Genomic DNA, 72,089 nt, shown 5'->3' with positions numbered 1-72,089 from the left:
ATTTGGTCCCAGAAGGAACTTCCCCAGACTCGGCATCTTTGGCTATATCGAACAGCTTCACCAGCTCACGAAGTCCCAGCGGCAGGTAGGCTCTGGCCAGGTGTCCACCCTCGTATCCTTCAGCATTCTGACAGTCCTCGGTCCTCTTGAGAAACTTCCTTTACAGCTCCACTAAACCTCATTCCAGGTATCCCAATCACTTGTTGGCACTGACAGCCATGTCTTTCCGCTCTTCAATCAGCTATTGGTGGGCTTCTTGAATCTCACCGTGCTTGTTTTCACATTCCCGAATCCTCTTGCACAGCTTATTGTATTTAACCTGTGCTTCAACCCTTTCACCGATGGTTCTGTGACCTCGAAACCTAGGTTGGCCCAGACCATTGTGATTGTCCTCCAGCCATCCTAAATAGTATGGGGTGCAGCCAGCATGGTATCTGTCTGGCTCGATAATACCTCTCCCCATGATGATCTTGAGATGCCACATATACTGAGTTTGGCACTTATAAGGAATGTCATCATCTTGGAAGTCGGCCCGGAAGTGACTCACCTTGTCGACCCTTGGTATAACCTGTTTCCTACCAGCCTGGATTATAACCCGGAGAGGGACATGAGGGTAGGTTCCTCTCAAACTGATCAGTATCAGAAATGGTGCGTTGCTGGATCGCGCGATGAACTTTTCAGTAGGGAACAACTCGAACATCCATTGTATTTGATCCTGAGTCAGATTTTCAAACAACTCCACCCATCCCCTGGCATCTTCTGGCTGAGCAAACATGTTGGGCATGTAGTTCATTCCCCTTGGTTGATGGAAGGCTATATGATCGTCTCAGTCTCTACGCTGAATCTCTTGCCGATATTCACCTCTTTGGAGATGCTCCATGATCCAGAGTTTGAGTAGCAAGTTGTAGCCCTAGAAGTGTGCGGCTCCTTGTTGACACTTTTCCAGGGCTCGATATATCTCTGTCATAATCATGGGTACTATTCTAAATGGTTGTCCCCCAATTCACTCCGTCAAAGTTTTGGTGACCATGGCTAGCCGGGTGTGGATCCTTGCTTTTTTCATTGGAAATACTATCATCCCCAAGAAACAGAATATGAAGACAAAGACCCTTTGGTGAATATGCCCCAACGATGTAAGGGCAAACTCATCCGGATAAGTACGGTAGGATTTGTTGTGGCCATACCTTTCGTCTAAATAATCAAAGGGAATGTAAGACTCCTTCAAACATGTCAAGTCTGGATTCTTCTTTAGGCCCATCATTTTGAAGAAACCTCTACCCTTGCGATTTTCTGACATTAACAAACCCGGGGTCTCCCATGGTATACCAGCCAATCCTCCTATTTCTTCTAGCAGGGGTGTCATCTCAATCTCTCCGAAGCGAAACCCATACCTATCACAATCCCATAACAGAGTAGCAGCTTCTTTGATTTTGTTGTTGGGTTGGACCTCCAGGAGGGAAGGTAGATTTCCCAGGTATTTTCGGACCAGAGTCTGATCACTGGAATGAAGATCCCCCCACCAGCTTAGCAACCTCGGATGGATGTTTGTGACCATGCCGAATCTGGGGACTTCGTGCCTCATGTTTCTGCAAGACAAAAGGGTTAGGACCTTACCCCCCACCAGACTCGACTATTAAATACCAATAATTGGCATGAAAGCATTTAGTTCTCCAAATAAATGCACAAAACGTGATAGTGTCCGTTTGGGTTTTTGGGAAACTCAGTGGACTTTGGACGAGGCTATCTTAAAGAGTCATTATGCGGACAACATAACTGACTCAGCTAAGTTTGACCATGATGCATGCACAATTAAACAGAGTAAGATTTCTTTGGGGTATTAGACTGGTACCTTTGAGCGGACAACTCAAGAGGGAAAGGCACGAAGCTGTCGACTGCACCGTTGATCGACTGATTTTACCGCAAATATGCCTTTGCCGAATTTAAAGGGTGATAATATCGGAAGAGCACAACCACTCATTATAAGCGTTGTTATGGTATTTGTTTGGCACGAGTGGAATATGATGTTGAAAACATGCTTATGTAATAATTAAAACAAGTTGTCACGTATTTGCACGTTCATAAAGTAATAATTACAATAATTTAAAATAGTAATAAAGGAATGCAGTAAAGGAAAGCAGTGAAAGAAACAATGGAAAGAAACAAGAGACAAGTTAGTTTTTGCAGTAGAAGAGGGAATTAAATGCTTAAAGGTATTAAACAAATCAAGCACAGAAGAAATGTATAGTCACAATAATAGCTTGAAATGGTAAAAGCCTAAAGGTATTTCCCAAGCGGAGTTGCCATGCTGTCGCGCCCCCTTTTTCTCGCGAAATCGAGTTTATGACATTTGAGAGGACAACTTGTTCCTTTTTGGGAATTGAGTTTTAATTTGAAGAGTCGCCACCTAATGATTAAAGTGCATTAGGACACTAGGAAGGAATTGATCTAGAAAACCAGAGATTGGGTAAGGACTAGAAATTATCCCAAGGGGAAGGTGTTAGGCACCCCTCAAGATCCACTAGTGTGGTTCACGGCCAGGATACAATTGTGACTTTAAGTACAAGTAACAAGTAAGCAAATAATGGTTTCAAATACGAGGGATTGTCACATTATGGATGCAAATAAATTAAAGTTTGAAGAAACAAAGAAAGCGGAAATTTTGAAGAAATAGTTTGAAAATTCTGAAAAGTAATAAAATACAGAAGTAAAGGGAAGGGAGTCCTAGGTTTACAAATAATATGGATCACATCAATGCAATACCCGGTAATCACTCCTCAGAAGAGGGGTTACACGTGGTATTAGCACACCAGTCATCATATCCATATCTACCCTTTCCCACCCCATTAAGGTATTAAAACGCGGAATAGTTTCGTTACCTATTGCATGCTCTTACCCGTCCCAATCCTATCAGCCCTGTAGGCATTTGGGACTACTAGTCCTAAAGGGAAGGAAGATTGGGTTTTATGGTTTAAAGGACAAAACCTAGGGTGACAAACAAAACACATAGGGCAGATATTGGAAAACACATAACATTAAAAGGTTCAAACAGGCCTCCTCAACTTAAAGACAAATTGTTTAGCATATATTACATGTACTAGTTATGGTCTGAAATAAACTAAAAAAAATATTAAAGCAGGCTAATTTTTTACATATATTCAGATAAGAAGTTCGAATTAGGCCTGCCCGCTGGTTGTAATTATCAAAGACTGGCGCAGTTATAGATTTTACCCTAAAGCTTGCCTAGGTGTTAGGAGAAACCTATAGGCATGCTATCTATTAGTCAAAAAAATAAAGATGTAAACTGATCACAAAAAGGTTGCCAATTTTTTACCAAATTCTGTAGATTAAACCTAAAATGAGCGAGGCGATTCATATTTGGTTGATTACCCCTATAGGCATGCTTTCTAAGCGTTATTGATTTAAAAACTTTTATAGTCGAAATAAAAATGCAGGAATCCTATAGGCATGGTATCTAAAATGTTGTTTGTTATTAAAACATGTGAACACGTTTGCCTAGTGATAGATGCATATGCAGAAATCAAGAAGTCCTATAGATAGGTTATCTATATGATATGCAGCGTTATGAAATGTAGAACCTATAGACATGTTTTCTATATGAAAATGCAGAACCTATAAACAGGATTTCTATATGAAAATGTAGAACCTATAAACAGGATTTCTATATGAAAACGTAGAAGTGAAAGCAGGACATGATTGCAGAAGTATAATAAATACCTATGAACATGATATCTAACCTTATTGCATGCATGATTTACCCTCCCTTTTTTTTTCACTAACGGCCCCAATAGTTATTGCAAATTATTACATCCCAGAATGAATAAGAAAAGTAAAATTACATCAGAAATTAAAGTACAACCAAAGGGAGCCTAATTCAGACTCCATGTCTGAAATATCAGATGAACCAACTTCAAGAGATCATGAACCAAAGCCTTTCTCTTATTTGGATGTGTCAGAGTTCCCTAAGAGCCTCAAATGGACTCCGAGAAGTGCTCACACCCAAACACACACAGGATTAAGAACATAGTGCAGTGTGAAAGGGCCAGCCCTCGAGTATCCAAGTTGAGGGGGAACTCAAGGTCCCAAGGCAAGGCTTATAGGAGGCGGGAAGAGCTTATAAACTAAGAGTAAGTGTAAGTGCTGAGTTTGAAAAGGGGAAAGGGGAAGTGGTAGAGAAACAGGGACATGCTAGTGGGCATATAAAGCAATGGGAAGTGCTGGAACACCCCACAAGCTTGTTAGAACACATTGTTTTGGGAGTCAGGATCCTCTAAGGGATCAAGTCTAGACATGAACAATAACTTGCATATTGTCATGTCATGAACTACAACTCAAATCACATAGAGGGGAATAGGGGTACAGGGACTCATAGAAAAAACAACTAAAAGAAATTAACATTAAACATAGGCAGTAAAGCAGACAAGGGTGTAGAAGCTGTAAAATAAACACATTGGAATGAGGCTGAAAATCAAACTAGAACATACCAGTTTTAGGAAACAAGAAAAGAAAGCAGTAGTCTTGTGAAGCCAAAGTGCAAGCAAATAGTCAGAATGCTATGATTAGAGAACTATGATACTTGAGTAGTATAAAAGTGTTAAATTGAGAGTGTGTTAAAGTGCAGAAGGGCCGTGCCCTTTTATAGTGTAGAAGGCAAGCAGAATAAGGTAGGAGAATGATTTGAAAATTAATTAAAAAAATTTCCCTTTGATTAAGGGATTCTAATTTCAACCAGGAAAAACTAATTAAGGAAAAGGATTGATCAAAACCTTTTCCAAAGCAGTACAAGAAGGGTAAATACACAGAGATTTATTTAAGGAAAAAGTCTGATAGCACACGGTTTGCGCAAGTAAGGAAAGGAAATCAATTAACAGCCAAGAAATCAAAATTGCAGGCTTTGTACGAATGAACCAAGTTAGGAAAAGTGAGGAAATGTTTTACTTAAAGAAAATCAGTAACAATCAATCAATTCTAAAAAAAAAATTTGAATCAATCATAAGTTGGAAAGCCTTTTGAACAAAGGTTCAACACACATATAAAAGCATGCAGACATGCTTAAACAAGAAAGAACTGTCATGCCATTGTAAAATCTGTAGAAAGAAAAGGTTCAACATTGTATAAAAACAAAGATATCCAAACTCATTCAGAGGTTTAAAACCAGTCTGAAAGTGCCTTGGGGTCTCTAAAATAAAGCCCTAGTTCGAACAAACCAGAAAACATAAAGGAGAGGGCAAGCAAGTTAAGTCGAGACATATGTAGAGGTTTCAGAGGAGAATTAAAGCTTCTAACATGCATTTTTCAGAACTCATGAGAAAACATGATAGCAAAGTAACATGCAAACAGTAGCAGGATTCAATGGATGGAATGGAAAATACTGATAAGAATAGGAGAGGAAACATGCTTAAGAGGCTCTTTTTAGAAGAACTCAAACAAAGTTCAGTAGAAGAAAAGTAGTAACCACACTTAAGAATACAGTAAAGAGATTCACAGAACCTAATGGAAATACTGGTAGGAATAGTATAAGAAACATGCTTAAGGAGCTTTCTAAAAGGAACTTAAACAGGGCTCAGTAGAAGGCAAACAAAGAACTTTAAGAACTTAGTAGGAAAGTATGGTAGAAGAACATAAAAACATCAGAATATTATAGTAGAAAAGCACATATAGAAGAACACGGTAGGAGCAAGTACACATAAAGGAAAATGAAAGTCAGAAATCACTTAAACATTTTAGAAATCCCTAGATCGGAAAAGAAAGACCTTAAAAAAATAATATTTGAAAGAAGAAATTGGGGAAATGGTTTGAAAACTCAAGTAGAGCATATATATATATATATATAGATATATAACAGATCTAAGAAAAATTGGAGAAAACCTCGAAGGGTTAGGTTTTTAGAAGAACCCTAGAATGAGAAATGCTTTGAAAAGGTCTCCAATCCGAGTCGGAGAAGTCGAAAACAGGCTCATAAGACCAGGATACGCCGGTGCAAAGCCAGAGATGGCCGTGAAACCTCGAGTCGGCAAAGATCTGAGTGAGAACCTTCGAGTTCAGACCCTGAATCATCAAGTACCAAGTGTACAAGAGCAAAGGGAGGTGAGCTTATGACTCTCAAGGCCTGAGAAGCCATGGATTTTGGTGAGTTTATGGTGGAAGACGGTGAGAGGGGGCTAGGGTTAGGGAAAGTTCGAGAGTGTTTGAGAGTTCAGAGGTGGCGGTTGGTGAGAAATGAGGGGATTAGGGTAGTGTTTGTGAATTAAAAAAGGAAAGGGAAAATAGTGGCCGTTGATCAAAATGATCAACGGCTTGGATCAAGAGGGAAGGTCGAGCGGGTTAAATAAGTTGGGTCTGGGGCGGGTTAAATTTAAATTGGGCTGGTCCAAAATTGGGCTTGAAATTGGGTCAATTAAGGGGATCAAATTTGGCTATAATTGAAATAAAATGGGTCAGATTTTAAATAGCCAGTTTTTCCTTTTTTATTTTATAAAAATAGAAAAATGACTTTGAAAGCAAATTAAAAGTACTGGATCAGTTAATAATATATAAATATTAATTGAAAAATATTGGAACCAAATTCATAATTATAAAATGCTATTAGTCTTAAAATAGGCTAAAAGTGCAGTTATATGCAATTTAGCTTTTAAAATACCAAATAAATTTGTATAAAATGTATAAAAATTACCCTATTTATAATTTGGTATAAATATGAGAATAAAGTAAGTTATTCACCAAAATAATAATTTTGGCAATAATTATTGGTTTTCGTGCTGCAAAAACGGGCAATAAATCAGTTTAAAAATCTTTTAGAAATTAGGAAAATTATTGAAATACTTGGACACACTTATATATGCATATATATGTTCTATTTTGAAAGTATTTGCATGTAAAAATACATAGGAAAAAATTGGGTATCAACAGGCTCTGATACCAACTTGTCACGACCCCAAACTCGGTCGTGATGGCGCCTCTCGTGAAGACAAGGCCAACCAAATATACCCAGTTCACTTTTTAAATAGTTAAATATCATAAAAGAAGTCTAAAACATGATGTATCAATACTATGTAGCGGATAATGTCAATAAGGTGCGGAAGTACAACCTAACACAGCCCTAACCGGGGTGTCACAAGTCACTAGCATCTACTAGGGTATAAATACAACTAAAAGCCTGGAGTGTACAAATACAGTCTAATGAAATGAAGAGAGAGAAAAGCAGTGTTGCGAACGCCGGCAACTACCTTGCAAAACTCAGATGACTCTACCTCTGATCAACCAAAACAAACCTGAATCTGCACACAAGGTGCAGGGAGTAATGTGAGTACTTCGACTCGGTGAGTAATAATAATAAATAAAGAATGAAGGCAAGAAATCACTTAAAACATATCAAGATGATGTATAGAAGTAGTCCAAAACCAGTAAGAAAGCAGTGAAGCTGTAAAAAATCTCTTAAAATCTCTTAGCTCATTTTAAACTTCTTTGAAAATGGCTTTTTCAACGGTTACGCAAATGAATGCAAAATAGTTAGTGTAGATAAGCACAGAAATTTGCCCCTCGGGCACAAATACCACATTTTAGCAGGTAAAATGACAAGTAAATATGAAAGATAAACAAATAAAGGATCGCCCCTCGGGCACAATGTCAACAACTCCGCCTCTCAGGAAATATCTCAGAACAATACCAGCCCCTCGGGCAATCACATAGAACGTTACCAGCCTCTCGGGCTATCACATAGAATAATATCAGCCCTTAGGGCTACCTCTCACATCACAATGGGTACCCGCACTCACAGGGGGTGTACAGACTACTGGAGGGGCCCCTTACGGCCCAAGCGCAATATTAAGCAATCTTGTGGCATCAAACCTAGGCCCTCGACCTCATATCAGTCAAGCCACCTCGTGGCATATATACCTCAGGCCCTCGGCCTCATAAACAATATCAACAAGTCACCTCGTGGCGTACATATCTCAGGCCCTCGGCCTCAAATCAGTATCAGTGTTTCCTCACAACTAGGCCCTCGGCCTTACTCAATCAAAAATACTCACAAGCCCCTCGGGCATTAGTAAAACAATATTTCTCAGCCCAAAACATCATTTAAAATATCATTTAAGTCTCAAACCGAGTAAAAATGGCTGAGTTGTAAAACAGTGGAAAATAACATGACTGAATTCAATTAATAAGTTAAAACAGTGAGGAAATAGTAATAAAAATCCCCGAAGGATTCAAATAGTTGGCACGAAGCTCAAATATGGCAATCAGCCCAAAGCATGATGAAAGGAAACAAGTTTCAGTCAAATACACGGTAAAATCATCAATCTGGAAGGACCTAGTAACAATCCCTAATCATGCACGACCCCACGCTCGTCATCAAGCGTGTGCCTCACCTCAATATAGCACTACGATGTGCAATCCGGGGTTTCAAACCCTAAGAACATAATTTACAATCATTACTCACCTCTATCCGGTCCGAACTCTAGCACGCGATGCCTTTGCCTCCCGAATCGGCCTCCGGATGCTCCAAATCTAGCCTAAATCAATACAAAACCATCAAAATGTACTTAGGGAAAAAATCCCACTCGAAAATATTCAAATTACCACAAAATTCCCGAAATTAGTCAAACCCAATCCCCGGGCCCACATCTTGGAATTTAACAAAATTCACAAAACTAAAATCCTTATACTCTCACGAGTCCAACCATACGAAGAATATCCATTTCTGATACCATTTGGTCCTTCAAATCATCATTTTATATTTTTGAAAGATTTTACAATTTCTTCCCAAATTCTATCCCAAATCACGAATTAAATGATGAATTCAATGATAGATTCATGTACTCTAGCCAAATCTGAGTTAGAATCACTTACCCCGATGAATTTCTTGAAAAACCTTTGAAACATCGCCAAAATCCAAGCTCTCTAGGTCAAAATATCAAATAAAACCCAAAACCTCATATTTATAGAGTACCCCACAGATTTCCACCTCAACGAACCGCATAAAAACGACCGCGGTCCGCACAAAACCAGTGCGGTCCGCACAAATACGACCGCGGCCGCACAGGCTTTCCTCTGCAGTGATAAGATTTAGTATTTTTGCCATAACATTCTCTACAGATGTCCAAAATTGCAATATCTTAACCTTTCTGGACACGAAGGGTTACAACTTTCATTTTTGAATCATCTCAAAATTCCTTGTAGATCAAAAGATATGAGCTTCCGAAGTAGGACCAGTGAAATGTCCCCCACTGCGGCCGCACTACATTTTGTGCGGTCCGCACAACACCTACCACGGCCGCACTTCATTTTGTGCGGCCCGCACAACACATACCGCGACTGCACTTCTTTTTGTACGGACCCTGCGGGTGGGTTCCAAGGCCTACAACCCTTCTGGACCTGCTACAGCTATGATTTTCGCCCTAAAATATCCCGGAACCTACCCGGAACTCCCAGAACCTCAAACCAATTGTACCAACACATCCCATGACATTTGTCAAACTTGTTCAAAACTTCGGAATGCTCACAACAACATCAAATCACCAATTTAACATAGGATTCAAGCCTAAAAACTCCAAGAACTCTTAAATTATGCTTTCGATCAATAAGCTATCAAATACCAATCTGAGATCAAATACACACTTGTCAAATCTTGGTCAAACCTTTCAAATTTTAAGCTTTCAACTAAGACTGTTATTCCAGATTCATTCTGATTAACCTGAAATCCAACACCAATGATTTACATAAGTCATAATATACTACACGGGGCAATTCATGCCCGAGAACTGGCGAGCGAAGTGCAAAAGCTCAAAATGACCGATCGGGCCGTTACAACTTTGCGGATACGGCCTCTAAAAAGCCGATTCTGGAGAGGGGTATTGACATAGGATCGGTCCAGCTACACTGCCCTCACATGTACACTGAGCTGGTGAGGCGGGGGTTGCAAACATTCATTAACAAGCCGGGCGAGGGCAATGTATTGGTTGTTACAGAGTTTTACGCCAATGTGAAGGAACATGACAATGGCGTAGTCACGGTGCGCCGAAAGGCGGTGAATGCCTCTGTTGAGGCTATACATACGACCTACCAGCTGCCCCCTCCTATGGAACCTTATGATGACTATTATGAGGGGTATGGCCAAGGACACACACAGTGGGAGAGGTTCTTTGAAACGATCTGTGTACCCGGGAAGGAGGTGATCTGGATGAAGTATGGTGAGAAATTTCACTCCTCGGCACTAACCTTTGAAGGGAAGTGCTGGTTGTATATTATCGACAATCGTCTTATCCTGTCCTCAACACTACGAAAGTGAATGGACCCCGAGCGGCCTTGATTTTGTGCTTTATCAATGGTCACAACTTCGACGTGGCCAAAATGATCCATGAGGAGATGTTCATCCGTTGTGTAGTCAAAAAGTATGGATTCTTTTTCCCTTCTTTGGTCACTAACCTTTGTAGGAAAGCTCGGGTGCCGGAGAATCTGGCGGTGGATGGGCTAGTGCCAAAAGACTGCAAATTCCGAGCCGACAAGGTAACCACGGTTAAGGAGCCGGAGGCAGCAGATGGGGAGGATAGTAATGGCTCTGATGACTCGGAGGACGAGAAGGCTGGGCAGGAGGATGCGGGGGCCAAACCACAGGCCCATGAGCAAAGTGTAGCAGTTGCAGCACCATCTGTGACTGCAACATCTTCTAGAGCTGCCCGGGTATCCCGTTTCATCGCTTTGGAGCAGGAGCTGGCTGGGTTGCGTACCTCAGTCACTGATTTGGGTGCCCGCGTAGATGCGGTGGATGACAAGTAGGTGAAGTCGGGGAAGAAATTCTTAGGTTGGTTGAGAGCTTTGGGTCGTGCGTGCAATGTGAACCCAGACACCGTCTCCGATCAAGAGTGATATTTCAGGGAAGTTCCTTTACCTCACTGTTCTTTAAATTTTTATGCCATGAGGACATGTCTGCATTTTAAGTGTGGGGTGGGGGATATTTCAATGTATATATGTATATGTTGCAATTTGACTGGTTGATGTTTCTTTGTTTCTCTTTGATTGTTTGAGGTGTCATTATTTAATTTTAAAGTAGGTAAGTGACTTCTCCCGACGACGGATCTCTTTCGGTGTGGTTCTTGAGGGACTAAGTCGATAAAAAAAACCAAAAAAAAAGGAGTATGGAGACTTTTTCTGATGACGGATACTTTAGACAATTTTCTTGAGGGAAGTAAGTCTAGAGAAAAGACCAAAAAGATTTTTTTATTTTTTAGGTAGTGTAGTAACTTTTCCTTGGTTTTTCTTTGGGCCACGGTTCTTTTCCAAGGGTTTAGCTTGAACCGGGTGTAGGTAGTTTTTGTTTAGTTTGTTTTTTATTTAGTTTTTAGTTAGCACTGATGGGCTAAGAGCTGAAATCCAAAGAGAAACCTCTAGCGTTGATACACCTGAACACACTAGACACTAGAGTGTAACGCTTAGTCTCAGTGGTTGATTCTTGCTAAAGTGCCTTAAAATTGTATGTTTGTCACTGACTTGAATACTCAGAAGAGAGTGTCTGATAAGCCAATCTGGGATGAGTCATATGCTATGTGTGTGTGAGTTTTATTGTATTCCATGATTCACATTTGATGCCTAGAACTTGCCCCCTTTTTTTGCAAAGCGAAATAGTAGTTTCATTTAGTCTTAGAAGTGATATAGACATTTCTTTGTTAAGCTAGACATATAAAGTAAATCCACCTAACTGTAATACATCATAGTCAACCCCGTTGAGCCTATAAGCCTATTTCTTGGGCAACCACATTGCAAACCTTACCTAATTATTTGAATGGACATCTGTTTGAACCCCTTTTCCTCCAATAAAGCACTTGAATGGTATTGAAATTATGCAAAAGCAAAAATGTGGGGTGATGGTTTGGTTTTTGAGTGTAACCGTTGAAATATAGAAAAGTTGCAGTGTTTGAAAAGTAAAAGAATAAGCACTACTAAAAAAAGAGTAAATGTAGTAATCGATAAGTGGTAGTTGTTATAATTGCACCTAATGGATGGGGATGTTGTAAATAGAAAGTGGTGGAGTGTTTGGTTGACATAAGTATGGTTTTGAAGGTTAATGTAATTATATTAAAAGTGCTTAGGGAGGTTAGTCACTATATCCAAATATATCCTACCCGTTCCTTAGCCTACATTTCAACCAAGTGAAGTCCTATTGATCTTAGACTGAGTGGGCTCGATTAGTAGAGTAGTACACTACGGGCAAGCCTATGGTGCATTTTTGTGGCATGTGAATGTTCTTTTTGAGAGTTCGAAAATTTTGTCTATCTAAGTTCCTAATTGTTCTAAATATCATTATATGTGGAACTACTCTCTTGTGTGATGTGAGGGCATGTGATTCACAAAGGAAAGGCAAGTCTTGACTTCTGTGGAGAGTAATTTGAGTAAGTGTGAAAAATGCACGGCACGTGAGAGTCGATTTTTTAGACGAAGATTGTTCACTACTAGGCGTAATTTATGTGATATATTCTGGGTGTGATGCATTAGGGAATAGCACTTAGTAAAGGAACCTCTATAGAGTGTGGTAGATTGCTCGAGGACTAGCAATGATTTAAGTGTGGGGTGATGATAATAGGCTAGATTTATGTAATATGGCGATTGTTTACGCCGCAACTTGATTATGTTTCACTCTAATAATATAGTTAAATGATGATAAATTGGCTCTAATTGAGAATTTCACACGTTGCAGGAGTGAGTAGCACGTATGAGGACTTAAAGTTGTGATTAGAGCTAAATTAAAGCAAGAAAAGCCCCTAGGAGCGGAGTACGAGGGAAGATGATAAAAAGAAGAGATGAAATGAAAACCTGGACTAGCGCGTCCACTAGCATGACCGTGCTAGCCCAGATGGTCAAGGCAGAATTATAGGGCATATGCATGGTCACTAGCGCGTCCATTAGCGCGACTGCGCTAGCCCAGTTCCGAAAAAGTAAAATTCAGGAATAAAATTGGAAGTTCGGGGGAAAATCCACTTAACCTATAGAAGGTCTAGCTCGCCCAAGAGATCATTATCAAGGTTTTCATAGCTTAGTTCAAAAAAAGGAGAGGCAAGAGGCAAGGACTATAATTTAACATCAAGTTCTTCCTTTCTTCCTTTTGTTTTTACGATTTGTGATGAATTGGAATATTGTCATGATGAACAGTAGTATGAGTAGCTAAATATTTAGTCTATGGTTTTGATGGAACCTATAGAAGGATGAACTTCTTGTTATGTTAATATAGCTTGCCCAGTTTAATCTCAATTTGTTCAACTATGTGCTTGTTGTAGTTAATTGACAGGATCCTCAATTAGCTGTGCCTATTTAGTATGCATAACTTGGGAGAGAGTGCATATTTAGGTAATTGTGGAACAACATCACTCCCAAAGTATATGAGGAATCAATAACTGAGGGTTTAAAGGCTGGATTAGGGATAACGAAGCCTTGGGTGCAATCTAAAGTGAGATGTAATAAACAAAGCCAGCTAGAGTATCTCGGGAGAGTGCGGCTAGTAAATTATTGTGATTTCTCGGGATATATTTATGGTAATAAGAGTGCTTATGATTGATAGAGACGATTAGACAAATCTATATGAAACATAACCGGAAAGGATTCCATAAATAAGGGAATTCATAACCTTAGAACCTTCTCTTAATTGTTTACAACTTAATCATATTTAGTTTTTAGTTGCTTATTTACATTCGTTCTTAGTTAGTAGAAACATCCTCAATTGTTATTCAGAACGTTTGGGAAGTTGATTCTGTAGAATTTAGTAAGTCTAACGAGAGTAATTGATAGGTTAATTCCTTGTGGGTTTGACTCTGGGCTAAATACTCATATTGTATTTGCAACGTTCGCGTGTCCTTTTTATAAGGCATAGTTGGGCGTGATCATGCATTTTCTCATTTTATTTATATCGTACGGATCATGTCAAAAAGAAAGAAGGGATAGCCTTAATATACCTGAGCTGATTCTCTTTACAATCCGCCTAACATACGTTGATTGTGACAACATGAAATGGTGGATCGAAGTAGGAGAAAATTCGTATGTTGTTCTTGAGAAAGCATGTACCGTGCTCTCTTAGAAGTGCAAATCTCGTTGCTATTAAGCAGTGTAACTTTGTATGAAATTTTTTCCAAAGTCCATCACTTTCCTAAGCTTTAATTCACGTTTTTTGTAAATTAGACTTGAAGATTGTGAATTGATCCCTCTTGTATGAAATGGCAGCATACACTTTCTTTATGAATTGGTTCCATTCTTGTATGAAAAGGGCAGCGTACTTTCTTTGTGAGAAATAATCCCATTTGTGTGAAATTAGCTGAATTTAGGAAGTCTTACCTTGGTGGGTGTGGACCCTACTAGGTGATGACTTAGCAAAGACCCCCTCCAAAATTTGCCACCTTTTTGTGTGAGTTAATACCCATCATCAAGGCACCTTTGGGCTACCACGTTGGGAGGGGGGGTTAGATTTATCCAAATATTGTAATTAATTAGCTAATTTCCCCCCAAAAATTATTAATTACCCAATTATTCACATAATTAAGAATTATCTCAACTTATTTAAATTGGTACTAATTTTTAACACTCTCTATACACCTTACTATCATGGCCATATGGTACCTTGTATGGTACTAGTCAATAAATATCGGGTATTTTAGCTCGGACAGTATTTTATCTCAAAATGTTAAATTTCGACGAAATTCATTTTTTTCGAATTTATTACCCTCTCACCTTCATGAATTTAATCATTACTTGTTTGAAATAGCATAAAATGCTTATAATCTTAAAATAATCTCATTCCCGAACTTGTAACGATTAACTTATGAGAAAAATTTTAACGTACAAAAAATGCGGAATGTAATATCTCATTTCCGAGCTTTCATCAATTTACTTATGGCGTACTTTCATGTACGAAGACATGTGGTGTAACATCGTTCCCCCATTTTGAACATTCGTCCTCGAATGTTGACTGATGCACTTATTGTTTTCATAACTTATGTCTTCCGAATAGTTTAGTACTCTCCTTGCCATTTTGGCAATTGTTCTGTGAATAATTCCAAAGCCTAGGGCATTTCCCCATTTAGGCCTCTTTCTCACACCACGACTTATGGTCGGAATACTTCTAATCTCGTAACCGTTGCTACCTTCATCACACAACCTCTACGACTTTGACCTTTTAAATGCACTTGTGCGACTCTTCTCTCCCTTTTTTTCTCTCCAATTTTTAGCCAATCTCCAGGCCTTGCTTTGTAAACATATACATATCTTGAAAAAGTTACCCCTCTGGGAACCTATGAGTATACTGATGTTCTTCGCTCGGTACTTTGTTGAACTCATGAATATTGCTATATCTTGTCTCATATGTCCGTTTATCCATCTGTATGAATTTACTACCATAACTCTTACTTTGATTTATCGTTACTAAGGTCTGCAACCAACTCCCGGTTAATCTTGTTGCTTATCATTAAGACTACCATAGTGTCCATCTATTATTGATTCATCATCTACCACTGATAACTTGGTCTTTTATGTAACGGTGCCGCTAGGGCTCGCGTCTCATCAGGGATATCAGGAGTAAATAGATTGATCCTAGGGGGTGATACCATACTTCCATAGCCATACTTTATAGCATCCCAATGTGACTCACCTTAAATGGGTATTTTAGTCCCTTACAATTAATCAAAATCCTCTTCAAATCACTACTCAATTGAAATCCCAAACGTCATCCTTTATCTACCACAATTACACTCTTATTCTACTATTAGGGCAGCATTGTATCTCTTTTAAATGCTACTTATGATGAGTAACTCTTTTGAGTTCATTCTGGCTATATTGAGCTTTCTATAACTTTGAGAAATCATTAGCTCTTTTTTTTTTCATGGGCTTAATCCTGAGAACATACATGTTTCTCGTCACCTTCCCAATTTCCTTTTCTTATCATTACTCCTGTCTTTCCAAAAGCTTGTTTCTTTACCATACTTTTGTTTACTACCTAACATGTTTATTTATAACGCTCGCAACCTTTCGTTAGCTTGCTTGTACTATAGATTTCCTTATGTTATTCTAGAACATCAAACGAGACATCACATCGCCTCTAACTCTTCTTTACTCTCTTAATTAGCCTCCTCGATACCTAGAAACTAAAGTTGGAGGACATGCCACTGACGACGCTGCTATCATTACTAGATACTGAATCCCCGCGCTTCTAGCCTTCTATCCAAAGTATGGACTATTCACAACATCCTACTTTTGAGCATAGCATATGTTGTTCAACTTTACCTTACCTTAAAATCTTGCATCACATCTTGTATCCCTTTCATGACCTTCCTTCCACATAGGTATAATTCATATCCACAACTTGAAGCTTTATTATAATACTTGCACCTCTAGTGTATACATAATCTGGTGAGAGATTTATATTGACTTCTTATGAGGCTAGTATTCTTCTGATGCCCATATAGAATATGGCTACTGTACTATCTTTATTGCATCTCTGATTTAAGAGTGAACATGCAATGTTCTCAATCATGAGGTCTATAATTTTTTGGATCCAATAATCAGACTCCTGATTTACATAGTTGATGTAACTCTTTGGTTTCCTCTTCCCTCTGACCAACCTTTATGTAGGCTTAAGCTATCTTCCGATTTGCGGCTCCTCGTATTAGTTATCACTTTAGCCTTTCATGGAGACTATGGAATATCCGTGATAGCATCATCTAACAATTCAATCCTTCGTCTGTGCTCTAGGCTCAATTCTTTCTTTTAAATTATACCAGAGTCTTCTACGGCTGTATATGCTGCACGTATAAAACTCCAAACTCTTAAGTACGTTCACAACATAACTAACTCTATATCATGAATCGAATAATTCTTTTTTTTCCATCTCAAATTTCTTCAAATGTAAGCAATAACCTTTCCTGGTCTTTCTGCCCCTTTTGCGTGCATACATAGCTTATGTTGGTGCCCATACATATTAGAATTTCATACAACTCATGTGACCTTGAATATCACTTCTGATTTTTACTTCCCGTTCATTATCTACAGTAGGTGTCATTTTTTTATGGAGTGCCTACAATGTTGTAGTGAGACTCTTATTACAAGACCATTTCCTCCTTAAGTCACTCTAGTTAGGTTGAAGCCTTCTTCCTTATTTCCTGAGCTAGTCTTTCATTGTAGTACTTAAGGAGAACCCTTGACTCTTGTAAAGTTGTGAGATTATTATGGACCTTTTCTTCGCATAGCTCGCGAGCGCTAGACAAACCATGCGAACGGAGCTTCAAGCTCCAGTTCCCAAAACACACATCGGAAATGCACCACCAGGACTATGAACATGAAGCACAAATGCCCAGCTGCCCAGAATCGTTTTCCGCTATCACAAGTCTATCTTGACAATTGCGATTCTCTACAGAACACCAATAATAAAACAACTCTTAACTTAACCAAAATTTTCTGAAACCACCTCGAATCACACTCGTGCCCCTCGGGATCCCCTCCAATCATAGTAACAAGTACAAATAAAATATACAAAGTTATCCAAAATATCAAAACACCACAAATAACATCAAAACTACAAATCGAAGATCAATATCATTCTCTTAACTTCCAAACATTCTAACTTTGCAGAACTCGTCAGAAGCATAATTAGACATTCAGAATCAAAATAAAACTTTCCACAAAATTTTTAATCGACAAAATGAACCTATACAAGATCTCAAAACCACAATCCGAGTCTAATAACACCAGAGTCAACTTTCGGTCAAATCTATAAATATTTCAATTCTTCAAATTGCCAACTTTTGTAAAATAGAGCCAAAACCTTATAGGAACATCCGAATTTAAATCCAATCATACACTCAAGTCAAATATCACCATACGAACCTATTTAAATTATAATCGATTTAGAGATCATTTACTGAAAAGCCAAACCTTGATTAACTTTTCTAACTTTAAATTTCCTAATTGATAATCATTCTATCAAATCAATCCCGAAATCGGTGAATATCAAAATCAACCATTTACATCATATGAAGATACCTAAAGTCTTAAGTTGCTAAACGAAATACTAAATATCAAAATGACTGGTTGGATCATTATAGGATGCTATGTATGATTCATGACCGTAGTAGTCTTTAGGTCGTACCGTGCCATGTTTTGAATAATGTGCTTCTTGTTGACATTCTTTATATGTTTGATGAGTAGGTTAACTTATTGAATCATTATAAAGATCATGAGTAGGTTTGACTTCCCATTTGAACATGATACTCGTTATTGTATGGCGTACCCGCCTAATCTGAGTTGTTGTTGTACACTTCGCACATTCATACACCTTAGCATGCTATTTTTCTCAATTCATGAGTATTTGATTTGAAATTTATTATTTGTATACATGTATTCTTTTATATGCTTTCTAATAAACATTGGATCGACAAAACGTGAGTGGTCCATGCGGGTTGAGTTCTTATAGCACGTGAGTCCATGAGATTGTTATTATTATGGCAGCATGCAACATGTGGATAAGGATCCATTACACTGGGGTAATCCTCTTATGTTTCTCCTTGATGACACCCCCGCGAATTATCTGGAAACTAATCAGTGATTGGATTTTGTGTATCTTCTCTATATGCAAACTCCGTAGATGTATACATGCTTTTTACCGCATATTTTCTCTATGTGCTAGATTTGGAATGTATGCATGCCTTTCATGCATATCTTCTCTATATACTACTTTACTTGATAAAACGATTCACGGTGCATCTCTTCTCTATAAGTCAATCAGTGCAAGTTGGCTTGGTTATTCATACATATTTTCTCTGTATCCAAATGTTGACATGTTATTTCATACTTTATGCATATCTTATTTATATAAAATTATTGATATGATATTTGATATTTCATTCACATATTTTCTATATGCCGCATTGATTGAAGAACTAAATTACACTACATATATTCTCTGTATGTCTGTGTAACTTGGCTCACTCATTTTTGCATATATTCTCTATGTGCAGTTGTTGATGATTTATCGATCCTAGGTGCATATCTTCTCTATATGTTGAACTGTTTGTTTGGTTACGATGCTTGTGCATATCTTCTCTATGTGCACTGATGGCCTTACATGCGCTTCGTACTTAGATTGGAACTATTGTTGTGTACATGTATATACATGAACAGTAAAGGTTGGATAAATGAGTATCTTTTGACCTAAAACCTTGTCACTACTTCGCCGAGGTTAGTCAGGATACTTACTAAGTACATGGGGTATGTTGTTCTCATACTACACTTCTGTAACTGGAGTATAATCTTGGAGCTGAGCTTATGTGGATGACGAAGGTTAGCATTGTAGATGCACCAACGTTCCAGATATAAGCTACCACTTGTTAATGGTAGTTTAAGATTTATAATTATTGATAATCAAGCAGACAACGTATTTTCTTCATATCAATAACGTAAATCCAAATCTTAGTAGCTCATGAATTGTATTACCAATCTTTGGGATAATGATATGGCTTTTCACCTTTTATTCATTGTTTATGAATGATCTTTTATTCAAGTTATGTTATTTATTGTTTGTCTTACCTAGCATGTTAGGGTTAGGTTCTATCACGACTAGGTGGGATTTTGGATCGTGAAAGGAATGGTGTACCCTATACTAACATGAGACTACGGAATGGTGTGCCATATGTCAAAAAAATATAAATACGGATTGGTGTACCCTATGTTGAGAAATACTGCTAGGGACTGATATACCCTATACTAACATACGACTAGTTAATGGCGTACCCGATGTTAGATAGAAAAACACAACGAAGGATTGGTGTAACCTATATTGGTAAATACAATTAGGGATTGGTATACCCTATATTAACATATGACTAGAGATTGGTGTACCCTATATAAAAAAACATAATTAGGGATTAGTGTACACTATGTTGAGAAATATAGCTAGGGATTGGTATAACCTATGTCAAAAGATATAACTAGGGATTGATGTATCCTATGATGTAGCATGATTTCATGTATCCTAGGTAGAATTGTAAAAGAGAGTGAGGAGTTTTGAGAAAACTTCCTTCCTGATGATGCTTGCTTCTTGGGTTGTTTCTTGCATTGTGCAGTTTTTCCTATTTTCCAAAAAAGAAAGGTTTGTTTGTTTCAAAAATAGTGGTTGGTTTGTGGCCTTGAATGCTACAAGCATATTGCTTTGGCTCGTCCATCCTTTAGATTGCTGATTTCAATAATGGCTGGTAGTATTTGAATTACACTTTTCTTTCCCAATTTATGGGGACCTTTACTTTTAAAACATTCATATTGATTTTTTGCACCTAGTACGACTTATTCTTGATGGATTTAAACTTTTGATCTCAAATTTCATTTTTATGACATTTTTGCAACCTTTTTTTTAAAGCATTTTGCCCAATTTTGGGGTATCTACCAATCAAGTCAAGTGACAGGCATCATGATGCCTTTTGTCATTGTTGAGTTATATTTGATGAATTAGTTTTATCCAACTAGGAATCTTGTAGCCAGTTTTGCCATCCTTTCTTTACCTTGGCTTTAGCACTGGTTAGACCAAAAGTTATCCAAATAAAATCTTAGATTGCAATGTGGAGCAGATGATTGAGAAAAAAAAATTATCTAGACAAGAGGTATCCCTTTAAAGGATATAGGGATACATTTATCTGGAGGTATATGTAGACTTCAATGAAAATGACATGACTCTTGGACTGGATGCTTGATCTGCATGAAGTGTCTAATTCTCAAATCTGTTATACCCTTTTGCCTTGAAACTAATCCCCTTTGGCTTGGCTATGTTGATGCCACGGAAGCACAAGGTCTCTTTCGACCAATGTCGCCCTTTGTGGGTTTTCACCAACCTCTCTCATTTCTTTTCTTACCATCACATTATAATGCCGGTGTGAGTTTTCACCAATAAGACTCTCTCATTTTCATTTCTCGTGTTACCTTTTCCTTCTAGTGCCCATAAGAGTTTTCACTGTTAAGACTCTCTCTTTTATATTTCTCTCAGTTTTAAAGCGCATGGCCTAACACCATTCGTTTCTTGACTTTAACATTCTTGTCGAGTTGGTCTGAAGGTCTTAAATGGGTTGAAAAAAAAATTGATTGAATTACATCTTTGAAACTATTTGGACAAAAAGTCACCAAAATACTATAACTTTATCCCCAATTTTATCTTGGGGAAATTTGGGGTTTCTATTTGGTAGGACCAAATCGTAGTTTAGGGTTACCTATATATCCTTTCAGAATCAAGTCAAAAGCAGTTCAATAAAAATGATGATTTGTTTTTATTTGTTTTGGTTTTTTCCCCTTAAGATACTAGATATGTTGGTTCTTAAGAGGGTGAAAAAGAAAAGGTAACAAGGCTCAATGGGTTTAAGTGTGGGTAAACAATGATTGGTTGCGAGAATGAAAGCCTTTCGTTATCCCAGCCTAAGAACGCCTATTTACGAAACATGTCTAGCATAGTACATTTTAGGTGCATCTGCGTTAATGGTTATATCTAGAACATTTCCTTCCGTATCCTCCACATATAAAGCTCATTTTTGAAGTACTCTCTTGAAGATGCACGGATGCTAGTTTGTAGAGCATTTTTCTCTGGATTCTTATTGGTTCGGAAGGATGTGATTCAAAATAAGTTTATCCACTTCAAATTGTCTAGGGCACACTTTCATATTGTATGTGTGGGCCATTGTTTGTTGATACAACTGGCTGAGACAGACCGCAGTCCGACGCTTTTCATCAATCAATATCAATTGGTCCAATCTAGTTTTGACCCATTTGTCATCCTCAATCTTTGCTCCAACAATGATTATAAGTGAGGGAATTTCAACATCCGTTTGTATCACTACTTCTACTCTATAAACCAGTAAGTATGGAGTTGCTCCAACCAAAGTTCACACAATTGTGCCATATCTAAGTTTGCAAAATCAGCTTGTCATGCCATTGCCTGGAGTCCTAGACCATTTTCCTACGAATCCTCTTTATTTTTTATTTATAGCTTTAACAGATCCATTGGTATTGGGGTGATAAAGGACTGAATAACGATGTAATTTTTAACTAATCACATACCATAATCATCGGATAAATGTTCAAATTTGCAGTGTTGTCCGTAATGATATTTTTTAGGATACCAAAATGACAAATAATGTTTGAATGCACAAAGTCTACTACCGCTTTCTTGGTAAGTCTTTAAATGTGACCTACAATACCCATTTTCTGAAGTAGTCAATGGCAACCAAAATGAAACTGTGAACATTCGAAACTTTTGATTCAATAAGTCCAATGACATCCATGCCACAGGGGACAAACGGCCAAGGAGAAGACATGAGTTGCAATTTCAAAGGTGGTGAATGAATTAGATCACTATGGATTTAACAGATCTAAAGCAATCCCATTCTATAGTGTCACGACCTAAAATTCACCTAGTCGTGATAGTATTATCCCAACTAGCTAGGAAAGCCAACCAACAATTACTCAATTCTAATGGAAATAATCAATAAATAAAATAGCCGAGTTTCCATACAATAACCCAAGGATTGGTAGTACAAGTCATTAGGTACTAAGATTTAGATTTACAAAGATGGTATGAAATAAATACAACATTTGTTTGGGATATACAAAAATAGAGTATGAATCTAAAATTACAAAGGACCAGTGGTAGCTATATATAGAAAGCATGTACATCTTCAGTGCCAGCTTCTATCATCCGCAATAGCTCGGCTCCAAGATCTGCATGCAAGGTGCAAAAATATAGAATGAGTACAACCAACCCATGTACTCAGCAAGTATCATAACTAACCCCGGCAAGGTAATTGAGGCAAAAATTATCTATCATACTCGCTAATAACCTGTTCACTTCATAAATCTCACAAGTATACAACAATAATATTATCAAGTCATACTTCATGGATAAAGCCGCCTCGGTGCACATACGTAACATGCTCTGTTTCAGTAAACAATCAAGCATATAGAAGAGATATGCATGACACACAAAAAGTAATCCTTCACTAGTTGCATATAGAGAAGATATGCATGAAACCTCAATTAATCCTTCAACAATCACATATAGAGAAGATATACATGATTAAACAAGTCAAGTCACACGAACTCACATATAGAAAAGATATGTAGCGTGTCTCATCTCATCATGTAACGTAGCATATATAGAAGATATGCATAAAGGCAAGTATATACCCTAGAGCTAGAAAATAGAGAAGAGATGCAACAAACTCATATATACATCAAAGGAAATGCAAGCAGAGAAGAAATGCAATATCCAAAACACATAGTGGCCAATTATCCACACAACGCGTGTACACCATCAAGAGAGAAATATGAGAGGGTGACCCTTTGGAAAGGATCCTTATCCACATGTTGTACGAATAACTCATGTGCTGAATGGACAACACATGTGCCAATATTATCTCAATCGCACGGACAACTTGCGTGACAATAATCACATCTCGGATCCGCACAAATTACTAGTGTGCTATCATAATCACAACCGTAAAGACAACATACATGCTAAGAAGCACAACTGCACGAAAAACACACATTCCAATAATCACAACCATACGAACAACTCACATGCCAATAATCATAACTATAAGAATAACTCAAAACTTAGGTCCAGGAGTAGATTCCGACTAGCTATAATTGTCATGCCTCGACCTCGGGGAGCGCAACTGGCACTCAACCGAGATAACCCGACCAAGCAAGCCTATAGAATACCTTCTACCCGAACCCACTCATGAATAAAGTGAAGATCTATTTCATTAATTAGACAGAAAGGAGGATCATATGAACAACACCAATTCATTATCATTAGTCACATCACTTGTAAGTTTCAAAATACACACTTTCATAGATTGAAAATATGCTACAAATACGACATTACTAATTTGACTTTCCCAATACCAACATGCAACCCACACTATATCTACGGAGCTTCTAAGAAAGAAAATGGAAACATTGTATCAAAACAAATTCAACTCAAACATAAGTCTAGCTTAGTATATAAGTATGAAGTGATCATGCTTCAACTTCTAAAATGATTATAGTAGAATGTCTATGTCCTACTTCATGAAAGATAAGTTGATGATAGATGCATGAAAACTTTACAGAATCAGCAGTGGCTCAAACAGATTGAGGACAAGGATGTACTGCACAACTTTTGAATTACACATGTATATGAAGATCTCAACTAATAATAGGATAAACAAACTTAGGTATGCAACAATTACCAGTTGACTTTATCCAAACAAGATCATGGCCTATTCTATTAAGAGGAAGGTAGCTTAACCTTAACAGAAAGTGTACAACAAAGATTCATGAAAAGGAAACAATTTAATTCAAATAAGATAGTTTCCTACAAATACATCTAATAGTTATGTGTGATCATGAGCGGTCATAACGATAGCCCAAAAATTACCCTCAGGATTAGCATATACAAATATAGAGATGGATAGTATCTAAACAATTTAGATTCTTTCACCTTAGTTAAGTGATATGGACTTATCGAACTTTCATGTATATCTCAGTTAAGATTATCAAATAATGAGCTCGATCATAAGACAAATAGGATGCATGGAATGGTATGTAGCAGTGAAGATCATAACAGAATCATCAGTGAAGGGAAAATATGAAGTTGAGATAAGCATGATTGGTTTAACAATAATAATAACTAAACAAAGAAAAAGACTATAGTAGTAACTCAGAAAATAGTTTGACACGCACATACAAAGACACTTTAAGTTGAGGTCAAGGTTAAAATGGAGGGGGATATAAGTTATATTAGTTATAATTCGAGTATTAAACTCAACTTCGCAAAAATATCACAAGTTATGTCTCTCTCGATTACATGAACTCATGAATATAGATGACACTATTGAAACATCCAAAATGATTCAATACATAAAAACTAGAGTTATAATCCACAAACAAGTATCAATACACCAAATCCATCAAAACCTAAAGAGAACTACCCCAAATATATGGAGTAATTCATCACAATTAAGTTTAAATTAAAGAAAAAATATAAAACAATCCAAACCCTTGTCTTGAGTTGGCATTGAATGATGATTACTTGTGCTCTTGCTTCTTCAAATTCTCCTTAGCCTCCATAGGTCTTAGATATGTCAAAAGTCCTCAAAATACCATTTTTCATGTATTTATACCAAGTAGGGTCGGGCCCAAACACATACACCTTCTCGTACGCAAAAAGGACACTTTTACTGGATAGGACGTGCGCGGCAGTGCACCTGAAAGTGTTCTTGAGCGCTTGGCCGTGCACTTTTCACCCTATTCTATTTGGAATGTGACAAATTGTAAAAACTAAAAGTTGTATCTCTTTTAATTAGATATCCAAAAATATATTGTGCAACCCAAATAGAGTTTTGAGTGAAAAGTTATGTACATTTTACTGGACACTGCATAGTATGCCTGCTCAATTTTTCGTTCGTTCTAAACTATCATCTGTTGATCCCCGAACACGATCCCAGCTTAATTCCTTTATCTTTTACTTAAACATAAAAGCTCCAAATCACTTGAATTAATGCCATAATATCTACATAATTTGAGATCACTTCTACAAGGTATAAAACACATAGTTAGTGTAAATCACTAGCGATTAAAGCTCAAACTCAACTAAAGTGCAGTAAATTGGAATATAATAATTGACTAAAACATGATATTATATCCTACCTTCACAAAATTGTCATGGTAAGCCATCAAATGAGCGTGGAGGTCGCTATTTCCCTAAAAAATGTCGAACTTTTGAGGCTTATACCTTGAGGGCATGTTAGCATACAGAGGTATACATAGGTCCTCCTAATCTCTCCCTCGAGCAACCTAGAGATTCTTTATCTATTTCCTCAATGCTCACAAATATTCTGACACTAATTCATGTTCTTTTTAATTTGGTTCTTTCTTCATCTCAGCATATTGGTCTATCTCATATGGCACTTTGACTGTGACAGGGGCGGTAAAAGTGTGCTCAAAAATGGAATAAATAGGTGGAACATATCGCTCATGTGTGGCGGTGTGTGTCGTAGATATAGGTTGTGTGTGGTTGTTAGATAAATTGATGTTGTCACTAGAAGGGGTATAAACAAAATTGGTGGTGGCTGGTGGATTTTGTTGTGCTTGGACATAGGTTGGGACATAGGGTATGTGTATAAGAGGGTTTTCTAGATTTGCGGGGGTTATTGTTGGTATAACTAGAGCTGCGGGATTATTAGTAATAGCAGTTGGGGTATTGGTTGTTTGTCGGGTTGATAAAGGGAAATGATTAGGAATTGAATGTTGGGAAGGGAAGTGGGGTAGTTGTGGAAGCGTTGTCACAGTCAAGTGTTCTAGCTCCCGTATCTGCTGTAGTTCTTCTCCCAGGGACTGCATTTCCTTCTCCATTTTAGAGACATGTTCATCATTATGGGTAGCATCCTTTCCCCATGATCCCCCTAAGTTTTTGGCTACTCCTAGAGTGTTTCCGTCCGGGTTGTCAATTGGAGACTTCATTCCCTTGGACCTCAGATTGTATGGTGGCTCAACCAGTATTACGTATCAACACAACCAAACCTCTGTTTTCAGGGATAAATAAAACAATAAAGCAAGAAAAATAAAAAGACGTACAAGTCAGTTTCAGGGATTGTAATATGGACATAGAGTAGTTAACTCAAGTATTCAAACAAGCACACTTCCTAAGATACAAGGGACCTATCTCTGCCGGAGGTAGGCCTATATTGCAATTATTTGACAAACAATATGATTTTAGCACATTTAGATTCAGTGCAAACATTAATTTTCATTGATAGGCTTGTGGGTTACAATAAGATGGGAACAGTGGTTTCAACATTGTTCACAAAAGATTACATGGACTCATAGGTTCTCCCTCATGGAAATGAAAAAGATACAAGAAAAGTCAAATCAACCAACCACTAAATAATCGTCCCTAGAGTCACCTTACAAGATTTCTTCTTCTTGCTCCTCCTTAGGGCGCTCTTTAACTTCCTCCTCCTCGTCGTCATTGTTGTACTCTAGTTCTTGCTCGAGGTCTTCATCTAGATCAATTTCTAATACAATCTTTATGTATTTAATCAATTGGTCATCATCATCTAGGGATGGCAACATGTGGTCGAACAATCCAGGAACTGCTTGTCAGTGCATGGCAGTGGTGACGAGATAGTGGGGCAAGATCTTGTGATATATCGACGGTGTTGTTGCTGAATCCTCCAATCCGGTCAATCTCTCTATACAAGCCATGGCTAACTCATCCTCCTCGTTTATAAACACAAAGTACTCTAGCATGCACCAGGGATTTTGTCCCATTGCCATTGCGATCAAGTAGCTCCATTCTTCTTGGAGCCTGAATAAGAATTTTTCTATCATAATCATCTTCATACAAAGTTGCCCTTGATCAGAGAGGCACAACATCAGATCAAACCAAATTGCCTTACAACCCCAGAGGTTCTTACAACTCAATTCCTTCCAATTGTACTAACTTCATAAAGTACTGTCCCGGCCTTATCATGATTTCTCTACCACTCAACCATGAATGTTTCCAATTTATTAATTCTCCACTAAAATGGGTCAGTATTTCTCGCCACTACTCTTGACTATGCGGTGTAAACCAGTACCTCATCCTTTAACTATGGCTCTTGATTAAGTTACCGATGTCAACAAAATAGTCAACATCTGCCTCCCTCTGAAAGAAGTGTTATGCGACACATATCTAGAGCAACAAGTTGTAGCCACTGAAGAAATAATATTCTCTTGAGCATGCTAACAGTGTTCGAAATGTCTCTGCCAGTATCTAAGGAACGAGGGTGACTTGCAGATTCTCTCAAAAAGTTTCCAAGACCGAGGGAAACAAGTTGATATTGGTTCGTCCCTTCCATTGTGGGAAAACTAGAAATCCCAATAAAGCCAGAAATAAAGTGAAGTGGCGAAGAATCTCCTATGCTACTTGATCGCACAAAATTCTTCAAGATGCCATTCATACCTCTCCCATTGCCCGAATTTATCGAATAGTTGATCCAAACTTACCCAACCTTCTTTAGTGTTTCTCTATGTTCATGTTTCTTGTTAGAACTAATGTATGGAGGAACTTGTGGTCATGCATGATGATCGACAATAATTGTTTTCGTCCAGTAAATGTTAATTCCATGAAGCTGGTAATCACTTCCAGTGTTTGTGTCAATTCACAATTGACAAACTTGAAGACCACCTTAGCTGGGTCCTATAATTCTAGTAGCAGTCTAGTAAGGACTTTGTTGGCTTGGATATTCTTCAAGGAGGTCTATTCTCCCGGATACATTCTGGACTCGTTTACGTGCTCCCGATGAATGTTCCTCCACCACTGCATCAACTTGTGTGCTACATCCATGACCATGTTAATCCTCGGGACATTGTGGTTGATTTCAATCAAAAAGAGGTGAAAGGTTTGGTAAGTGTTTCATCCGAATCTTTAGCATATTATCTGGATTGGTTTGTCGTTCCAGAAAAGGCATGTCATTAGGTGCATGACCCGTTGATATTAAGGTGGCTTTCCTATTCATGAGTCAATGCTAAGGACTGACTAACCTAAGGTTTATGCAATATGACCTATATTTGCTGGAGTAGAGCATTTTCTAATTTTGGAGTTAGACTGAATAGCTGCAAGATGTTATGTCAGTTGACCTAACAAAGTTGTTCTCTTAAACTAGAGAGTTTTAAAAGAATGTTCGGAGGGGTGTAAAAGGCAACCTTCGCATGTCATTTGTGTATGATTATGTACGACAAAGACTACAAGGAAAAATATGATGATAGTGTATAAAGCAATAACAAATAATTGTGATAAAACAGTAATGAACAGGTAAGCATGTTCAGCATGTTGGAAATCATAAGCAAGTAGAATAAAGCAAGTAAACATATATTTTCAAGTTAATTAAAGCATTGTATAACAAACATCCCCAAAGTTTAAGTCTAGCCTAAATCTGCTTAGGTCAAAACTTAAGTGTGAAAATTCCCAGCAAAGTCGCCATGTTGTTGCACCCATTTTTCTTTAGTCAACATATAATACAACTAATGGCTCATTTGATGTTGATTAAAGAGAGTCGCCACCTAATACTTTAAGATATATTAGGATATCTATGGGTTTATTACATCATTATCCTAATAGTCTGCTAATTGATGAGAATTGGGTAAGACTTCTAGTTATTCTAAGGAGAATATGTTAGTCACCCCTTAGAATCTACCTTTGATAGCTCCTTAGGATTAGGCTAGCCTTGGGAAAAGAAAAGTCTATATTCTGCTTAGTCAGGTGCTTAAAAATCTAAAAACTTTCTAAGTATAAAGTTCTCTATTTAAGAAAGGGAGCATGTACGTACTTTGAAAAGAGGTTATAAGATTTTGTTTTTATACTAAAAATCATATTTGAAATGTGTATGCCTATGAAGTTGAAAAGGTAGATATACCATAAAATCTTGTAAAAGAATTCTTGTCTGAAAGAGAGTTAGGTGTGTATGTGTTAAAAAAGCAGTTATTAATATGAGATTTTGTAAGGTAAATAATTATTTAAAATACACCTTAAGTGGTGGGAGTACATTACTTGAAAATTAACTATAAAGGAACCTTGCATTTTGAAATTCGTTGAGGTCCACCCGTTTGTAAATGTCGACTATGTTTGGTTTTTGTTGCATGAAATTAGCTTTTCAATTATCTTTCGCGGTACTATTTTTTTAAAGGGGCTTCGCGTCAAGAATATCACTTGTCAAGAAAACAAGCGATCGGATATTAAGAGTTTAAAGAGTAGAATTTTTGACTTTTGATTATATTTACCTACAGGATTTGGGTTTGCTTACGTTCCAACACAATCAAAGTATTGAAATTATCCAATAATAAAGTTAGTCATTCGAGAATAATAGCAAATAAAATTTGAAATAAATGATGTAAAGAAGTTATACTCTTGGCAATCTGGGCCTGGTAGGCCTAATAAGGCCCAATAGCACTTGGGTAAGCGGCAGAGTCCCATGCGCAACAGTAGAACGACTGGAGTAGACTTTGGACTTGACTTCCCAATAGAACATAGTAGTCCCAAGTCCAAACATGCACAAAAATAACAGAAAGGATCATTACTGTATATCAAATAAGATATAGATTAAGGCAAATAATAATAAAGGACTAAATAATGCAATGGAAAGATTTTATTTTATGTTACTCCTATGAGGATTAATTGAAGTTAATGAGTGAGCCCTTGGCACTTTAGAGTTCACGAGGGTATCACGGACGTGAGCAATGCTTGTGTCAAGGAAGGGGATCATAGTCACAACAAGTTTTTGCATCCAAATACCATTGATCACCGATTTTTAATCTTCCTCAAAGGCATAAACACAGATAAATGAAACAACAGAGTAGCTCATTCTACTAAGTTATAGAAAATAGGTACAATAAACTTGATGAACATTTCAAAAGTTCAAACACACACAAAAGTTGACAACTATGAACAAACAAGGCACTGCAGTTTATCATCAAAGCATAATAGCAAGTAAGGGCATAATATTGAATAAAAGAATCAGAGTATGGGATACATAAGTAGGCATGAAACATAATCAAACAGATAAAGCAAGTTCAAACCGTAGACATGTTCACTCCTTATAGATTTCAGATTTAAAGTGTTAACATGCAAATACTTAACTGTGATAATCCAACCGATCGCTTTGAGGGCTGGCGCATCATTTAACGTTTTGAGACCTTGAACAGCTTCACTTTAGGTATTATTACTTGTACGTGTGGTTGGAATTTAATTTCAGGGAATTCAAAGTTGATTTGGAAATAAATTTTAATTTCGGAAGCTTTAAGTTGGAAGAATTGGCTAAGGTTTTACTTATGAGTAAACGACCTCGAAATCGGGATTTGAAGGTTTCAATAGGTTTATACGATGATTTCGTACTTGGAAGTTTGTCCAGATCAGATTTTGGATGACCCGGTAGTATTTCGACGCTTGTTGTGGAAAGTTGGCATTTTGGATGAATTTCATAAGTTTTGGTTGAAGTGGATTTTTATGTTATCGATCTCCCTTTGAGATTCCAAGCCTAGGAATAGCTTCGTATGGTGATTTTTATCTTAGGAGCATATCTGGATGTTGATTTGAAAGTTCGTAGGTCCTTTTAGTGTTAATTGGCGAAGTTGGGAAGTTAGAAAATTTTGAAAAGTTTGAATGAGAGTGGACTTTTTGATTCTGAAAGTTGGAATAGGTCTATAATTTCATTTAGGACTTGTGTGCAAACTTTGAAGTCATTTCGGATTCATTTGACATATTTCTTCAAAAGATATAGGATTTGAAAATTTGGAAATTTATAAGTTTGATTCGATGCACGATTCAAGGTTTTGATATTGTTTGACGTGGTTTGAGTCTTCGACTAAGTCAGTATAATGATTGGGTATGTGTTGGTATGTTGGAGGGGGTCTAGGGGGCCTTGGGTGTGTTTCAAGGTTGTTTCAGACCAAGCTGAGCTGCTTTTGCTGGTGCTGGTGTTATTCTTCGCGAACTCGAAGGGACTGTCGCGTTCATGGAGAAGGAGTTGAGTTGGGGAACCCTTTTGTTCTACGCGTTCACAATAAGGCAGTCTTGTTCATGAAGGGTTGGGCAGTTGTGCTCCCTGTTCGTGAAGGCATTGTCACGTTCGTGTAGTAGGAACTGGCATAGAAGGGGAGATTGGTCTCTGCGTTCGCGAAAGGGTGTCCGCATACACATCCGCGATGGGTAAGCTGGTGAAGCTTCACGTTTTTGGGCCCTATCTCGCTTTCGCATAGAAGATTTGAAGGGCAAGAGCTAGTGGTGTTGGTGTCTGGTTTCCACGAACACGAAGAGGAGCAGTCCTGGGCAGTGAAGTTTTAAAACGGGAATTTGACCATTTTCATCTCATTTCCTCCATGGGAGCCGACCTTGGAGCGATTTTGGAGCACCATTTTCAGCATCAATCACAAGGTAAGTGATTCCCACCTATTCCAAGTTAAATACATGGTATATATATAGATTTAAACATGAAAATTTGTAAAAAATTGGGATTTTGAAGAAAAATCTAGAAATAGGTATTTTTAAATTTTGACCACGAAATTGGACATAGAATTTGGAATAAATGATATATTTGTCTTTTGTCATGGCAGTATTGCGAGAGTTGGAACATGACTTATATGTATTACGAGGTCCGGTGTGGGCGTCAGATTCGTGGAATTGAAGTTATTGTTGTCCGATGATGTTTTTATTTTCATGCGACTTATGTGGTTTATGATATTATTTTAGCGGAGGAGCATGGTCATGTTTGGGTACAATATGTAGTGATTGTTGCACTGTTCATATGTAAGAATCAGGTATTGTAGAGAAATTCGAAGATTGGAATTCGGTTCTAAGGCTTATTGACTAAATGAAAGGGAGAATCATAAGTCTGACTCAATCTAATATATCCAACTGAGTTATGGCGGCACGGGCAGGTGCATAAGGTATTAGATAGTAATTTTGGCCAACTCCGGAGCAGTTCTTAGCACGGTAGAGGATGAACGTATCTCTAAGTAGGAGAGAATGTAATGACTCGATCGGTCATTTTGACTTTGGCATGTTGTTCGGCGGTTTGAGTCCTTGAGCAGCTTCACTTAAGGTATTATGACTTGTACGTGTGGTCGGAATTTAATTTCGGAAATTTGGAGTTGATTTTGAAAGAAAATTTTAATTTCGGAAGCTTTAAGTTGGAAGAATTGACCAAGGTTTGAGTTTTGAGTAAACGGCCTCGGAATCGGGATTTATAGGTTCGAATAGGTTCGTATGATGATTTAGAACTTTGGCATATGTACGTATCGGATTTTGGATGACCTGGGAGCATTTCGACACTCATTGTAGAAAGAAGGCATTTTGGATGAATTTCATAACTTTGGGTTGAAGTAAATTTTGATGTTATCAATGTCTGTTTGGGATTCCGAGCCTGGGAATAGCCCCATATGGTGATTTTGATCCCAGGAGCACATCCAGACAATGATTTGGAAGTTCGTACTTCGTTTCGGCATTAATTAGCGAAGTTGGAAGATTTTTGAATGTTTGACTAGGAGTGGATTTTTTGATATCGGGTCGGATTTCGATTCCGGAAGTTTGAATAGGCCCCTGATGTCATTTAGGACTTGCATGCAAAATTTGAAGTCATTCCAGATTGATTTGACATGTTTCGACAGAAGATAAAGGGTTTGGAAGTTTGGAAATTTATAAGTTTGATTCGACGCGCGATTCATGGTGTTGATATTTTTTGACGTGGTTTATGGCTTAAACTAAGTCCGTATCGTATTTTGGGATATGTTGGTATGTTTGGACAGTGTCTTAAGGGCCTCGAGTGTGTTTGGGGTGGTTTCAGACCAAGTTTGGCTGAGCTGCTATTGCTGGTTTGCTAGTGTTGGTGTTGTTCTTCGTGAACACGAAGGTATTCCCGTGTTCGCGGAGAAGGAATTGAGCTGGGGACCCTTTTATTCCACGCATTCGCGATATGGCAATCCCGTTCGTGAAGGGTTGGGAAGTTGAGCTCCGTGTTCGCGAAGGCATAGTCACCTTCGCGTCGTAGGAGCTGGCCTGGCAGGGGAGATTGGTCTATGCATTCACAAAAAGACGTCTACGTCCGCGATGGGTAAGCTGGTGAAGCATCGCATTTGCAGGCCCTATCTTGCGTTCGCATAGAGGAACTGAAGGGTAGGAGCTAGCTGTTCATCACGAACGTGAGGGACTTGCCGCGTTCGCGAAAGAGGTCGGACTAGGCAGTGTGGTTTTATAAACGGGAGTTAGGCCATTTACATATCATTTCCTCCATGGCAAGCGACTTTGGAGCAATTTTGGAGCACCATTTTCAGCGTCAATCAAAAGCTAAGTGATTCCGACCTCTTTCAAGTTATATGCATGGTATATATATGGATTTAAAAATGAAAATTAGTAGAAATTTGGTATTTTGAAGAAAAACATAGAAATTGGTAGTTTTGGATTTTGACCACGAAATTGGACATGAAATTGGGAACAAATTATATATTTGAGTTCGTAGTGTTGTTTGTAAAGTTTATCTTCGAAAATATTCAGAATCGGAGCGCGTGGGCTCGAGAGTTGGATTTATCGGTTTTTCGAGCGGAGTTAGAAAATGTGATAATTTGATTTATTATTAGTATTAGAGTATATATTTATGGATTTGCATATTGATTGACAAGTTGTGGAGCGACGGGCACTAGTTTGAGGTGTTAGAGTAGCGTTGGAGCCCATTATGGAACATCGGAGTGAGGTAAGTCTCTTGTCTAACCCTGTGAGGGGGAAACTACTCTCTAGGTGATATTTATTGTTATGTGCAACTAGTTGTGCGTGTTACGTATGTACGAAGTGATGAGAGGTCGTACATAGCTAAAGCATGTCTATGTCCGTGTATACTTAGGACCTTATCCTGTAACAATTGAATTATTTAAACTTTTTCCGTTGGCTTAATTAATTAAAGTTATAACTGAATTGATTATAAACAAAAATATCAGGCCAAACTTTATCACCTTGAGTTGTTTCTTAAGATATTTGATAAATGTAAAGAGATGTACTTACTATTGTGCTCATGCACTATATTGTAAACACGTATCTTGTGATTCGAAAACTTCCTTCCTTTCTTGTGGAGCGGGCCTAATTCCTCAGCAGTATATAGATGTATCTATGGTTCGTGCTACTCGACCCTCGGTAGTGTACACATTATTCTGGATTAGGCCAAAGGAACTTGGCAAAATCATGTGTTATCATTAGTAGTTCGAATATTCACAAGATAAAAATTACACTGATGCCTGACACATTATTGTATTTCTTATTTATTTGGTAGTGATACTTGGCCTTTCTGATATATTAAGGTAGAATGCAAGATCGAAAAATTTATGCTTTACAAGAAGTAATTGGAACATTATGAAATTTCAGATTTACTCCACTATTGCTGTGCACTTCATATTTGTTAGGGAATATCATATTATTTATTTATTTGGACCTCTAGTAAGTGTCAATGTCGAACCCTCGTCACTACTCCTCCGGCGTTAGGCTAGATACTTACAGGGTACACAATGATTTACGTACTCATGCTGCACTTCTGCACTAAATGTGCAGGATTTGACAGGTCATTTGGTTATCACTTTGGCATGTAGGTGCATCTGTCAAGGAGACTTTATGTGAGCTGCAACTTTGGCTACGCATCATAGTCCATTGAGTCCCCATTGTACTATTTATTTTATCTTGTCTTATTTACATTCTGGATAGATGTTGTTTTATTGTTGTACTTCTTAGAAAATGCCATGTACTTGTGACACCGGTTTTGGGGGGTTCTTATGGGTTGTTCGTTAATGTAATTGCGTATTTATTATCATTTTACCCTGAAAGTTCTACTTTTTATTATATACGGCTAAAATCGGAAGTCCGATTTTATGATCATTATGACATTCCATAGCCCGTCTTCAGATGTCCCGATGCACAGCTCGAGGTTCGGCCTTGATGGTTCCCTATGCTCAACCTTGGGGCAGTGCTCATTGGTGGCTATCATGGATAAGCGATAAATTCCCAAGGCACGTGGCTAGAGCTAACCAGGTCTACAAGAATAGTACAACCGTGACATTAAATGGCTGTACCAGCCGCATATCTTTTTAATAAATGTACCTGTACTATTTTGGGATTCCCCCTCCTATATAAAGGGTACCATTATCATTTTGTAAGACACATGATATTCAATATAAGAACAAGAACATTCTCTACTCTCTAACTTAAACATTCTCCATTGTCATTCCTTTGATTTATTGCTTATATTTATTGTGTTTTATTGATTGTTCCTCATTTATTATTCATCATTGATCATAAAGAGTCATTATTGAGGCCCTTGGAACTGTTAGTCCTTCATCGATCATCCCCAATCAAGCACTTTAGCTCGACCTCGAGGCCTACCGTAGGCCAGCTCGAGATCCATATTCACGGCTATTCGGTTTGCATAGCATACTATCCTCAAGCTCTTATCTCATTTTCTTGACTCACACTTAGCATCTATTCCCTAACAACTAGTATTGAAATAAATCAGGTATTTTTAGAACATCAAAAATCAAATCTAATTGTAATTACTATTTTCACAATAAATAGTTTGGCGCCCACCGGGGGGCTAAAAATAATAGTGATTGTTTTGGTGCTGGTTGACTGAACACACAAGTTATTCTTCATGCTTTTTCTTGTTCAAGAATCTTTGATTTCAGGTCAAAATGTCTAGCTTAATGAATGCACCTGAAAACAATGGTCCTGAGGACCATGGAGAAAATGGTGTAGCTGTTCCAGGCACTGGTGTACCACTGCGAAACCCTAGAGAGGCACCAGAACCAATCCTTCTGGATGTGGGCTCACGCAATGCCCAACACATCGATATAAGCTCCTACACTAATGGGAGTATACGCCAAGAAAACCAACAAGAAGCTCAGAAAACCCTAGATCGGGAGGAACGAGAGGTTAGCCTTCACGTCATTTTTGAGATGTTGCAGACACAATAGCTGGCGATTGCTCAACTGCAAAACCACCAAAAAACTCCAAGCACATCAGCACCAGAAACGGCTCCTCGAGCCGAATAGGTACCGGAAAGATCGAGCAACAACGTGTCAGCAACCAACACCGCTATTATGATGATGCTCGAGGACCCCACAAAGAGGATTGAATTGGGCAAAATGAAGATATAAGATAATGACAAAAAGGTAGACACCTATAATTCAAGGGCCGATCAGATCCCGGCCACACCCCCGATTTTGAAGGGCGTAGATTCAAACAAATTCGTACAAAAGCCATTCTCATCGAGTGCTGCTCCAAAGCCCATCCCGAAGAAATTCAGAATGCCTGATCTCCCGAAGTACAATGGAACCTCGGACCCCAACGAGCATATCATTGCTTACAATTGTGCTATAAAGGGAAATGACCTGAAGGACGACGATATTGAATCCGTCCTATTAAAAAAATTCAGAGATACACTTTCGAAATGGGCCATGACGTGGTATCACAACCTATCCCCAAATTCGATAGACTCATTTACCATGCTGGCATATTCTTTTATAAAGGCACATGCCGGTGCTATCAGTGTTGCTACAAGGAAATATGACATCTTCAAAATCAAACAGTGAGAAAACGAGATGCTATGGGAGTTTGTATCTCGCTTTCAAATGGAGCAAATGGAATTACCACCAGTCTCCAATAAATGGGCAGTGTAGGCCTTCACCCAAGGTTTGAACGAATGAACATCGATAGCTTCGAAGGAGCTAAAGTAGAACTTGGTTGAATATCCCACCGTGACTTGGGCGGATGTCCACAACCGGTATCAATCAAAGATTAGGGTCGAAGACGACCAACTAGGAGCCCCCTCAGGCTCAATATGTCCTAGTAGGCTCCTGGCGAAGGAACTAAGGCCAAACAAGGAAAGGTACCAATCGTACACTAAAGATCGAAGAAACGCCCTAAGGTGTAACATACCCGAAATCACAAAAGGGAAGATCGAGGTCAGAATCCTCAAGGACTCGTGAGAAGAGCCGGATTCGACGGATACGCAGGACCGATGGAGGCACCCCAATTATTTGAGTACAACTTCAGCATTGATGTTTCAAACATCGTATCAGCCATAGGTAAAATCAAAGACACCAGGTGGCCAAAACCCATACTATTAGATCCGTGTAAAAGGAACTCTAACCTGTTGTGTGAATTCACGACACACACGGTAATAGGACCGAAGATTGCAGACAGCTCCAAGAAAAATTAGCTTGATTAATCAACAAAGGGAACCTTCGAGAGTTCCTCAGCGAACGAGCCAAAAATAAATTTCTGGAAAGAGAGGCAAATAGGAAAAATGAAACAGAAGAGCCACAACATGTCATCCACATGATCGTTAGAGGAATCGACATCCCACAAAAACCCATTGTCAAACGAATAAAAATATCCATCACCAGGGAAAAGCGAACTCAAGGTTACATACCTGAGGATGCTCTCACATTCAGCGAAGAGGACATTGAGGCCCTGTCTCAGCCTCATAACAATGCATTGGTAACTTCTTTTCTTGTGAATACATTTCAAATTAAATGTGTGCTTATGGATCCAGGTAGCTTGACCAACATTATCATGTCGAGGGTAGTGGAGTAGCTTGGACCGCTCGACAAGATCATGCCCACCTCTGAAGTCATCAATGGATTCAACATGGAGAGCGAGACAAAAAAAAGGGAGAACACCCTCCCGGTCAACGTTGCCGGCACAACACAAAATGTCAAGTTTCATGTCATCGAAGGAGACATGAGATACAATGCCTTGCTTGTAAGGCCATGGATACACTGCATGAGAGCAGTACCATCAACCCTTCATCAAATGATGAAGTTTCCAACAAAGGACGGAATAAAAATGGTATACATGGAGCAGCGTGCCACAAGAGAGATGTTTGTGGTGCACGATGTGGCACCGACATCAACACCTTAAACATCAACGGAGTAAAAGGATAAGCAAATAGCAAAGTAGCAATCACATGCTGCATGCTCGGCTGCACCCGAGTGAATGAGCAAAGTACTGCACCGCGTCCCCGGAGTAAGCAGTTGAAGCATATCGAGGCTCGAAACGACATCAGTATTAAGGTATATTCGTCTCCCTTTTCATTTACGTCTTACACTAACCTATATGTAGGTGTCCGGTTAGAAAAATCGAAGCACCTTCTAGCTTGAAGACCTTGGGTTTTAAAGCATGCGTTGCACTCTTTTCCTTCGACTGAATTTTAACGGTAAAGTATTTAACGAGGAAACATCTATATGCTACCCAAGGAGAACTTAAAAAGTATTCAAGGTTCCTCTTCAATCAACCTCGAATACTAAGGGGCATCCCCCCGGGAGAGCACCTCCCCGGAGAAATCAAGATAAGCCAAAGAGAGTCTCGATAGAAAAATGATGTATCGGGCCAAACGGTTAAATGAACCGTGTCGGCATAGAATTATCAAACCCTCGATGACGAAAACATGTATACTTGTACCAAGTAATCAAAGGAGTATCTTTGACCATCAAAATGCTTCTTGCTTCAAAGAAGTTTGCTATTTCTAAAAGAAACGACCCTAGTGCCAGAAAATTCCCGAACAATTGGGAACTGACATCAAAAGCTCGAAGCCGTAAGACCTCCATGCCGGAAATTTCGAGCTCATAAGCCCTCAATGAGGCAATATCAATTTTACAAAGAATGGCTCCAGAGCCGACAACTTTCGATGTCTCGAGGAATGTCGCCGACTGTCACCCCATCAAGCTATCAAAAACTCGAGGCTATAAGACCCCAAGCGGGCAGCCTTGAGCCCGAAAGCCCTGCACGTGGCAATGCTAGAACATGTAAGACCTCCATGAGGCAACCTCGAGCTCATAAGACCTCCATAAGGCAATAGCAAATCTGTAAGACCCTAAGTAAGGCATGTTCAAAATTATAATACCTCACAAAGGGCATAATCCAGATCTTAAAGTCAAGGCTATATATTCGAACTTGTAAGATCCCTAAAAAGGCATACCCTCGATATAAAAGCTGAGGCTACCTCACTCAGGGCTATAAGACTACGGCCAAACACAATGACTTCGGTCATAAGGCTCCGACCAAACTCACATGCTCGAGGACGCCCGACTGTCGCCATAAAATCACAGGCCTTCAATTACTTCGAAAAGAACCAGTTAATCAGGCTACACTCGGCTTAATCAAAAGAGCTTCGATCATGTCATCTCCAAATAATAAAAAGGCTTCGAGACAATTCTGCCATCGAGCGAAACCTCCCGAGGTGCTCATTTATCGTCACATAACAACTCACAATCAAGGTTCTTATCAAACCGTCTAAGAGTCGGACGAACACAAAAACATCAAAAAGTCTTTGACGATGGAAAAATAAAGCCTATATTAGAGGTCGTATTGACCCAATGCATAAGAGCCCAAACGCCAGCCTATATTAGAGGTCGTACCGACCCAACACATAATAGCCCAAGCGCTAGACTATATTAGAGGTCATACCGACCCAACGCGTAAGAGCCGAAGCTCTAGCCCATATTAGAGGTCGTGCCGACCCAATGCGTAATAGCCAACTTAAAATTCAAAAACATAAGGGTCGATGAGCTTGAGTCAAAACTCGACTCGATTACTAAGCCCGAAACAATTAACTAAAAAGCGCCTAAGGGCAAACGCATAAGACCCTACGGTCCAGCCTAGCAAGCCTCAAGGCTGATTTGTAAACCTAAGGGTTTTTACCTCGAACGACAATTGATATGGCTAATCATTGGCAAAGGTCAAAATTCAAGACAAAGAAAGGGATACACAAGCAAAGAGAAATTCATGAAAGGAAAAACCGAAAGACTTCTTTTTATATATATATATGAAATGATACAAGGCTTCATTTACAAATGTTCTCTAAGAGCATTGTACACATAATCAGAAAGAAAAAGCCTTGTTTACTTTCCTCTCGGGGACTACGGCTCCATCGGCCTCTTCCTCATTATCTTTGGCATCGGATACGAGGAACTTGGCGTCGTATTAATCCGCCTTGGCCTGCTCTATCTCTTTCGAGATATCGAGGCCGCTAGTGTGGATCTCCTCGAGGGTCTCACACCAGGATATTCACCAAGTATATTCATTGCTTCTGCCCTCCCGATCGGAAGCCTATCTCAACTCAGCTCGAGTGTCGGCATTCTCTTTTAAATAAACAACCACTTTCTTATCAGCCTTAGCTCGAATCTCTTTAGCTTCAACCCGGGTGTCTACGACCTTGGCCTTCATCTTCAAAAGTTGCTCAAACCTTACAATCCTTCTCGTCTGGACCGAGCTGTTTTCATGAGCATTCCAAAGTTGCACCTCGAGGGTAGAAGCCTTGGCCAAAGAATTATTCTTGGCCGCAACTCAGGCATCTATCTGAGCCCTAAGCTCATTACACTCATGCATTGTCTGACCAACTTTGCCCCAAAGGCATTCCGGGTCCTCCATCTTTCTCTACAGCCGAAGTATCAAAATATTAATCTCCGAGGGTAGAAGAAGAAACATGCATCCCCTTGAAACAGAGGTTACCGTTCTCTTGAGGCGGCCTTCGTAGTTCAAGCTTCGATTTATCTTGTACCGAAGTTGTATCAACTTTTTTGCCCTTTTATCACAAAAAAGCCTAAGGGATTTCTCCCCGTCCAAGGCTTTACGCAACGTGGGTTCACGGCGGAGTAGCTCGAACTTGAGCTTGTCAAAGGCCTATTAAAAAGAAGCTCAGTGAGAAAATGAAAATTCAAATCCGAAAAACCAACAAAGTCAACCAATACATACCACAGAATAGAGTCGTTGAGCCTCCTCAAAAGTTGAGCGTACATCTACTGGGATGGTCTCATCGGCCCCAATCGAACCTCTCTCGATGGGGATATGATCACTCGAGATCCTGCTTGATTTAGGCGGCCCCTGGGATAAGAGAAGCAGATGGCGGCAGAAAACTTGCATCCCTCGAAGTACATTCGACGGGAGAAGAAGATGCCGGGAGAAAATCTTTATCCCTCAAAGTATCTTTGACAGGAAAAGAAGATGGAGGCAAAGGTGGAACAATTTTTTCGAGGCTAGAAGCCTCAGAATCTACGGGCTCAGCTGATACATCTTATATGAGCCTCTGAGCAGGGCTTGCCTCACTATGAGCACCCTCGTCATTCAAGGATTCCTTCCGTTTGTTATTATTCCTCTACCCCAAAGACGACAATCCTTCCTCCTCTCTGAGAGGGCACGGCCTCATCTCTGAAAATTCTCCAATGCATAAGGTGATGGAGTTAATACACATAAAAGAGAGTACCTTTCAAAGATAATAAGCCACACATCACGTACCGTGGTTGTATACGGTAAAATCGAGGGGTCCAATTTCTCGTCATTAAGGGGCTTCGGGAAGTCATATCGAGACCTCGAGGCTATGGGGTTGTGGTTGAGTTCTCTCCCTCGATGTTCATTTATGCTCGACCTAACGACAGTGCTGAGGATGGGGAATTCCCACGGCGAGTAGGTAACACCGGCAGAGTCTAGTATTGTGTCTAGCCGTCCCATCTCAGTACCTTTACAATTAATTCATACTGCACCATGTTGTATTTCCCCTCCTATATAAAGGGGATCCTCATCACTTTGTAAGGGGATGCTGTTGCTCCAACTATACTACACAAAATCAATAACAATTCTCTCTCTATTTTCTCTCTAACTTACTCGCCCGAGACTACCACTTTCATTTATTGCTTTCGTATTTGTTCTTCATTTATTTCTTGATACTGGCCATAAAGAGCCTCCTTTAATTATATTCCAACTGTTAGTCCCTTTTCGTTTACCTTTGATAGATCGAGCTCGAGCCCAAGCGTCGACCGCGAGGCCCTTATCGGTTGGCCCGAGGCCCGGATAGTAAACCCCTCGGTTTGATCACAACTCTATTCTAGTTCGCGTCTTATCCTTTGTCTTCATATATCTAGCATCAACTGCTCTAATAAATAGATCACGTATTTTTAGAGTCCCATCAACAAATTTAATTTTTATTACCATTTTCACGGTAAACAGTTTGGCGCCCACCGTGGGGATAAAAATAATATTTATTATTTTCTTTCTGGTTTCATTACACAACGCAAGTTATCTTTCACACTTTTTCTTGTCCAAGATCTTCTATTTCAGGTCAAAATGTCTGGCTCGGTAGACAAAGTTGAGAACGAAGACCTTGAAAACCATGGAGAAAACGGTGTGGCTATTCCAATTGTTGTTGCACCATCAAAGAACACTGATATCACACCTGGGCCGATTCTAGCGGACGTGGATTAGAAAGATGCGTAATAGGTAGACAAAACCTCACACACCGACATGGGCATACAACATGGCGGCCAATAGGAAGCCCAAAAAACCCCAACTCGGGAAGAACAAAAAACTAGTCTTCAAGTTATTTTTGAAATGTTGCAGGCACAAAAGTTGGCTATAATTCAGTTGCAAAGCCATCTGAAGACTCCCAGCATAGTAGCACCAGAAACTACTCCCCCGTCCGAACATGTACCGGAAAGATTGAGCAACAACGGATCAGCAGCCGATCCTACCATCGTGAAAAAGCTGGAGGATCTCACCAAAAGGATCGAGTCAGGCAAGAAAATGATAGCAGCCAATGACAAGAAGGTCGAAATTTATAACGTCAGAGTCGACAAAATCCCGGGCGCACCCCCGGTCCTAAAGGGTGTAGATTCAAAGAAGTTCGTACAACGGCCGTTCCCAGAGGAAGCGGCTCCGAAATTAGATCCAAAAATACAATGGGACCTTAGATCCCAACGATCATGTCACTACCTATACGTGTGTGGTAAAGGGCAATGACATAAAAGACGACGAAATCGAGTCCGTCCTACTGAAGAAATTTGGACAAACGCTCTCGAATGGGGCCATGATGTGGTATCACAACTTAGCTCCCAACTCCATAGATTCATTTGCCATGCTAGCACATTCCTTCATAAAAGCACACGTCGGTGCCATCAAAGTAGCAACAAGGAAGTCCGACGCATTTAAGATTAAGTAAAGGGAGAACGAAATGCTGCGAGAATTCGTGTCTTGTTTCCAAACGTAACGAATGGAACTACCCCCAGTTTTCGACGACTGGGCGGTGGAGGCATTCACTCAAGGACTAAATGAACAAAGCTCGGTGGCCTCAAGGCAGCTAAAAGAGAATCTGATTGAATATCCTGCTATAACCTGGTCGAACGTCCACAATCGGTACCAGTCAAAGATTAGGGTAGAGAATGACCAACTGGGAGCCCCCTCGGGCTCACCATATCCGAGCAGACTCCTGGCGAAGGAGTCAAAATCGAATAAAGAGAGGTATCAGCCGTACCCCGATGATAAGAGGAACGCCCCGAGACGCTATCCGCCTCGCAACGATCGATTGGTGAACAGAGGACAGAACCCCCAGGGACCCATCAACAGAGGTGGGTTCAACAGGAACATGGGGCCACCTCGCCAATTAGAATATAATTTCAACGTCGATATATCGGACATCGTGCTCGTCATCCGCAAAATCAGGGACGTCAAATAGCCCAGGCCTATACACCCGGATCCTTCCCAAAGGAACTACAACTTGATATGCGAGTTTCACAACTCGCACGGGCACAAAATCGAGGATTGCAGGCAAATCCGGGAGGAAGTGGCCCAGCTACTTCGGAAATTCCTCAATGGCCTGACTAAAAACCAGTCTCGAGAAAGAGAAACAACCAAAAAGAACAAAGCAAATGAACCCAACACATCATCCACGTGATTTTTTAATACACTCCCTCGGCCGTATTCAAATGAAGGACCACATTACATCCGCCAAACAAACATCGGAACCCTAGAGCGCCATCGCCACTAAGGTATAATCATCTCCCCCTTTTTCTATCATTTACTTCATGATAACTCTTGCGTAGTCCGTTGACCAAAAATGTCGAGATGTCGATCCGGTGCGAGGACCTCGATGTTTCAAAACGTCTGTTGCACTCTTTTCCTTCAACCGGGTTTTATCCCGAAATGGGTTTTTTCCAGAAAGGTTTTTAATGAGGCAACGTTCACACGCTACCTAAGGAGGACCCAACAGACTTAGAAGGCTTCTTTTGCAATCAACCCTATACTAGGAAATGACAAAGGAGGTTCCAATAGGAAATGATGCACCGGGCCGAACGGTCGAGCGAACAGTGCCCGCATAAGTCGGGATTACGGCAACAAAACAACATGTATTTACACCAAACAATCAAAGATTATCTTTCACCAAAAGCATCTCGTACTCCAAAGAAAATTTAGCGTGTTCGTAGCAAGGACCCCTCCATCGAGTGCATCCCAAAATACCCGGAGACTAGCGTCAATAATTTGATACCTCAAGATCATAACTCCATGCCTATAAGCCCTCAACGTGGCAATTCCAAGCTCACGAGTAACGACCTCCGAGCCTAAGCAAACTCAATGACTCTGAGACTATCGCCAATCGCCATTCACTTAAAATCCCTAGGCCAGAAGATCCCAAGCGGGCTAACTCGGTCTAGCAAGATCTATTTAATATAGCAACAAAAACTGTAAGACCTTATCAAGCATGACAAAACTGTTAGACCTCAATTGGCATGACAAATTTGTAAGACCTCAACAGGCATGACGAAATTGTAAGACCTCAACAGGCATGAAAAAATTGTAAGACATAAACAGGCATGAAAAACCTGTAAGACCTCAACAGGCGTGAAAATTTTGCAAGACCTTACTATAGGCATAAAACTCGATCCCGAAGTTTAGGCTATATGTCCCATTTGTAAGACTTCGAAAAGGGCATACCATTGGTGTAGATGCCTAAACTACCACACTCAGAATCAAAAATGGCTCCGGCCAAACACAAATGACTACGATCAATACGGCTGCACCGACCAAATTAACGTGACTCGGGGACGCCCGATCGTCGCTATAAAATCATAGGCCATTATTTCGAATCTACTTCGAAAAGAACCGGTGAAACAGGCTGCCCTCGACAGGTAAAAGAGCTTTGACCATGTCAGCTCCAAATCACAAGGCTTCGAGCTACTCAGACTATGAGCTAAACCTTCTGAGGTGCTCGAACATTACCGCAAATGACTTGAAATCGAGGTTCTTCCCGAACCGACGATGGGTCTGGCAAAACAATTTCAAAAAGTCCTTAATAAGAGGAAAACAAAGCCTACATATGTTCAAGGGAAAAGCTTAAGAGCCATTGTCGCCAGCAAAATGAGCCTCAGGGCCACACAGACAAAACAGTCGCAACAACAAAAAGCCTAAGAGCCATTGTCGCCAACTTCAAAATTTGAAAGCTTGAGGGTCAATGTGAGCACGAGTCATAACACGATTCGAATACCGGATCCAAAATAGTTAACTACATATGCCTAAGGGCCACGCACATAAAAGTTCACTTCGACCCAAGGTATAAGAGCCATTGTCGCCAGCCCATGCAAATAAAAAACTTGATGGTCGATTGAGCTCGAGTAGAAGCCCGACTCGGAGACTGAACCCAAATAGTAGAAATGTGTATGCACAAGGGCAAAAGGTAAAAGTTGTTGTTGCCAGCCTAACGAACCTTAGGGTCATACAACGGGTTCGAAAATTCCTACAGATTCAAAGGTCGAATCGACCCGATTGAGATCTTGATAAGCAGAAATACAGAAGACACAAATTGCAGGGTTCCCCCTTTTTTACATACAGGCGATGAAATACAAGCTCCGTCTACAACATACTATGAAAGCTATGTACACAGGAACAAGGCAAGAAATAAACATCCCTCCCGGTGACTATGGCCCGGCGGCCCCCTCCTCGCCGCCTTCAGCATCGGATAGAAGGAACTTGGCATCATACTCCTCCCCTTTGGCTTGCTCGATCTTTGCTGAGAGATCAAAGCCCCTGGTATGAATCTCCCCGAGAACTTCCCTCTAGGATTTGCACCTTGCATGCTCTTTGCTACTGCTTGCACGATCAAGGGCTATCTTCAGTTCAGCTTTACCAACGACAACACTCTTCGAATAGGCCGCCACATTTTGTCCCGCCCTGGTATTGCTCATCACAACCTCAGCCTAGACATTCACCACCTCGGTCTTCTCTTTTGAAAGCTCGGACGAGAGCCTTGCGTTCATATTCGCCCGAGCAGACTCATTCACGCGAACGGTCTGGATTTGCAACTCAAGAGCCCAAACCATGGCTAGAGCACTCTCTTTGGCCTCAAAATGAGCACTTGCATGCGCCTGCAGCTCGTTGAATTCACATTTGGCTCGACCAACCTCGTCCCCGAGCTGCCCCAACTCCTCCGCCTTGTCCTCCAACTGAAATATCAAAATATCAAGACGCCAAGGTAAAAAGGGGGAGTGCAAGCCAGCGTGTAATACAGGGTACCTGTTTCTCCAGGAAGATCTCATGGCTCCGGCTTCGGTCCACCTCACGCCACAGGGAAGCCAGCTTGCTTTCCTTTTCCGCGCAAAGAAGCTTAAGGGATTTTTCCCTATCCAAAGCCTCCCACAATGGGGCCTCATTACAAAGCATCTTGGATTTAAGCCTGTGAAAAGCCTATGAATGAAAGCTAAATAAAAAAAGAGAGGCACGGGGCCGGAATAATTTAACAGCAATCAAAACTCACCATGAGGCCAAGCCGCTGAGCCTCGCCAAAGGCCGAAGCAATATCCGATGGCTTACCGCCTTCAAAATGTGGTTGATCGACCGAATCGCTTCTCTTTAACCATTGAGAAATAGTTGCCTCGATGCAAGCCCTTTCGCACCCCGGAGCATCTTTTTGTTTGTCATCACTCCTCGATCGCAAGGCCAACAATCTCTGCTCCTCCCCCGGAGGACACAACCTCATTTCAAAAGAGCCCCCGCCACCTGCAACAGTTGAGTTAGATAAGCCGGAAAGAAAAACGCCATTTTTAGGAAGCAAAGCACTGGACACCTACCACGATGCTTCGCCTCCAATCTCCCTTTGGACAGATCTCGCCACCGGCGCCTATCATAAATCGAGCAACTTGCCAGCTTACGAGACCACTCGGCTAAATTGGGGACCTCATTTGGCGACCAATGAGTTATGACAAATATGGAACGAAAAGACATCATTACGTAGCCTGCCTCTGGTCAAAACGATGTGTTTTTGGATGAGACACTTACGTGTGAAGCTCCATTTCTCAGTAAATGGCAAAAATTCTCTAGGAATGACATCAATCGTTCGAATTTGAACGAACCAATTCATCCATTCACGGTTCTTGCCTCCTCGCTACCAACGACATGAGCTAGGGTGGATCGAGGCTGAAGAGCAATCAAACCCCGGTAACGTAGTGTCCAATATAACCTTACGAGATGGATGAGGGTTAACTCTATCCCAGCCTTATTGGCGAAATATCTCATCATCCGTACTATTTTCCAAAGGAAGGGATGAGCCTGCTCTAGTGTAACCTGATATCTCCGACAAAAATCAAGCATGATCCGGTCGGGGGAACCCGGCGCAAAAACATGCATGTATACACTTAAAAACCCCTCAAATTATGTCATGACGCTCTCCTCGGGAGACGGTACTTGTAATACCGCGCCTTCTCCCCATCCGCAGTCTTTTCTGATCATTTCAAGGTTTTCCACTCCCACTGATGAGATGATCCTCGACACATGCTCCCGGTGACCCAGAACATTGGGAGGCCTCCATGGCATGACGACTCTCTTCGAGGCAGGGCACCCTAAGGCTCGCTCACCGGGCATCGGCGGTCAATCTCTATCACCAACCAAATGCGGAGCACAAGAAGAACTCCCCTCCACCCGAATGCCTAACGTTAACGTAGTAGTCATAGCTACGATAGAATAGGAGGAGAAAGATGTGGACCTGAGCAAAAATTTGAATTGGGGCAACGAAAGAACTAGCACAAAACACCAGGCTTTGCGGAAGAGATAGTTTATCAAAGCAACAAAATCACCATTAGAAAGGCAGAAGAATGAATATATAAGAGCAAAGCAGCAACTGCCCATCTACCTGTAATGCCAATTAATTCTGGCCATGTTATCGTCACCCTCTCCTAAGGAAACATACTGGAAAAATCACCCCGAGCCCCCTCTTACCATATCAAGTGGATGTTGCTACTCAAAAAACTGCGAGGCTTGGGGTCTCCCCGATATCGCCAGCACCGGTCTGATAAGAGTTGTCGATTCAACCCCTGGGCATGGCCAGTTTAAGGGTCCCGGTTGCTCCGAGAACAAATTTCGAAAGGACAACATCAAAGTCGAAAGTCAACCCTTAAAAGTAAAGGAACAAAGAAAAAACAAACTGAAAAAACTGATAGGAGGAAAATCCCTTTCTTTTACATTACCAATAACATACCCATAAGAGACATTTTTACAGAATCCATCCCCTGGAGGCTGCATACAAAGGCAAAAAGATGGGATGAAAAACGACTTGGGGACTACTCCTCATCACTATTATATTCGCCATCATCGGGGGAAATTAAAAGCGCCAATTCTCTCTCCAATTCACGGGCTTCCTCGAGATCAGTTGACAGGTCGATGCCTCTATCCCCGATCTCCTCCAGGGTCTCTCTCTTCGCCTCCGCCTTAGCATGATTAATAGCTCAGGCTAGCTTCTACTCAATTGCTATCAATATGTCACAAGCTCTTTTGTGCGTCGTGGCTGCGTGCTCTAGATAAGTGGCAGCATTTCTTTCAACCTCGGACTTGGACGTGGCCAAGGCATCACCCCCTCATGAGCATTCTCGAGAAGATCCTGGGATGTCATCAACTCCTCAGTCACTACGTCACTTTGCTTCTTCAGCCTAGAGATCTCCGTGTTCAGTGGGCTAATCTGTGAAGCACTCTGCTCGATCTACAAAAGAAAGGTAAGCCAGTTTATGTTGGAATAAGGGAGCAGAAGTCGGGTACAAGCAAGGAAAAATACATGCACAACAAGGTCAACCTTTTCTCGGAACACCGTCTCCAAAGCAGCTTGGAGCTCTCCTAGTTGCTTCCCTCCTTGGGCAGAGCGAGCCTCCAAATCTCGCAGCATCGAGGTAAGTTTCTTACACTCCTTTTCATGGTAAGAAAGCTCCTCACAGAGCCGAAGGAAGTCATGATCGTACATATCCTTGCACTGCGGCATAGCGGAAAAGTTAGAAAGATAGAGAACGGCGTACGAGACTATAAAAATGCACGAACGATGGCTATCACCAGCCACATGAATTTCTCCGCCGCCTTGACAGCGCCGGAAACATCAAGACCGACACTATCATTAACACCATCAAAGATGTTGGCAAGAGAGCCTCAACCTTGGAGAGGAATCACTGCTTTGATGACGACCGCTTCTTGAGCGTCCCTCAGTTCCCTTAATGAGACCTAAAAATATGAGATGAAGTCATTCATGTCGCCGACTTCCCTAAAAGGCAACCCCTGCTACTGAAAAGCTCCGAGCCCCGACCCTTCAGGATCGATGGCAGCGATCCCCGCAACGAAAACTACACCGAACCCAGTTATGCAATTTGAGGCCTCATTAACACCCTCTTCAAGGGTTTCCGATTTACGAGACGGACCGGAGTTAGCAGTTCTGAACTCAGCAGCATACGATCGAGGCACCTGCGAGGCTCTTGCATTCAACCTCGTCCTCCACACTAGCTGGAACTCATCGTCATCCTCTTTCTCGGTGTTGGGATTCGCCCCTAAAGTTGAACCAGAGGTCCCAGCAGCAGCTTGAGGCTCGAGTGACCAGGGTTTCTTCGCCGTAAGAAGAAAGACAGACGCCTTGCCTTTTCTCTTCTTTCTCTTGCCGGCTCCGAAGCCTCCACTTTGCCAGCAGAGGTGGCCATATCTGCATATTCTCGCTAAGACCTGCACAATCATAGTAACCGCAAGATTTCATCAGCAAGGAAGAAGATAGAAACACAAATACGAGGCGTAGATGGTGAGGAAACTCTACCATTATTCTAGGCCACCCGTCGCTCCTTATCCAGGTCGGTCCAAGACCAAAAAAGATATGGGAATGCCTTGTCTAACCGCTCGATCCACCCCGACAAATCCAAAATCGCCTCGGGGTACCAAACAGCGGCTGCAGGAAGCATAAAGAGGTCGTTATTTCAGAAGAAAAGTATTAATAAGTGGTTAAGGGAAAATTGCTTATGTTGTGTGTCTCATTTATCCGAAAAAGGCATCCTCCGGGCCGGGATGATATCTGAGGTCTTTACCAGGACAAATCTGCTCATCCACCCTCAATCCTTTCCCTCATCGATGCTCGAGAAAAATGATTGTTTGGACCGATGATGGAGCCTGATCAAACCTCGATAAAATAGAGGGCTATACATCCTAATCAAATGATTGAGGGTAAAAGTTTCACCCCCAACCCCTTCGGTGAAATGGCAGAGCATCAATACTATCCTATAGAAAGAAGGATAGATCTGACCAAGCGTCACTTGGTACTTGTCACGGAAGTCAAGGATAAACGGGGTCTATCTCCGAGGGAGAGGATTCAGAAGAATTATTAGGACCCAAGGTGAATGGGTAGGTATACACGTAAAGAAAGCTGGCCTTATAGTGCATTATACTCTCATTAGGACCGAGAATCTCCACCTACACTGCCTCGTTCCATCGGCACTCTGTCCTTACCGTTTGTATGTTGGTCACGACGCTAATGTATCGGGACAAGTGCTCACACCGGCCTGGTGTGGATGAAGTGGTATTGATGTTAAAGTCCTTTGACATATCGAGATTAGGTGGAGTACACTGTTCCAAGGAAGGAATCGCTCTGGATTTATCTTTAGGCGATTGAGATGATGATGCAACTTCGTTCTACCGAGGAACCATTCTAGAGGTCCTAACCGTATCAACAGTAAAAAAAATTCTCTAAATCATGATGGAAGAGTGTAAAAGGCGATGGGTTATGACTCATGAAGTTAAAGATGGGGTGAAAATAAGAAGAGTCAGACAGTCGATGTATTTATAGGAACCACTTGGGCAGCGGAAAAGACGAGCCAATGGCAGTTCGTGGGTTCCTTGATTATCGCATTTTATGGTGACCTTTGCACAGTTTTATGGAACATGGCATTTAATGCTCTTATTGGTTGATGTCACGGCAATGATGTCCTCGGAACAACGGCTCAAGATTGTTTCCTATTACTATATTGCAGGAAACGCGGAGACTATTTGTATACGGTAAAATTGGAGGGTCTAATTTCTCGTCATTACGGGCTTTCGGGAAGTCATATCAAGACCTCAAAGCTATGGGGTTGCGGTCGAGTTCTCTCCCTTGATGTTCATTTGTGCTTGACCTAACGACAGTGCCGAGGATGGGGAATTCCCAAGGCGAGCAGGTAACACCGGCAGTGTCTGGTATCGTGTCTAGCCGTCCCATCTCCGTACCTTTATAGTTAATGCATTCTGTACCATGTTGTATTTCCCCTCCTATATAAAGGGGATCCTCATCACTCTGTAAGGGGCTTCTATTGCTCCAACTATTCTACACAAGATCAATAACAATTCTCTCTCTCTTTTCTCTCTAACTTACTCACTCGAGACTATCACTTTCATTTATTGCTTTCGTATTTGTTCTTCATTTATTGCTTGATACCGACCATAAAAAGCCTCCTTTAATTATATTCCAACTGTTATTCCCTTCTCGGTTACCCCCAATAGCTTGAGCTCGAGCCCAAGCCTCGACCTCGATGCCCTTATTGGTTTGCATGAGCCTCGGATAGTTAACCCCTCGGTTTGATCAAAGCTCTATTCTAGTTCACGTATTATCCTTTGTCTTCATATATCTAGCATCAACTGCTTTAACAACTAGCATAAAAATAGATCACATATTTTTAGAGTCCCATCAACAAATTTAATTTTTATTACCGTTTTCACTGTAAACAGTGGTGTTTTGCCTCCCATCTACTGTTGGACAGATCTCGCCACTTATGCTCAACATAAGTCGAGCAAGCTGCCAGTTTCTAAGTCCAATCTGCCAGGTTGGGGACCCAATATGGCAGCCACTTGATTGCTAAAGATAATAAAAGGAAAATATCTTTATGAAGTCTACCTTCACCATGAACAAAAATGATAAAAACAAACGTGTACCACTTACGTGTGAAATTCCATTTCTCATGGAATCGTAGGAACTCTACGGGGATAATGTTAATAGTCAACACTCAGAAAACCCAACTCATCAACCCTAGATTCCCATCTTCTTCATTACTGGCAATAAAAGGCCAGGTGGAATGATGACGTAGAGTAATCAGCCCTCGGTAATCAAGGGCCGGTACAATCTAATAAGATATCTGAGGTTGAACTCGAGCTCGGCTTTATCTGCAAAGAACCTTATCATAAAAACTATCCTTTAGAATGATGGGTGAACCTGTGCCAGGGTAACCCGAAATCTTTGATAGAAGTCTAGCACGACTATATCGAGAGGGACCAATGTAAAGGGGTATCTGTATACATTCAACAAACTACATGAGCCATGATGTTCTCTTCCAGGGAGGGTACCTGCAGTACCACCTTTTCTCCCCATCCACAATCTCTCCTAACGACCTCGAGGTATTCCTCTACTATTAATGAGATGAACCTCGATGCATGCTCCTGATGTCCCTAAACATTGAGAAGTCTCTATAACATAAAGTCCCTCCTCGAGACAAAACATATCGAGGTTAGCTCAACGGATGTCGGTAGTGTACCACCGACCGAGCGGGAAGCAGAGGCAGAACTCTCCTCTTCTAGGAGAATAGATTTGGGCGTGGCAACCATAACTATGGTGAAACAAAAAGAGAGATATGAGAACTTAGGCGAAAAGCCTTGAATTGAAATGGTGAAAGAACTGAATCAAGGAAGATGAGCTCTATCAGAAGGATATTTGCTCAAGGTAGCAGAATCCTAAAATAAGAAGAAAGCAAATACATATAAAGAGCAAACGACAACTATTCGCCTATAGAGCAAGTAGTCATTCACTTGATTAATTAGCCCTCGGGCTACCCGAATTTGAGCCAGTTCTCTCTCGGGGACTATGTATAAAGCCTTCGGTTTATCTTTTTTTTTTCTTCTCGAGTTCGAGCAAGCACTCACTCGATTATTTAGCCCCTGGGCTACCCGAGTTTAAGCCAGTTCTCTCTTGGGGACTATTCATAAAGCCTCAGAGATATCTTCATTTTATGTTTAAAGAAAATTTTCGCTCAGTTGGAGGCCACCCGAGTTCAAGCAAACTCTCACTCGGGTACTATTTCTAAAGGCCTAAGGGCTATCTTTATTTTCAGATGATCAAGAAAACTCTCACTCGAGGACTAGTAACAAAGCCTAAAATGGCTAAGCTTTGTTTCAAAGAAAATCGGGACGTTGCTCTCACTCAATTTGAGCATAAAAGTCCCAGCGACCTATGTTTCTATAAGATCGATACACACATAGTCCGATGGATGACAAAGAATCTCAATAAATATCATATTAACCAATCGAGACCATAGAAATAAGAATTTAGTTGAGGATGAAGAGAAGGAAGTGCTAAAGGTTGTTGAATAATGACTGGGTGAAATCTTGGTTCATGTAATCTCCTATTTATAGAAAGGTAGTAATGTATCAGCATGCGCAATTACCGCTTTTTTGAAAATGAACAGGCAATGTAGTTAATGCTTCTGGGGAGATGAACCGATGGGATGTTTCAGTCACCACAAAAGCTTACATCACAAGCATACATCATCATGAGAGGCTCGAGAAAATTGAGGTGAAAGTCATTTCATATCATTATATTCTAAGAAATGTTGGGACTATTTGTATACGGCCAAAATCGGAGAGTGCAATTGTATGATCATTATGACATTCCATAGCCCGTCTTCAGAAGGCCTGAGGCACAACTCGAGGTTCAAACCTGAGGGTTCCTTATGCTCGACCTCGGGGTAGTGCAGACTGGTGGCTATCAAGGATAAGCGGGAAATTCCCAAGGCGCGTGGTTAGAGCTAACCGGGTCTACAAGAATAGTACAAGTCTGTATCGTGACACTAAATGGTTGTACTAGCCACATATCTTTATAATAAATGTACCCGTACTATGTTGGGATTACCCCTCCTATATAAAGGGGACCCTTTTCATTTTGTAAGATACATGATATTCAATGCAAGAGCAAGAACATTCTCTGCTCTATAACTTAAACATTCTCCATTTGTCTTTTCCTTGATTTATTGCTTACAATTATTGTGTTTAATTTATTGTTACTCATATATTATTCATCATTGATAATAAATAGCCATTATTGAGGTCCTTATAACTGTTAGTCCTTCATCTATCAACCCCAGTCAAGCACTTTGGCTCGACCTCGAGGCCCAATGTAGGCCAACTCGAGACCCCGATACATGACCATTCGGTTTGCATAACATACTATCCTCAAGTTCTTATCTCATTTTCTTGACTCACACTTAGCATCTATTGCCTAACAACTAGTATTGAAATAAATTACGTATTTTTAGAACCACAAAAATCAAATCTAATTGTAATTACCATTTTTAAGGTAAACATTTATACAATTAAATCAATCAAGATTATGACTTCGGAAGTAATAAAATGAGTAAATAAATGGATAGATCAACATTGGTTTTGCTAACGGCGAGGTTAGGCGCCATCACAACCTATAGTAGATTTTGGGCCGCGATATTAGTAGAGAGGAGCTCAAGTACATGCTCTATTGACTCCACTATAGGTTTGACGCTCAGAGTTTTCATTATATAGGTTCCTCCTTTTTAAAAAGCCTCAGCCTAGTAAAGAACAATCCTAACAAGTGAGAGACACTAAACCAATCACAATAAGTTGATAGTTAGGCATGTAGGCAGGTGTAGGTTTACTTGCATAATGATGTTTAACTTAAAGTATATATATTTATATATATATATATATATATATATAGCCTCATGTTTTACTTTTATTTCATGAATTTAGGATGTAAAATATGTTCAATTATATTAATTGGAGGTGTATTTATGTGAAGGAATAATCCGGGAGCAATTGGAGGCGAAAAGTGCCAGATTAGAGCCAAAACGGACGAAAAAAGGGAAGGCGGTATTTTCAGCGCTCCACGCTACCTGTGGTGCCCCAGACAGAAGGTGCAATTTACCAGCGCCAACGATGGTGCCTAGCGCTAAGCTGGATACTGGTGGCATGATTTCTGTCCAACATCGCCCGGAACAAGGTTATTTCGGCCCAAGACCCCCCACCCCCACCCCCAACTCATATAAAAGGGGTCCTAAACCAAATTTGGAGGATATCGAACATACATTGAAGGAGAATTCACGTGGGGGAACACACACCACGCTTGGAGGAGGCTTCTAACTAGTTTTTCTTCTCTTCTCTTCCTTTAATTTCATAGCTCATTAGTTGTAGAGTTTTGGGTGCTACATAAACGTTGTAGTTTGACGCTAAAATTGTTCTTATTATTTTGTCATATTGTTTTATTTATTCAATCTTGCGCTTAATTATTTGAATACTTGATCACCAATTGAATACTATCTACGAATCTAGAATTTAACCCGAGATAGGGAATTTTATATTGCATATAAGATTTAGTAGAGCAAGATCTTAGCTCTAGGGAGGTGGGGATTTGTGGTTTGTTTACTGTGAAAATGGTAATAACAATTAAATTTGATTATGGGACTCTAAAAATACATGATCTATTTTTATGATAGTTTGTTAAGCAGTTGATGCTATGTGTGAAGTTTAGAAACGAGATAAGAGCAAAGAGTGAAGTGATAACCAAACCGATAGGTCAATTATCGGGGCCTCGAACTAGTCGATTTGGGGGCCTCGAGGTCATTTTCGGAGCTCGGTAGGGAGCTATCAAGGGGGTCGAAGTGTGACAAACAGTTATGATAAAATTAATGTAAGCTCTTTATGGACAATGATAAGCAATAAATGAAGAACAAATATGAAGATAATAAATGAAAGCAATAATATCAAGAGAATATGTTAGAGAGAAAATGGAATGTTCTTGTATATTTCATGTGGAGCAACTGAAGCAACATGGGTTTACAAAATGACAAGGATCCCCTTTATATAGGAGGGGAATCCCAACATAGTACAGAATACATTAATTACAAAGATAAAGGTATGGGACAACTATATGACACCCTGATTCGGGTTTAGAGTATCTCACTAGGCTCTGTCAGTCATATACACGGTTAGGATAGGAATTTACTTAATCGCCTTGCTTTATTACTATACAGGAATTATTAATGAATTCTTGTTATTTCTAATTCCATAGAAATATAGGCATTAGATAGCTTGAGTATGTGAGTTGTACTTCGGGGGAAGGCTACGAGAAATGTTAACCCTGTCAACAAATAAACCAGATAAATTAATTAGACGATTTAAGTGGAAAACTCAAGGGGATTAATTGCTAACCCATAGCTCTAGAATATTCAATCACGTTGAATTCGTCTTTATAATTTGCCAACTTGTTTTCTTTAATCTCTTAATTTGTTACTGTATATTAAATTTTAGTTAAATATTCATACTTTAGGATTCACTTGAATAGATTAATTATTTGGTTTAATTTAGTTGATAGTTAATCAAATGTCCTTGTAGGTATGATAACTTGACATTTAATCCTATACTTGTCGACCACGTATACTTGCGTGTGCGTTTGGGAGCAATAAGTTATTGGCGTCGTTGATGGGGACTTAGAAATTAACTATTTTACTGGATTAGATTTTTACTTTTTATCTATTTATGTTTTTAATTTTACTTTAGTGTAATTAGTGTTATATTTTTTTATATGGCATCTTTGAACGAATATTAGTGGGATAGTATGTATTCTTATTTTTGTGATCCTTGTCCTGATTGTAAAGGACCCTACTTGTGGCAATATTGCAAAAATATTCCCAATAAAGAGTTGTGCGCACCATCTCAATCATGTACTATTTGTGGTGGTAATTGGAATAATAGTCCTAAGTGTTGTTATCCTACTCCAATCATTTCTTATGATGATTCTAATAATTCTTGTGAGTTTAACAGGAGTAACGAATTGGATAATGTGGAATACGATCTTCACAGGAAATTATTAGAGGAATATGGAGATTTGTGTGAGAAAATTACGAATGAGATGCAACACTTTATAGAAATAAGAGTTGAACTGGGACGCGAGATCAACAAATTTGGCAGCTCTATTCACGACTTGGAGGCTCAATTGAGTGCAATGGTTGATGGGTGTAATGCCCAACAATTTAGTGATGAGTTATGTGAAGCTGAAAAAAATCTTCTAGGCCAAATTGAGGAGCTCAAATGAGAATACCAATCACTAGAACATGTTCTTGTTCATGATGTTGAGGTTGAGGGAGTATATAGTATTGAAGATGTCAAAAATCATGCAGTTTTAGAGTTAGAGTGTATTTGACCTCATTCTAAACAGTTTTTAACATTGTGTGTTGGTTGGTGACACGAGAATTAATCCATTCGAGCATATGGAGGAGTCAATGAATAGGGAACAAAGTGCTTATATTCTGAAATTTGTGATGCCAAGAAGGCAAAACGACATACTTCACTTCAGGGCAAAGAAGTGTAAGATGCGATATTATTTACTTGGTTCTTTTTTATTCTCACCAACACCCCAACAGCATGACAGAAAATTTGATGCAAAATTGGGGGTGCAATTCATATCCTCAAAGTTGAAGAAAAAACGGTAAAGGTAATGGAGTTGTGCCGTGACATTAAATCAAGCGCCTGTTGGGAGGCAACCCAATTCTACTATTTCTTTTTATTTTTGTTTATTTATTTCTTATTGTGTTATTGTTTTGTAGTATTATTTTTGTATTTTGTAGGAGTACGAGCATAGAATTAAATCCAATAGACATGTGCAAAAGCGAGAAGGTGGTTGAAACTAAGTGTGAGGTACCCGCACAAGGGTTCATACCTGGGAGAAGTGTGTTTATCCCGTGAGCTGCTAGTGCTTCGGCCTTTAGCCTATCAGTAAGTCTCCTTTACCCTATTGTTATTTTCAGTGTGCATTTAAGACATTGCACAATTTTAAGTGTGGGGTGAGGTGATTGTCTCGGTGATTTTCTATGCTATCTTAGTTTAGTTGTAGTACTCGTTCTTAGTGTACTAATTTTTGTTACGAAGTATATAAAAAACAAAAAAGAAAAAAATGAAAATTGGGACTTTTCCTGATGATGGATTTTGTGGACAGATTTCTTGAGGGATTAAGGTCCAATAAAAAAATAAAAAAGGGTGAAAAAAAAGAAAAATTCAAAAATATGTCTTTTATTTTTTTTAGGTAGTAATAATCCCCCGTGGTTTTTATTTTTGCATCAGTTCTTTTCTAGGGGATGTCGTTTGAACTAGGTAGTAGTTTTTTTATTTTTTAGAGTAGAATAGGACTTTAGGAAATAAAAGGAGGAAGATTGATGAACTTAGGCTCCTTTGACTTGTTTGATAGTAGCATATCTAAGCTTTGGCATGTGGAGTATCTTCCCCAATATTTTGAAATTGTTCATGATGCCTTGATGAAATTGGATATCATGTTTTGTGATGCCTATGTCTCTTTTGCTTGACTTATATTAACTTTGTGCTTAATGCTTAATATCTTGTGGCTCTGTGAATGCTTGTATTGTTTGAGAGTCAGAATGAGGCCGTCATTAGTGAGTCATGTGTCGTGTGTGAAATGAGATTTTGTTTAGTCCATGTTATTGTGATTGAGTCTAGAACTTGCCCGATATGTGAGTTGAAGCAAAACTTTAGGCGATGCTCAGTTTGAAAAAATGATTTTAGGCCTTTTTAAGCTTAATTGCTTATCACAAATAAAACCTATCCCTAGTAAACTCTTTTGAGCCTATAGACTTTTAAGTGACACCCACATTACGAGCCTATACCCCTTTTATTCTTAATTGATATTATTTTGATCTTATTACCTCTTATGGCACTTTAATTGAGAAATGAGCGCTAGAAGAAGTAAGGAATAAGTGTGGGGTAGCATTTGAAGGGAACCAATCGAAGAAGAAAGGTGCACATATTTTGTAAAAGAATACACCACTAGAGAAAATTTAAATGGGAAAAAGACTAGTTGAAAGAAGAAAAAAAGAGAAGAAAAATTCGAAAAAAAGAGAAGGCAAAATTGAGAGGAATAAATTGTTGTCTTGTTCTTGCTAGTGGGGTATAAATTAATGTAGTGCATAAAGAAAGAGGGAATAATTTTGGGGAATGATCTTGTTTGTGAATTTGAAGTGGATTAAAGAATTTGTGCAGGAGTTTATTATGTGAGGTGTTAAAGTGCTCAGGAGGGTGAACCACTAATCCTAAATATATCATGCCCTTCTCATAGCCCACATTTCAACCATATAAATTACTAATTTATTTTAGACCGAATGAGCCTACATTAGTGAAGAATTTACATTATGGTCAAGCCTATAGTACCTTTTACATGAATATGACTTCTTTGTGAGAGTGAGAGATTTTGATAGATGTGAGTCCTTAAACTACACCTGATCATGAGATTCAATTGTGTGGATTAAATTTAATCTTGTGTTCTTGTTGTGAGGGCACATGATTTCACGAGGGATAGGTAACATTATTAGACTTCTGCTTGATGATGGGTTTTCAAGCCGTGGGTGCATTGTGAAATTGAGTTGGCTTTTGAGGTTAGGATTATTATGAGCACGTTGCCTTTATTGTTAATATGTGAAGAATGGCATAAGTAAAGGGAAGTTTAAATCATTGCATATGCTAGAGTTTAATTGTTCCTATCAACCATGATCATTGGTAGATTGTATGATAGAAATAATTAAATTATATTTGATAGTCCCATTGCTCGACGATGAGCAAGAGTCTAAGTGTGGGGTGTTGATGTTTAGCTTAAAGTATGTATATTTATATGTATATCGCCTCATGTTTTACTTTTGTTTCGTCAATTTAGGATGTAAAATGTGTTGATTTATATTAATTTGAGGTATTTTTATGTGTAGGAATGATCCAGAAGCAATTGGAGGCAAAAGATGTGAAATTAGAGCCAAAACGGACGAAAAAGGGAAGGCAACATTTTCAGCGCTAGAGGTAGCACCCCACGCTGCCTGTGGCACCCCAGACATAAGGTGCAATTTACCAGCGCCGGGGTCGGTTCCTAGCGCTGGCATGGACGCTGGTGGCATGATTTCTGGCAAACATCACTTGTGACAAGGTTATTTCGGCCCAAGACCCCCCCAACTCGTATAAAAGGGGTCTTAAACCTAATTTGGAGGATATCAAACATACATTGAAGGAGAATTCATGCGGGGGAACACATACCACGCTTGGAGCATGCTTTTAACTAGTTTTTCTTCTCTTGTCCTCCTTTAATTTCATAGTTCCAGAGTTTTGGGTGCTACATGAATGTTGTAGTTTGAAGCTTGAATTGTTCTTATTATTTTATCATATTAGTTTATTTATTTAATATTACGCTTAATTATTTGATTGCGTGATCACCAATTGAATACTATCTACGAATCTAGGATTGGACTCGGGAGAGGGAATTTTATATTGCATATAAGATTGATTTATTACCAAACTCTAGGTTAACATAAATGATTATAGGCAACATCATTAGGATAGAGCCTGGATCAATTAGTCAAGAATCCCAGTAGGGTCTAAAGGTAGTAGCACTATAGTTACATAGATTGCTAAACATGTGGAACAAATAGGATACCAACAATGGATCTAGCTACTAAAGCATACATGTCAAATATAACATGAACTACTAAAGAATCCATTTGCGACATCAAAATGACACAAGTGGGAGAATTAAGTTGTGTGGAGGTGCAGAAATACCAAGAAAGATTCAGGGAAAGGATTCAACTTGCTTAGACAATATGATGCTACTTATACAGACGAACATCACTTGGAATATAGACACTTCACTAAACAAATCATGCAGAACAAAAGACATGATAAAGTGTAATGATCCAAAACTACCATGCCGTGATGGCGCCTATCGTGGTACTAGGCAAGCCGAATCTTTACCAAAAACAACACGATATTTTATTTTCAAAGATAAATTCATGTTATTTAATAATAGAACCTTATAAAGAAAATCTGATTAACAAAAATACAGAAAGAAAAGCCCGACATTGGAGTGTCACTAGTCATGAGCATCTACTATCATCTGTCCAAATACTAAAATTAATGCAGTCTGAAAATGTAACTACAAAACAACTATGGGAAGATAGGAGGGAGAAGAGAAGGGTTGCGATCGCCAGCAGCTACCTTGCTAACTTCGAGAAGATCTACAACTGGAATAGTCAACAACCACTACCGGATTCTGATACGCCAGGATCTGCATACAAGGTGCAGGGAATACCGTGAGTACGCCAACTCAGTAAGTAACTAAAGTAAATAAAGGCTGAGGAGAAGTGACGAGGAATAAAACATATAAAGTTCATATCATGAAATCTCAGTAAAAATACAACATGCTTTTAAAAGTAGAGGTTGAATCAAATCAGTTCGTTTAAACTCAGTTTCAGTAAAATAATTTGAAGATATTTTTCAACAGCTCTCCACAGAGATTCAGTGCAATACTGAGTAAAATAATGAAATCATAAAAAGCCCCTCGGGCAAAACATTACTCATGTACAGCCTCTCGGGCAAACTTCACAGTTACTCGTATACAACCCCTTAGGCATACCTCACCATCTCTCACACTCAATGGGTACCCGCGCTCACTAGGGGTGTGCAGACTCCAGGAGGGCTCCTTCAGCCCAAGCACTATAACAAGCCACCTCGTGGCATAACTCAATTAGGCCCTCAGCCTCACTCTATTATGAATCAGTACAACATGTTGCGGCATGCAGCCCGATCCCATAAATATCCTGACAAATCAGACCCTCGGCCTCACTCAGTCATAAACCTCTCAAGCCACTCAGGATCTCAGTAAAACAAGGTACTCAGCCCAAAACAAAATTTATATGCATCAAAATAGAGTAATAAAGACTTACTAATGAAATCTGTAAGTATAACATGACTGAGTATAGATTTTCAATCAAAACAATGAGAGGATAGCAATAAAAAGTCCCCTAAGGGTCCAAACAGATCTGGCACAAGCCCCACACATGGAATTCAGTCCAATTTACAAAAACACTTTATAAAACACATAAGTATCATATAGTTACAACAAAATACGCAACTTTACAGTTTCTATGGGATGGACCATGTCACAATCCCCAATGGTGCATGCCCACACGCCCGTCACCTAGCATGTGTGTCACATCAAAATAGTAAAGCGATACAAAATCTATGGTTTCATACCCTCAAGACTAGATTTACAATCGTTACTTACCTCAAACCGGTCAAATCTCTACTCCGCGATGCTATTGCCCCTCGACTCGGCCTCCAATCTCTCTGAATCTACTAACAACCAGAACAATACCATCAATATGTGCTATGAAAATGAATTCCACAGGAAAACCTATCAAATTAGACACAAATCCTGAAATCCACACAAAGCCGGCCCCCGGGCTCACGTCTCGGAATCTGAAAAATATCACAAAACTAGAAAGCCCATTCATTCACGAGTCTACCAATACCAGATTTCATAGAAATTCGACATCAAATGACCATTCAAATACCAAAAATCATCTCTTCAATTCTCTTCCATTTATGCCCCACTTTTACACCCCAATTCCCAATTTACATGTTAAAAATCAAGGTACAATCATGAATTCTAACAAAAATCAAGTGGAGAACACTTACCCCAATCACCTCTTTGAATTTCCCTTCAAAAATTGCCCAATCCTGTGGTCTCTAGCTCAAAATATTAAAAATGAGTTCAAACCCTCAATTTTGAAATTTAACACTGCTGCCCAGATTTTAATCTTTGCGAACCCGATAGTGCCCTTGCATTTGCAAAGCACAAACTGCTTCTGACCTGAAAATCATCCTACCCGAACGCAGGGACCCACTCGCGAACCTGAAGCCTATACTACTAAATCTACGCGAACGCGAAACTATCCTCGCAAACGTGTAGGCTTATCTACCTGGATCTCCCAAAGACCATTGACTCTATGCGAACGCGTAGCCTTAAAGTCCCATACCTTTGCAAATGCAGGAAACACTTCATGAACGCAAAGGACAACCCAGCTGCCCTTCTCTAATACCTTACGTGAACGCAATGAAGGAATTCTGTACAACATCACACTAGAAAATCTGCCAACTTTTAAAGCCAAAAATCAATTTGTTAACCACCCGAAACCCACCTGAGGCCCTCGAGACCTCAACCAAACATCCCATAACATCATTCAAATTTAGTTGGACCTTCGAATCACTCAAAAAATATTAAAATACCAAATTACCCTTGGATTCAAGCCTAAGAACATCTAAATTTTCAAATTTCACAAATGACGCCGAAAACTATCAAATTACTTCTGAATGACCCCAAATTCAAAAATGATACGACGAACCTACTCCAACTTCCAGAATTCCATTCCGACCCCGATATAAAAATTTTCACTACCGACCAAAATCGCATATTTCTAGCTTTTGCCAATTTATGCCTAATTCTATTACAGACCTCCAAATTACATTCTGGACACGCTCTAAAGTCCAAAATCACTTAACATAGCTAACGGAACCATCAAAATTCAAATCCGAGGTCTTTTACTCATAAGTCAACATCCGATCAACTTTCCTAACTTAAGCCTTCTCAAAAGAGACTAAGTGTTTCAGTTTACTCCAAAACCACTCCGCGATATGATTAAATATAGCTAAAGAACACAAAAGAAAGCATAAATGGGGGAAACGAGGCTATAACTCTCGAAATGACCGGCCGGGTCGTTACATAACGATTTTAATGATAGATCTAAATACAAGATGATTTAATCATAGCATTCATAAATTAACCATGAATATAACATTTTAAAGCATGATTTACAATTTCGACTAGGATTACTATTATCTATTATAGTACAATAAAGAATAAATTAGGAAGTCATTAAGAAACACAAAACTATACAACTAATTCAAAGTAAAGAGGAGGTTTGTAGGAACTAACCATCTGTAGGTAACTTAATCAAGTGAAAGGTGTTCAACAACCATTTAAGGGTTCAAACTCATGACCAATACAACAGTCCAACTCAATCCGGAGAAGAAGAGAAAAATAAAAAAATCCAAAGGGTGTTTAGTGAGAAAACCTTTTCTTTCTTTCTTTCTTTCTTTTTTATTTCAGATAGTATATGATGTCTCTTAGGTGAGGGCATTAAATGCCCTCTTTAATAATGATTTGATCCATTTCAAATCGATAGTGGTGTGTGACAACAGTTAAGAAATGATAGCAATATAACCCTAATACTTTCCATGATACCATCATCTAACAATTCAATCCTTTGTCTATGATCTGGACTTAATTCTTTCTTTTAACTTATACTGGAGTCTTCTATGGTTGTATCAATGTCAATATATATGCTACATGGATAATACTCTGAAATCTTAAGTGCGTTTATAACATAACTAACTCTGGATCATTAATTAAATAATTCCTTTCGTTCTCAACTTTCTTTAAATGTAAGCAGTTACTTTTCCTGGTCTTTCTGCCCCCTTGTTGTGTGCATACTTAGTTTATCTTAGTTTCCACTCATGCCAAATTTTTTGTTTAACTCATATGGTCTCGAATATTACTTTTGGTTTCATTTTTCGCTCATTAGCCACGATAGGTTCCACTTTCTTATGGAGTGCAAACAATGTTGTTGTGAGACTATTGTCACAAGACCATTTCCTCTCTAGGTCACTTTGCTTAGGTTGAAGCCTTCCTCCTTATTTCCTCATGTAGTCTTTCATTGTAGTATTTAGGGAAGACCCTCTGGCTCTTGTAAAGCTGTGGGCTTATTACATCGAATTCGCGATAGAATTTTTGATTCTCGTACTCGCCTATAATTATCCTTAGTTACTTACTTCCATACTCATGTGCTCGTACAATTGCTTTTGCTTATACGGTTGCTCTCGAACTGAAGTTTTGACTGTCTTCCCTTAACACTCATACGGTATCTTTAACTACCCCAACTTCTATCCGAATATTTCTCAAAGGTCACAATGTCATATATGCGAGACTGAATTCCCCATGTTGGGGTTCACTATGTTTATCTTGCATGATCTATTGATTTGTCTGTATCCTCTTGTCTAGCCATAATTAGGCTCTACCTCAATCAACTACTAACTACTCGTTGGCCCATTCTCATATCAATATTCCGCATAATATTTTTTGGGTTATTTTCTTTGTCTTAACTTACGTTTTGCACTGGTTCCTTATTTATCAATAACATCTCGGGTAGGAACCCTTACTCCCTCTCATTGACGTTGTGTTTGCATAATGTTCTGGAATCGTAGTATATATGTAGTCTCTGAATAAATGCAATCTTATCCCTTTCTAATTTTTACCGCATTCTTTCTTTACCATTACGTAGTTTCTAAATATGACTTTATGCCACATCACTCAATATTCCCCCCTTTAGAGGAGTACTAATATTTAGAGCTACGACGATCTACCTATAGATGTTTTACCTCTTCGTATTTTACATCCTTTCACATTATCGATGACCCTTACTCACCTTGCGGTAATTCTTCTATGACAAGGATAACAAAACTCTTTATTCACGAGGGTGACACTTAGTTTAACTGGAACACATAGTCCTTTTAGCTTAACTTTGCTCACATTGCTTGCTTTAAGGAAGCATCTTCTTGAATGACCTTTAAAGGTTATTCTTTTGTCGTCCATTCAATTGTTGCCGGAACGCAATCTGAAATTCTAATAATACCGATTATTGTCAAGTCATTTTGTCCCTAATTCATGTTTAGTTTATCTTGTTCGCCAGCCCATACTGATTTCTATTACTATAGGTCTAACATTTCCTTCTAGTAATCATGTTAGAGTCACGAACGTATTTCTCGAAATGAGGATATGACTTTATGGCCTATACTCTTTTGTTGTATCAAGGCTTGCCACCTCTCATATTTTCCTTTACTTGATTATAGACTCTGTAATACTGTCATTTTGTGATCTACCGTAGTCATCCATGTAGCACTTCTTACTCATAATACTTCATTAACTCTCTTCTTATTTCCCTGCTAACATTTCTGTCTATCACTTTATTTTAAAAACTCCAACATGATATTCTTTTGCTTTTAGCTCCTCTTTGCTCCATCCACTGGCTCTTCGGGTTGCATAACATTCTCTCTCTACTAGGGACGGGAGCCACACTACGGTAATATTTATTCCTTCTAGGCTTCCAGTGCCTATCTTTGTAATTTTTTTTTAACATTCTAGTATTCATATCTAACTATACTATTCTATAGTGCACCATCTGGGTGTCTTGCAAAGAGATCTATTAGCACATTTCCAATATCCTTCAGAAATGTCAAGAAACGCAAAGAATCCATCTATCATTTTGGGTTACTCTAACCCTAGCCGGATCCTGATATCCCGTCATTCTCTTAAACCACATTCATTAGCTTTCATAGGGCATAACTAAGTTGGGTGTGGCCGATTTTTCATACCTCTACTATTGTTGAAGGTAACTCAAAATGCTTATATCTCTCTTCCTGAATGGTAAATAATGATAATTTTAACTAGCTGAGTACCTCGTACCTTTCTTCACCTTGCTTATTTTACTTGTTTAAACTTGTATCTACCTTCTGATTCTCTCGTTACTTTTTACCATAAGGGTGTATAAATATTCATGTCTTAGGACTCCTTATCAAGAAGCTTAGATGTCTTAGTGCACACATGATCTGCTGAAGACCTTACATTTACTCATCATAAGAATCATACAGAATCGAGTTCCTATGACTCAACTCTTCCATAGCCACATGGAATCTCTTACAAACTGTCTTTTCGTTGTAGGTATCATCTTATTACGAATAAAATAAAATTTAGGAGTCTGAATTCTTACAAGTGAGCTCTACCACATGATCTAGAGTAAGAAGAAAGAGTGACTGTCCTAAATGCCCTATACCCTCCTGCTTATAAGTGTGGTTCGCAACACACATATAAACAAGACTCTACTAGACACAACTTTTAGACTCCCTAAGACAGAACTACTCTGATACCACTTTTGTCACAACCTAAACTGATGGGTCCTGACGGGCACCCAGTACCTTGCTGAATTGAGTACCAATATAATGTATCTTTCATATCATACTATCATAGGTAAATGAGACAGAAAGGTTGTCGTGAGATAAGTAGAATAAAAGATGAGGGCATACTCGACATAGGACGACCCAACGTGTAATACAAACTTATACATATGACATACAAGCTTATAAGGCCAAAATGATCACTCGTACACTAAAATAAGTCCAATAAGTCCATAGAATCAATCATATATATGACATATGTCTACAAGCCTCTAAGAGTACATAAACGTCTTAACGCCGGGACAGGACCCCGACATACCAATCAATACATGTCCAAGGCATACTGTAATGACCTGGCTAGTAGTTTTAAGAATTTACACCTGATCCCCTATTAAATACTCTCTCTGTGTTTGTTTATGCTATTGTGAGTTGCCGGGAGGGTTTATTTGGAGTTTCGGAGAGTTTTGGGACACTTAGTCCCTAAATGAGAGTTTAAGTTGTAGAATTTGGGCTGTAGTTGGAACAGTGTGAAGACGGTCTCAGAATGGAATTCTGTTGGTTTTGTTAGCTCCGTTGGGTGATTTCGGGCTTGGGTGCGTGTTCGGATTGTGTTTTGGATGTCCATAGCTAATTTAGGCTTGAAATGACTAAAGTTGAGTTTTTGAAAGTTTCCGGTTCGATAGTGAGATTTTGATTTAAGGGTCGGAATGGGATTCCGGAAGTTGGAGTAGCTCCGTAACGATGAATGTGACATGTGTGTGAAATTTCAGGTCATTCGAATGTGGTTTGATAGACTTTTTAATTGAAAGCGTAATTTGAGAGTTTTTTGAGTTCTTATGCTTGAATCCATGGTAAATTCAATATTTCGATGTTGTTTTAGGTGATTTAAGGATTGGTATAAGTTTGAATAGTGGTATAGGACTTGTTTGTGCTTTTTGTGGAGGTCCCGGGGGCCTCGGGATGATTTCAGATGGTTAACGGGAAGTTTGGAGTTGAGAGTTTGCAGCTGAAGCTACAAATTTGTTGTCATAACCGCACCTGTGGCTTGGGGAGCACAGGTACGAGACCGCAGAAGCGGTTTGAGGCAAAAAGCGAGTTGACCGTAGATGCGGTCAGGGCACCGCAGAAGCGGCACCAATCTGCGGTAAGATAGTCACATGTGCAGAAAGTCCCCCTTTAATGAAATGTTGCAGATGTGACCAGGTCTTCATAGAAGTGGGACCACAGGTGCGGTCCCAGGACCGTAGATGCGGTTTCACTATCATAAAAGGGGAAGAATCAAGTGTTTAATTCACAACTTGGAAAAATTGATTTGGGAGCTCGGGAATGGCGATTTTGAGAGGGATTTTCAACTGGCCATTTGGGGTAAGTAATTCTTACTCGATTTTGATTAATTACCATGGATATATGCTTAAATTAATCCTTTGAATTCGAATTTGGGGTGAAAACTTGGAGAAAATTGGGAAAAAGTTCTTAGGCTTAACTTTTGGAGTTTGATGTCAGATTGGGGGAATTTTGATATAGATGAACTCATGAGAGTATAAGGATTCTGAAAATGTAAATTTTACCCGATTCTGAGATGTGGGCTCAAGGGGCATTTTGGTCATTTTACCTAAATTCGTGTATTACCTTAGAATTTCTTTGTAGAATTAGTACTTGGAGAGTTATTTACATTATGCAATTGAATTGAATAGATTTGGGCCATTTAGAGTTGAGTACTCGTGGCAAGAACGGGTTTTTGGGTTGATTTTGAGCCGGTTCGAGGTAAGTGGCTTGCCTAACCTTGTGGAGGGGGGGGGGGGGGGAACTCCCCTTTAGGATTGGTATTGTGATAATTGAAATACCTTGTACGTGAGGTGATGAGTGTGTACTTGTGCTAATTGTTGAAAATCCGGTTTTCTCTAAGAAATTTTAATTATGTTTCCTTTATTTCATGTTTATACTATTTGCAATTTAAGCATGTTGTTAGCTTAGGGAAGCATGTCTAATTGACATAATTGATTTACTTGCTCAAACTGCCTTATTTGGATTATGTGCAGCATGCTAGGCTAGAAGTACCCATTTTACCTTAGTATGGAATTTGAATTGAATTGTATATTCTTCGCTATTGTTGCTGTGTGTTTACTTTGGGATGGTATCCCGGTAGATCCCCCTGCATGTTTACTTTGAGACTACGGGACGGTATCTCGGTGGATCCCCCTACATGTTTACTTTGGGACTACGGGACGGTATCCCGGTAGATCCCCCTGCATGTTTACTTTGGGACTACGGATTTGTATTCCGGTAGATCCCCCGCCATATTTACTTTGGAACTACGAGATTGCACCCGGTAGATTCCGCCTGTTGATACCCAATTTTTTCCTATATATTTTCAATATGCAGAATACCTTCAAAATAGCATATGTATGTGTGAGCGCGTGATTTTTGTCATACGTGAAATACTCCTACAATGTCTAAGAAAATAGATTTTTTCTTAATTATTTGCCATTTTTTTAGGAATTTTTGTAGATTGTTTACATTTTTTCTTGCTTGTTTAATTTTTATTTAAATCATGAAAATACAAAAAAATATCATGCATTGCATTTAGGATTTGTTTTTGCACTTTTAGAATTAATCTGTAATTATTTATTTTATAAAATATGAAAATCACAAAATATAGCTCATTTTTACATTTTTTGTCTTTAATGTTAGTTTATTTGTTTTTCACTTATAATATAGACTTAAGTAATGTTTATAATTAGTTAATTACTTCAATTACACAGTTTTAGATAATCTAGGAATTTTTAATTATTAGGTTTTTAATTTTAAAAAAAAGAAAAGGAAAAGGAAAAGGAATTAGAATTAAAGTGAATTGAAAAAAGGAGTTTCATTTGGTGCAATTGGGCCATTTTCAATGTCCTCAAATCTGGCCCAAATATTTTCCCTATTAAATCCATTAAAACAAGCCCCAAATACCTCCCTATCGCCCCAGCCCAATTCGGGCTAACCCGCCAAAACGACCCGCCTGTTTGCTCTTAATATAAAACCCCACTTATAATTTTTTTCCCCATTTTTGAACCCTAAACATAGAGAAATTAGAAGCGGCCCGAGTCTACTGTTCATCATCTTCCTCACCTTGACTCACCATCACTCACCCGAGTTCGCTCAAAATGGTCACCCCCCCTCCACGTCATTTGATTTCTAACGGTTTTGTCAGAGAGGGGTACAAATTTTCTCTCCAAAATTGCACGATTTCGGATTCAAAAGGACAATTATTGGACGAATAGGAGCCATGGATAGATGTGAATCAATCCACGCCCTCCATTTGTCCCAAAAAGTCTATTTCTAGGTTTTTTTAGTGGTCACTTTTCCTTCAAGTTTTCTTTTCTTTGTTCTTCTTCAGTCTTCTTTTGTCATTTTTTTTCTCTGAAAGATACACAAGGAAAAATGGTCTGAGTTTTTTTTTTATTTCCTCGTTCTAGTTTCATTTTCCAAAAGAAAAATCAGAGAAAAGCAAAAAAAAAGAACGTTTCTTTTAGCATTTTTTTTATTCTGGATTTGCGCCAAGAATGGGATTGGATTAAAGTAAAATTTGGAGTTTGTAGAGCTTGGTTGTTTCGAGTTTTTCTTCTTCTATTTCGGGATTTGCTGGCTATTGTTGATTGCTAAACTTCTGCTACGTTTTGGCCGAGTTGGTCTCAATTTTTAGTCGGTTCATTCAAGCTTTTATTTGTTCTACCAGGTTAGTTCTGAAATTTATATCTTATTCTTCCACCAAATGCTTGCGGGTAAGATTTTATCCAAGATATCTCTTAAATCAGTCTAATTAATCCAAAATTAAATATGTGTGGTGTTTGTTTTTTACTAAAAAAATAGTCTTAAGGACTATGTTTGGAAAAATAACCAAGGTGAAAAGCTGGATTAAAAAAGGGGATTCGCCTAAGCAATTCTTCTGTTGTTGTTGCAAATTTACTTCAAACCAATCATTTTTCAAAACTGTTTTCCAACTCAACTATCTTGAATCTATGTCAAGCACTCTCACATGTACTCTTAGAATACTAGGTTCTGCCCCTTTTGTGTGAGCCTTGCTTTGGGACCCTTTAGCGCACTCTGAACTTGGACACATAAAAGCTGGCCCTTCCACACTGTACTCACTCTCTTGGTTATGCAATATGGGTGTGAGAACTGCCGAGGATCCCTTGAGGTCCTTAGGGAACTCTAACACACCCAGATATGAGAAAGGCTATGGAACAATGTTGGCATTTGAGGTGGTTTAGTACATAACACAGAGAGGAAGTCAGAATCAGGCTTCCTTTAGTTGTAACTTCTTATTTTTTCCTTTCTTATGTAATTCTATCACATGGTCTGTAATAATTTGTAAACACGTATTGGGGTGGCTAGTGAAAGGAATGGGAAACTATGCACGCTATAGTTGTTAAAGGGTAGAAAGCATGTTATTAGGTTTATTTTCCTAATTGGTTTGTCAAAGATCCCAAGGGTCTCCGGGGACCCAGGGCAATGCTTACACCAGAAAACGTTTCAAAGCAACCCTTTT

This window comes from Nicotiana tabacum, chromosome 20 (genome assembly GCF_000715075.1).
Source record: "Nicotiana tabacum cultivar K326 chromosome 20, ASM71507v2, whole genome shotgun sequence".
Classification (NCBI taxonomy): domain Eukaryota; kingdom Viridiplantae; phylum Streptophyta; class Magnoliopsida; order Solanales; family Solanaceae; genus Nicotiana; species Nicotiana tabacum.
The sequence above is the reverse complement of the archived record's forward strand: the minus strand, read 5'-3'. Positions refer to the sequence as shown.